Consider the following 72,089-nt stretch of genomic DNA (forward strand, 5'->3'; position numbering starts at 1 on the left):
ACTTGTCAGTCAGGCTCAGGCTAGTGTCCTTGGACAAATTAACAGGCGATGTCTTTACTGCAGATTATTTCAAACAGGTAGACTAACTGCAGCCTCTAAAAACGTTTAACCTTCTTATAACCCGCTCCACAACATTTTTAGCAAACCACAAATTATGAGCTGTGTTTTCCTCTTTTTTGTCACTTGGTGCCACTGGTCAACTCATTCTCTACTATGAAAACATGGGTCTCAGTCATAGATGTATTACTGTAAGAAGAACAGGATACTGCGTTCCATTCATTCCAACAAAATCTGAGTCAGTAGAGTCCTTCTCCAGCTGTGCCAGTTGAGAGCATGCACTTTAGAGACTTCCTGTTGGCTTCCTGCAAACATAAATTAGATAAAATAATTTAACCATACGACTCTGCTAGACTTTCTAAATGTAACTGGACCAGATTCTTGTAATAAAAAGATTAATTTTGAAGGGTTTGAGCCACACCAAAATTAGCTTGGAAATAGGGGTTTTAGGCTTAAAAGTCTTTATTGTGTATTGTGTATTCTGTCGACCTGGCATTAGACAAATTTAAGACCAATATTAATACTGGCCAAACACCACAGATCAGTCTAAAATATCTTTGTAAAACTGGCCCTAGAACAGAGAAAGGATAAGAAAAGAACAGAACTGAAACTGAACAGAACTTCTGTTCTCTTTTGTTCTCATCAGTTCAGTTGTGTTCTCTCTTGATTTGCTCTCTTCTTCTGGCTTAAAAAAAATTAAAATCCTACAGAACAACCTGCTCTCTACTTCCTCTGCTGTTGGATGGTGTTTCAGTGTGTCTTTGTGTGTGTTGGCTTAACAAACAGGATATGTGCCCGCCTTCCCGACACAGCCACACACATGCTTAGCCTGCTGCAGATAGGATCCTGCTCTTTCATCATCACACATTCACATCCCTGCCTCTTATCTGCAAGATGCATAACTCCAAACATAGAGCCAGGAAAAAAAGAAAGACACCCGCATAATTTGCACGTTATTCTTCGCCCTTTGTCCATAAAATTTCACTCTGCTGAAGAAACGTAACCAGAGTTTCGGTATGCTGGTTTGATGTCACCCAGAGCTAAACATATCACATCCAGGGCTTTGTTGACAGTGCTGGGTGGTGCAACCAGGTGAGGTCTGAGATACTGTGATGTTTTGATGTTTCCTCAATGTGCTGATAAAAACATAGGCACCAGGTTTGAGTCTGATGGTGTAATCCCACCATGCTACAGATGTCTTAACATGTTACAGTGCAAGCAAATGCCATCATGTCTGCCATCGTTACTGCGAGCACACAAATACTCTACTATACAAAATACTCTGCTATAAATAGATGAAACTGTTGTTTCACACGCACAAACGCCAAGGAGAGAGCTGTCACCATCTACTATACTGTGATAGTACTGTAGGTTTTTCAAGCAGTCATTGTTGAACATCTGTTTGCATTTAAACAGATAACAGATCATTTGTTCTTTATAGGATCATTTTGTTTTATTACAACTTTGGTCTTATTTCTGGAGCCGCTATTTCTATCAGTTCAGATAGTAATGATAGTGATAATGATAGTAAAATAATTAGTAGTAGTAGTAAAACATGGTGCCATCTCTAAAACAAAGTCTGACGGGGAAAGAAACACGAGCAGTCAGACAATCAGACTGTTGATCACAAATGTTGATAATAATCCCTGTTTCACAGGAAAACTGTGCTCACACAATTATGGCATGTACAGTAGTCGATCTGTAAACGGTATTGATGCATCAAGAAAACTGGATAGCATATTCCAAAATGGTGCCCCATTCATTCCAGTGAAAGTTGCTCATGGGGGGTATATACGCTGCAAGGGCTCGGATAGGCTTTTACGTTTTTCTAACCAATAGAGCATGTGAGTCTTCAGGGGTTAGTATGCTTTAAACGAAATGCTTGTTGGATCATCAAACACTGTCTGAGACCATTGTTGTGCATGAATGCAAACATGCTCATGTTTTTGGTAAACAGTAAATGATTGTATCCGTTGGCAACTAATGAATGTGAACGTGAGCTTAACGACGCTCACGTACTGTGTTTTACGGCACCTCGCATGCTGGTGTTTCGGTTTGACAAGTGCCTTTGTTAACTGATGACTTTCAGCCAAATGTGTTCGTGGCTGCTTGTAGTAATTTACATAAATTGTTAAGGTTAGGGTTGATAATAAAGACAGATGAGTATGTATTTGTATGTAAAATGAATTAAAGTCAAATTGAAGGCTTTCGTGAGGGCACCTTCATGGTCTGTTCATGTTTTTTCAACAGCTGCCGTCACTACAAGCAACCACGAAGCATTGGGCTGAGAGTCACCAGTTCACACAACCGAAGCAACTGACAATTCAGACAATGCAACTACCGGTACTGCTGAAGCCAGTTTATATAAATACTTAAAGGTGTTTTTAAAATAAAATCAGTACCGTTCAGAATCCATAATTAATTTAGTTTTGGAAGTGGCCACTGGCAATGACTGGAGGATGGATAAATGGGTAGGAGGAGGTTCTACTGAAAAAGAATAGTTCAGGGCAGCTCATTAAAAAAAGTTAGGAATGAACCTAAGATAGTTCATTTTTTGGGAATGTGAATTAGTTTAAAATTCAAAATTGTGAACATGAACCAGTTCATTTTAATTTGTATGAACTAAGCTTTGAGCTAGCTCAACCCTGTCTGAGACCGTCCAAATATGTGAGGCGTCATCCCCATTATCGCTCAAATCCTTAGTGTGGCCGTTTGAACAACTATGAACACTTTTGCCTTCAGTCTGCAACACGTCGTACAAACGTATTCATTTTTTAAACCTCGGCCTTTCCTCTGGATGAGCTTTGGCTCTCTGCTCACATGAAGTGGATAAAAATAGTTTCCGGATACAACTCTTGGAGACTTTTATTGGACCTAATGGCTCTCATTTTGACATGACAAAGACAAATTTGGGGCTTTTTGTGACGCTCAGACAAAAATATTCAGCCATTAATTTACAGCTGTGGGATTAAGTGTGTCATGTGACCTGCAATACCAACTGTGGCCACTATGGCAAAATTGCCTGACAGCCTAGCACTGTTTCCGAGGGCTTGGTAAACTGTGAAGGATATTTACAATTGACGTCTTTTTATTACCTCAGAGTTTGTTTAATCCTGTCTGATCTTCTGACTGCTCGTGTTTCTTGTAAAGTGGCTGCCCAAAAAGACCCATTTTTAGGAAACCCGAATTTCCCCTTCTGTACTGAAAGGAAATTATATATTATATTATAATATTTTCTCAGCTGCCCGTGTGAAGTTACATCAGCCTCGCTAGACATTTTTGCTGAACTTTCTGCAAGATATAAAAAGGGTAAACTAGTACGAAATTGCACTAAACTCTACCTTTACAGAGTTTCCACTGTAAACTCTTCACCTGAGGCTTTGTACTGGAGTTTTTTCTGACATTTTAGATTAAATAAGAACTCCTGCTTTTGATGTTTGCTTTAGCTCAGAGTGTTTTAAGAACTTGAACTTCTTCTAAGAAGAAAGAGTTGTATTTTGTGCTACTGTGCTGCTTTGACAAAAAAATCATCCTTCACCCACACAAATACCCACCTTTGGGGCGAGGTTGGCATGGGTTGGTTTTACGCACTGATCTGTCATCACAAGGATTTGGAGGTCACAGTCAACCTAACGGTCCAGCTAACTAGATTCCGCAGAGGGTTATCCACAATATTCCTGGTTACTTACACATACCTCAAACACTGATTTAAAGAGGAACACTGACAGCTGAGACATATATAGGGGTGGTTGAGTATCTGCATGTTGAAGCAAAGTGTCTCATGGAACTGTGAGCTAGATAGAGCTTCTCTGGCAGATATTTACACTCTGGGAAAAGTTGAGCAAATATTCAGAAGCACTGATTGCTGTGATAATCACCCACAGGCTTATTTATTCCAAGGCTGCAAGTTGCCACAACTGCTTCATTGTCACTCAAAGTCTGCAAAGTTTCCATCTCCATTTATTAAATTAAACGTATCAAAATGTTTTTGCACTGTTTGCATGTTGACAAAATCTTACTTTTAACTCTTAAACCACCCTGGTGTCAAAACAATGATTTGTTCATTTTTGTCTAAACTACTAAATCCTTCCTCCAAACAGCGTTTGAACTGTATAACTTTACTTAGCAACCATAACTGTCAAACTTTAAATTTCTCCACATGCCAATCTGGTGTGTATGGGGCTCTAATATGAGTGATACCATACAGATTCAGGTGGACATACAGGTGGTGTCTTGTTTTATCATCTCCTCAAAACCAAAAACACAAGAACAAAATTCGGAGAAATAGATCAAATTGTATGTTTATCTGGTCTAAAGTACGCTGCAATCATTATCATGCCTGGCTTAATGGCTTACTATCTTACCTACAGTAGTAACCCAGGGGAGCGTATGTTCCCAGGGTCCTATGTTCCCCAGCTTAATCTCCTCTCAATATGACACATTAACGAGACCTTTCAAAGGGTTTTATGTTAATGTTGAAATCACCCACCTTCAATATATAGCCTACTGATGTTATACTCCTTGAAACCTACGTTCTTAAATTTGCAGGCAAGATAGTTTTCACAACAAAACCTAATGTTACTTCCAAAGGCAAGGGGCATGTCATTAGTTAACTGTATTATTTTATAGAGTTACAGATCGAAAATACCTGTTTACAGTGGACTGAAACATCCACTGCATCAGAGCCAAGATGCTATCTGAATAAACAGTCAGCTGGAGAAGCAGTTTTCAACCAACTCACAGAGTTTTTGACATTAGCATTAGCTTACGCTACCGAGCTACCACTAACGACAGTCGTCGCTTCAGCAGACAAACTCCACGTCCTTCAGCTAAATATTTTTGTGTGAAAACGTACTGGTAATTACTAATTATGAGACCCACATAGCTGTCTAGCCTCTTCTAGCTGCTCTCCTCAACCCCTGTAAGCAGCCATTTCCAGCAAAAAAGCCATCTTTGTCTGCTTGCATGTGTTTTCCTAAGTTGCAGTGCATTGAGCTAGGCCAGAACTCTTCACTATCATTGACATTTCTTAAGTTATAATGGTGCAATATTATTTTGTAAACTAATTTGTAGTTATTAAGAACTTAGAAAGGACTGTGGGATGGATTTATGAAATCTTAATTAAGTTACACTTCCAGAAATGAGTAATTTGGTGAATGGACTACTTTTATCAAAAGCCCTGTACAGTAGGTGCAAACATGTTCAGTATGAATGGCCCCAGTGGGAATTAAAGCTCCTCCAAAACCAAAAACCTTTGGTTGTGTTACTGTTGTATGTCCTGAAATAAGCTCCTTCTTATCAGTCTACTGTATATAGCAGTAACTTGATTACAGCACGTAATGACAGTATAGATAGAATGAGGAGGTGGAAACTTTACACCTCACTTGCTATCTTTACTTCTCAAGAGTTGGATCATATCATGGCATGTGACTTATCTCTGGTTTTACTTCTAATATCGTCTCAGTTGGAGGAGAGATTATAGATAGTAAAGTCCTCTGCTAGTTCAAGAATGTGCTACCAAAAGAAAAACATGTGACCACCCCTCTTCTCTCTGCAGAGCTTCCCAGATTGATGTTCTTCAACATATAATCATCATATGTCAAGTTGCATTAAGCCCTTGTGAAATAGCTGAGATACATTATAATGTGTTCAGCGTTCTGTAACTGAATACAAGTGTTTCTTGTTAGTTTAATGTTTAAATGAGCCAGTGACTGGATTGAACACGTGTTTCAATTTATACCATGTGAGGTTTTCTTGATTGATGCAAACTTTGCAATGTCATCATCCCCCCAAAAATGGAAAATCAAGTCAAGTTGTGCTCAAACACTTTTCATGAAGCGTGTCCAAGCTGTACAGTAATTTAGAGAAAGCATTTCACCAAAAGTAATTTAATTATGTGAATATACTGTATGATTCATTGCTGCTATTTTAGGGGCTTGTTTGGCAGAGGACTGTGAAGGTGAAAAATTTGTGTAAAAGATGAGTAGCTAAATATTCCCAGCTATAACAGCTAAATGCCTGACCTATTTTAATACTAACTTAACCAAATAAGTGAAATAAAATTGATTGACACAAACCCCGGTGAAGGTGAGGGGTCATGGCTGTGACAGTTGTGGGCAGGAGTCACATCTGGTTGGTGAGGCGTAAGAAATGAAGCTAATGGGGTGAGAGGGTGAGGGTTTGAGGCTGGCAGATGTCAGCAGAGGCCGCGCCTGTTATTGACATAGCTGCCATCTTAGGTCTTCTTTTCATCCGTCAGCCGGAATTGACCGAGGATCCCTACTGCTTTGTAATATGACCCAGATGATGGATCTCCTGCTACAGGGAATGTGCTGGCACACGCACGCGGACACATGTAAAGGAACCACTTGAACAAACACACATCTCTCCCTGGACAGATGCACAAACACACACGTTAGCGCTTAGGTCTGTTGCTGCTGTTAGCCGCCATTTGGATCGGTATCAGTTCCCTTCCCAAATCTGTTCACATATTATTTTACTCAACCTCAGCCGGCAGAAGAGATTTTGTCCTGGGCTGCAAATGGGATCCTGACATGCAAAAGTCATGTTGGATTAAATCCACAGGCCGAGCGCGACCTTTTTACAGCCTAACTTGAGCTGTTGACACCATCCACCCACTGCTGCTGATGATTTATGAGCGCTGTAACACGTAATCATTAGGGGTGTATCAATACATCAATCTGGATCGATATATCATTCATTGATCAACTCATCAATGTCATTGATGCAAAGTGAAAACAAATTAATACATCCCATCATCTTTAAGTTGAGCCTTTATTTTGAAATTCCCTCTTTGTATTTACTCTTTCATTAAAAATAATAGCTTGTTTTCTATTTAAATGTCTGGAAGAGCTCAGTAACAAAATTGTCAAATCATATTAAGTTGTTTTTTGTGAGTTGATATGAATGTAACTGATTGTCTTAAATGGACATATGATATCTTCAATGAATCAATTGCAGACCACTGAACTAAATCAAATCAGTGATATCAGCAAATGTAGTATCATTGTCCAAGAAATCTATCATATCGCGATACAACTTGTGATTTACACCCCTCGTAATCCTCACCTCCCATTAAGAAGCAGATCATTTTGTAATGTAAGGTGTCATGGTTTGGGAAACTGTCTCTTAAAAGTAGGAACAGTCTAAACCAAATTGTGAAGTGGTCCAGTAGACTCATGGGAGAGGACCAAGGGGGTAAGCATCTGTCAACAACCCGTAGCTCCTATGGCTCCATTTTGATGCTAACAAGCCGCTTCACCCGCCGTTAGCATTCCATTGACTGCCATTCATTTTGACGTCACTTTGACAGCGAATAACTTTACATCTGAAGCATTTAAATACTTTATTTGTCCATTGTTTATTTCTAAAGAAATACAACAATGTATAAAAGGCTCCATTACCTTGTATCTCACGTTATGGCTCTGAAGCAGGCGTTTTTGTAAAAATAGACTAACGATTATGTCATAACCACGCGACTTACTGCCGCACAGTAGAGAAATTGCTGTACAGTAAAGGAGAAGCTTGCAGGCAGTTTCGACTTACATTAACTGTTTAAGTTTAATTACTAATGTTAACTAGCATTTTAGTTAGCAATAATTAGCCTGTGCCTATGTTATCTCCTTACATATACCTACGCTCTCCGTCTCTGCAAGATTCGGAATTATTGAGATTTCTCTTGGCACAGCTACCAGACGACTTACAACTTTCAGACAGTTTGCTCACGTCACATCTACGTCGTCTCTCTCAGTTGGAGGCTGCGCAGTAACGCTCAGCGCTCACCGGAAAAGTGCTTCTAATAGACTTCACTGGTCTCTGTCCAGAGCAACGGGATCTGTTGGTCCATTATATATACTGTCTATTGAGAGGACAGCTCAAACCAGAATCTCTGTATACCAAACAGTTACAGAGGATAGCTGGATCTATTTTGAAAGACCACTTCCACCCTCTACACAATGAATTTCAGCTCCTACTGTCCGGATGCAGGTACAAAGTGCCAGCCTGTAAAACTAAGCGATACAGAAACAGCTTTGTCCCAGTGGCTATCAGTACAATAAATAAGTAATAGCAATACAGGTCTGCTGCCTTATATGATTTATTTTTTTATTAGTACTGAGCACTGTTTATCACTTTATCACATTACATCCTACCGTGTGCTGCTGATTGTGTGTGTGTGTGTGTGTGTGTGTGTGTGTGTGTGTGTGTGTGTAAAAGGAGGCTGACCCACTCATCGCTCACTGAAAACCAAATCTACCTACAGGTATAAATAAAGTTACCTTGACCTTGACCTTGTGTGCAGCACATTTTTGAATATTAAAAGTAGGACTGTTCCTGGATTGAACATGTGTTTTGATTTATAGCATGTGAGGTTTCCTTGATTTATCCTGCCTGGCACACAAGACTTTCCAGTTTTATTGCAATGCCATTGTACCTTGTGTGGTAAATCAAACACACCTTGAGTATTTCAAGTGACCCGGGTCAGCTACCATTGTGTCTCATATCCTCCAGTTTATAGATGTGCTCCACAGTCCGTGCATGAGGGAGGGAGAGAAGCAGAGCAGGAGGGAGGGATGCAGCAGTGGCCGTCTCATGACTTGTCACATTCCACTGGAGGTCTTTGCAGGGAGCTGCTGGTTCCAGTATGGGAGATTAGAGAGAGACATGAGGAGGCCGGCTGAGGTGAGAGCTGATCCCGACCACAGATAGCACCTCCAGCGGCAGTTTCATTGCCTACGATGGTGGTCTGTTGAGAAGCTTCACGCAGTGCTCAAAATCATCAGTGTTCAGAAATAAATCACTGTTGTGAAAGTGTTTCATTAAAGCTGGACTAAATAGTATTTGTATTTAACAACAGATCAAATGACTGTGTGTAATTTAAAAGGGGTCACAAACCCAAAGACAATTATCACATGACTCCCCTCAGCTCTACAGAGTGTTTTAGCGTCTTTCAGCTCTTTGTTTTTTGCTCATTGGTTTATCGGCTGCAACTTTACCGTTTTGTTTCACTCTCACCCAGCATTGGAAGTACACTATCGTAGGAGTCATACAAAATGATGGACACCTTCAAGAGGGGAGAAAGAGAAACAGACTTTATTAAGCTATCACCTCTAATATCAAATATTACAAGGACAAATTAAAGGCTCACCACATAGTGAGAAATTTGGGCCTGTTGCTTCATGTCTTTTTTCCGTGTCGTGAATGTTTAGATCAATAACTTTTCCTAATGTAGTAGTGTGTATGTTGTTGTGCTAAAGGACATTATTAATTCCTGTAGTACCATATGTGGACTTATTTTGAAAGGTACACGTTGTATGCTGTTACCTTTTTTATTTTTACTTTCCGAAAGTATTGTTATTTTCATGTGTTGTAATTCGTACACTTTTCTACAAGAGGGAATGTTCTGTGTTTTAGGAAGTTTAGCTGTTTTATGTCACGAACCGAATTGTATGTGTTGCACTTCGCTCTATGGTGTTTTTTGCCTCCAACGGCGCCTTCCAGGCAGCTAACCCTAACCTTAACCCTAAACATAACCATTGCCGCGCTGCCTGGGAGGAGACTTTGGGGGCAAAAAAACACCAAAGACCTTGCACTTCAGCTAGCTTACTCTCTCTCTTTTCGCTCTGAATGTTTCCCTGTGAAGGTGCACCATTTTTTCACTGTTTTCTTTTCTTTCTATTTATGCAACAAATATGTGACTTTAAACTAGTGTAAAGTAAATGTATTAATATGTTTTACATTTTGTAGCTTAAGTTTGATTTTTCATGTATACTGTATATCTGAGAGCGGAAGTTTGTCGAGCTGTATGTGTGGCAGGGCTGCTGTGTAGCTTGCAACGCTAGAGTGTACTGTCCATGTTGGCTAGAGTGAAGCATTTTATGATTCTGTTCATGGTATTACACAATTTAATTAATGCCCTGTTTCTTTATAATTGCAGGGAGGTTATGATGTTGCCATGTCACCTTGCAATAAAGTGCTGAACAACAGTCCTGGGAAGTGTGGTAGTAGAGTCCAAAACCAGTTAAATTAAATTATTCTAGGAGTGGACAAGCATATCTTCCATCCATATCAATTCCAATAAAATGTCAATCAAAAAAATTCCCAGTGTAGCATGGATTTTCTCTGATCTTGAAAGTCAGTGATGGAGTGAAAATGTGGCTTTAATTAGCCTAAACATCAGCGCTGTCAGAAGTGATAAATAAACCCTGATATGTCTGGATTTGTCTAAACACTTGCAGGGCTTTATCTTGATATTAACACTGTTAAATGTTTGAGTGAGTCTGCAAAAGAAAGCCTCTTCTTCGTGTGGATTTTCTTCATACTCAGCAGGTGATAAGGAGCTGTAGAAAAATGTGTTGTTTAGTATGAACAACTTACTGGTTTTCAGTAGAGAAGATCATTATTCCTTTCATTTTTAGAAGAGGGAATGTGTGTTTGGTTTTAAGCACCTCTGAATTGTACATCCTCTTGTCTGATTGTAATCATCATTGACTCCATTTTGCGCCACTGTGTGTAATTTAGTTTGAGATGTGGATGCTGACAGACGTAGCGAGAGCAGATAAGGATGGAGAGATAAGCAGAGGCACGGATGAGGACAAGCAGGTGAGACCAGAGGAGACATTGTGGGCAAAAGCCCAGAATGTCTTTCCATCTAATTTCATACCTGTAGACAGGTGCTTGGCAGGGCAGAACATGCATATGATAGGTGGAGGAGGCAGGCACAGGGGGGGTGGGAATGAGGAAGACCTTCAGAAGAGATCAAAGAAGGTCACGCTATTCCTCCCCTCTTGCGCTCTCCCTCCTCCACTGATCTGGAAACGATAGATTTCATTCCTGCTTTTGCTTCTGAAGAAGGGAAGTGGTGTCGGATTACAAGGGTGGGGTCTGAGGATGTGATGTGGAACTAAGACCAAAATGCTGAACTACAACAACTCGACTACAACGGACCATCGAAAGGATTTTATTAATGTCATCAGTGTTTCTCCTCTTTGCATAAAATTCAAGAAGGAAATCAGGGACATATATTGATTATGTTGTGCCCATTTAATGAACGACACAGGAATAACATATGAAAAGAGTTTTAGTGAAATTTCTCAACAGCTATTTGATGGATCGTCATTAAATTTGATACAGACATTTATATCCCTGAATAACTTATATTCATAACTTTGTTGATCCCTTTCTCTAGCACCATCATCTGGTCAACATTTTACCTTGTCTACTTTGTTTTATGACCAAAGTCCTGAAAAACTAACGGCATTCCCATAGGCCTCAGCTGTAGGCTACTTTGTGTTTAGTGCAAATCATCAAATATTAGCATGCTAACACGCAAAACTAAGATGGTGTACATGTTACAGTAAATACCTAACATGCTAATGTTAGCATTTAGCTCAAAGCACCTCTTAGTGCCTAGTACAGCCTCACAGTCACTGGCATGGCTGCAGACTCTTATTCTTATCCATTCACTGTCTATAAATTAGACAGTACTTGATAAGTTCATAAGTCATTGTCTTCTGCTTTGTCCTAATGTTGTTTTCTACAACACAGTGCTTTCTAGTCCATACTTGATCATTGCTGCCATCCTGCTGTTATACTTCACCATAACAATAGGCATCCAATTTCAAGGCTTTATGGTATTCAATTTATGCAGACGCCTCTGCACGGCCATAATTCCCATCCGGGGAGTCTTTATAGAGCTGTTGGACGATGTATATTTATGACTGCAGTCCCTTTATGATTTCTCTACTGTAAACGAATAACAGCCTGGCAAGTAGAGTTGGAGCCCCCGGCTATTATTTACTGTAGTGTTTTACCTCGGAGACACGCAGCCATGATACGGGACAGGAGGCATGCAGGAATTAAATTACACCAGAAATTTAGTGATCCTTCAAAAGAATGGGCTCCCTTGTTGGATAGGTTTACCTATGTTTCAGCAATGGAGTTCCCCCTTTGGAAATGTCTGCAGGAGAAAATGGCAAAAACAGGTCGAAGGGAGCAAGTGAAAAATTCCAAATTAAGTGTCGAAGTGGTTTGTGGGTGCAGCGTGTGGTTGACATGTTGGCTCTTGTGTTTTGGGCTCCAAGAAGACCCTGCTGTAGGTTTGGTTAGAGATGTCTAATTACCTGTTGAGATGTGGTTTGGATTGAAGCAGCTCTTGTGACAGTATGTCTTTCTTCTTGATGAGGAAATTATAGTCCACAGCCGGGGCTCACATTCTCTTGATTTGCATCTTGAGGTCTTCACCTGCTCCCATGCTTTTCTGTAAGTTTAAATTATGCAATGGAGAAATTCCCCCTCATCAGAAGTAAAGTGGGTTTATTTTCTCTGCTGCCTGGATGAGGTGGAGCTTTCTGAACTTCAAATTCACACATGAGAAATATTTTGATTGCATTTGATAATAACACCCTTCAATAGAAATGGATCACAGAAGTAGACTGACTGCAAAGATAATCATGTTTCATCATCTGCAGTGTTTCCAGAGCTGAGTTATAGTGATATTTTGAGTGTGTTAAGGAGAAACCAGTGACGTGAGATCAAACAGCATCTACATCTGTGTGTGTGTGTGTGTGTGTGTGTGTGTGTGTGTGTGTGTGTGTGTGTGTGTGTGTGTGTGTGTGTGTGTGTGTGTGTGTGTGTGTGTGTGTGTGTGTGTGTGTGTGTGTGTGTGTGTGTGTGTGTGTGTGTGTGTGGAGGCACAGGGGGCAGACACAGGGCAGCAAGGATTATCAGGCTGGTCTTGATAACACACAGGTGGCTGATCTTGGGGTTTAGGGTCTGACGCTGTTCCTCAATCCACCACTTCCTTCTCTGTACACAACACACACACACACACACACACACACACACACACACACACACACACACACACACACACACACACACACACAGACACGCAGTTACACAAACATAACTCCTGTCCAGGGAGTTGCAATATCATGGCAGAGCTCAGGTTACTGTCCGGGTGCACCACTCTGGGTTGTGGAGAGCTAGGATAGGGATGAAATAGATAGTCAATGTAATATTCTGCCAGTTCGTTCAGAGGTGAGGGGTTATTGATGGAGGCTTTGTTGTTTGAGGGATACGTGTGACTGCCTTGGATTCCTGTTTGATTTAAAGGTTAACGGCCTGTTGCTGGAGGAAAGAACAACGCCGTTGCAGAAGAAAAAGTAAGGGGGGGAAGAAGAATTTTATTGCACAAACAAAATAAGCAATCACTCCCTCCACCTCTCTGCTGCAAATTCTTAAGTGACGACAATTCATCTTTAATTTCACACCAGAGTTTTCCCATGTAAGACCCCTATAAAGTGCTCGAGTGAACTAAAACTCTACATGGTTGCCATTGGTGTTAGCGGTGGGGGCTAGAAGTGCTTGACATTTATGGATGAGGTTTTCCACCATCCCTACTATCAGGTTTTGAGAGTTGTTACTAGCATGGAGCCCCTCTGCGTGCAGCGTTAAGAGCTGCAGTGCAGGGACTCAGTTGACAGGATCTGGGGTGGCTGCACTGTATTCACGGAGGCTTTGTAAACTGCGGCTGTGATGTGCACATCCATCACGGCCTGGCGGCATGCTGTGTTTCAGAATGGGGGTGCATTTGTTATACTGACATGGCCAAGGGGAGGGGGGCAGGTGGGGGCAGAGCAGGCTGGGGTCAAGATTAGGGTGTTGGGGTAGAGTGGACAATGTAGACAAGCTGGGGTGGAGGCTTTTTCAAGATAAGGATAAGGAGATTTTGTGGGGGGTTTAAGGGGATAAGGCTCCATGGTAGCAGTCTAGCTGCTCAAGAAATCTCACTTGTTCTTTTACAAGTCTTTGCATTATTACAAGGGGATTTAGGGAACAAGGGTTTATGTGGAATTACATTAACAAAACAACTTCCAGGGGAGACTAAATCTAGTAAACACTTCAGGACTTTTAAGTAAATAGTCCATCATTGCAAATATTACATTTGGATCCTTGAATGACAAAAGTCAGTAAGTAGTATGTAGCTTTATTTATATAACACATTTCAGGAGCAGAATGTCACAAAGTGCTTCACAAAAACAATATGCAACTGACATAAACACAGACTAAGTTACACATGTTGTAATAGCTTTCTGTAGAGGGCTACCTTTCTGTATGTCAACAGTCAATATAATATGAACACACACAAACACAGACACACTCCAGTGAGTCAACTTTCCACTGCTTCATTTCCTGTCCCACTTGCTACCAATCTCGAGCCTGTGTGACCTTTTCACCCTAAACTAGTGACTCTCTGTTCACAGCTGTGTACACCACCAGCTCATAGGACATTGTTCTTGGAAAAAACTGTTAATATTTTAATGTCATTTTCGCCACCTCCATTGTGTTGTGGTGGCAGCAGAAATCTTCAAAACTTGGGCAAATAAAACCATAACTGTCTGCATGGCTATTTTCTTGTAATTTAGGTGAACCAACCCTTTAAACACATAGAACATGAATCAGAAAAAAATTATTGTTTTGTGTGGCTGCTTCCCTCCACCGCCCTGTAATCTGGGCTAACCAGGGTGTCTGGTCGGGGAGGAGTGATGCTGATTAGGAACATCAAAGCAAAGAGGGGGGAGGTGGGGTGAGGAGATGAGGAGTGAGGGGAAACAGAGATTAGGTTGATGGAGGAGAATGAGAGAAAGTATAGGTCAGGAGCAGGGCTGCATGGAAAGCATGACAAGAAAACAACCGGTCTGAGCTAATTATCTTGTTTTCAAATCTTATCAGACCCTGGCATGTAGACATTACTGTCTGCATGATGGAAATCTTGGGCGTGAACACAAGTCATCGCTGCATTTGGGATAAATACAGATAAATCTCAGCCAAACACAAAACTGAAACTTAACAGTGATCCAGGTTGAGAGATGCCTTTTAATCCTCAGGGCCGATTGCTTTATCACAAATTCCATCTGAAAGCTGGTGGGTAGTCCAGAGTGTCACAGAGACAGTCTCCGGCAGCCCAACCCTCCAATCACACATAATGATTTCCATTTGCTAGCTGCAGGCGGAGGGAGCAGTTCTGTCTCAACACAAATCATTTCTCCAGACTGCACTCAAAATTTAACTGGTCTCAAACTTTCTTTGTGTTAATGTTGCTCTAAATCAGTAAACATGTTTGCTGAGTTACAACCCATAAATATATTGATGTGCAGTTGTTTTAGCAACAATTGAAAATTCTGCTAAGATTATAGGAAATACATGTATCTCTTCAAATATCTGCAGCCACTAATGAAAGATCAGAGGGGAAAAGGCAGAGAAAGGGGAATAAGGAGAGGAGAAGGATATTAGAAGAGGAGGATGAGGGGAGGAAGAGAAAGAGGAAGAAAAAAAAGGAGAGGAGGAGAGGAGGTAGAAGAGGAGAGGGGATGAGAGGGAAAAGAAAAGGAAAGGAAAGGAAAAGAAAGGAGAGAAGAAGGAGAGTAGAAAAGGAGGAAGAGGAGTAAGAGGGGAGTGTTGGCTATAAATCACATTGAGATCTTTCTGTTTCACACCCCACTGCAGCCGAAACCAAACATCCACAGCCGAACATCTGTTGTGTTTGGCCGTGGCAGCCGTCCCTCCTCTCCTCACTTCTCCTCCTCAGCCGACCTTTCTGACAAACCATTTGACTCTCCTTCCCACGAAAAGGTTTAATCTATCTCTTGCATATACTAGATCCTTGACATGATGAAGAGGAAGAAGAGGAGGCCTGGGGGGCGGGGGTCTGAATACAAAGAGGAGGTTACAAACATATGAGATTCTCTGTGAGAAGCAGCTGCTCTGCAGAAACGAGAGCATTGGCTTGTCACATAGTTCTCCAAACACAACAGCGTCTGGCTGTAATATGTGGTTATTATGGATCATAGCTTTGCTGATACAGTGATGATCTCATGCTCCTCTGGCAGGAGATTATCTTCCAGTCGTCCTAAACAGCATCTCAAATTCTTGGTTTTCTGGACACGTGAAGCACAAAAAGATTCCCTGTGTGTCCAGCAAAAACATTTATTGAAAGTGCATAAATAGAGCTTTTATGAAAATACTTTCCTTGTGGCATATTAAATGACTGTGATCAGCGTAATTGTTAATGCCTCCGTTTAGACATATCTGACCTGCCAAGCAAACAAAAACAAAGAGAAAACTAAAGTTAATAGTATCTTTTTTTCTATCCTTGTGTTGTATGGAAACTGACAATATGTAGTAAAAGTTTATCAAACAAGTCAAAAATATAACTGAATTAATAAATGTTACTTAATAATTTCAAACAGAGTTTAAGGCTTCATAATTTCCTCATAATTTATTCTTTTTCTGCTTCTTCCACTAGGGATGCCGTGGATTTTAGATTGCATATCAGACTGTTCATCTATTTCTGTAGATCCATTATGTCTTGCCTCATTTCTCCTGGGAAGTCTTGGAATTCTCTAAAACCGCTGATGTGACCAGAGATTTCAGTTTTCGAATCGCTCAGTATTTTCCCAATTATCTCCTCCATTGTCTGTTTTCCCCGGTATCCAGCGTTTTTAAATTTGAGGTTACAAGTTTGTGTAACCTCAGATTCATATGACACAAGGTAGAAGACGATCTTTAGATATAGTTTGGCATTGTTTAGTTGTGATATATTGCTATTTATAACTTTGAGGGCCTAAGGAGCGAGCGCTTCACAGCCACATCACCTGTGTGGCCATCTATGTTACGTTTGTTGTATGTTACAGTTGACTTATCTGTGTGCCATTTCAACAGAAGAAATCTTGTGAATAAATGTATATATACATTGTGTAATCTTTTGAGTTGATTCTTAGCAAAAACCTCTTTGTTCTTTCACAAATATGTGCTCATTCATGTGTAATTACTTCCACCAACTAATCAAAGTATTCTCGTAAGCGTAGAATCTGCCATTCAGAATCATTCTGAATACATACGAGCGAGTCGCTCGAATGACGGCAGCCATGTAGCACCTCCATCTTTAAAATACATTAGCCAAAGAGGAACATACCTTCGCATTTCGCCCTCTTATACCTAGTGGCACGTGACGAATGCAAGGGGGAGATTACTCGCCAGGGAAGCGAAAAAGAGAATTAAGAGAATTAAAACGACAACGTGACAGGCAAAGCAACAAGACCAGAGTTAATATTGGAGTGGCTAGAACAGCTGCGTGTAAACGATGGAGAGAGCTAATTTCGGGTACGGCCACCGTAGGAGTTAAAACACGCTCGGAATGGGAAGGGCTAGAAAGTAATATTCAGTTGGTTGTCATTTACAATTTCATCGCTAGATGGGAGAAATTCTTACACAATGTAGCTTTAAGTAAAAGATCTGAATACTTCTTTCACCACCGCAAGAATTACAGAATAAAGTTGTCTGACAATCTTCTACATTTTGTCAGTTTTAGGGCTCCAGTTTGGTAGTGTAGGCTGTCGGTTTATGCCTACTTATAGCAGAAACGCTACTTTGGTTGGTTGTTCTATCTCTGCTTATGCTTGTTTCATCTATATTTTTGCTTTCTGTCTATTTTTCTCTGTGTGACATTGACTGTCTTGTTGTCCCTGTAAAGGAGCTTCCCATCCTCTTAGTCTCCAACACTTTGCATATCAGCTTCACAGTTGCTGTTCGTCTCAGCCCAGCCCCCTGCTCTTGCAGTCCTGTCAGGCATGTGGTCCAATAATATCCTGGCCAGGTAGCTCAGCCATGTGGAATTTGACATTATGTCCCGAGCATGTCGGGTGTGAGTGGATGGGAGACAGCCAGTGTCAGGGTTTTCCAGAGTGAGTTGCAGGGAAAAGACCATCTATATATATATATAATATAAAAAAGTTACGCACTAAAGTTTTAGTGTGTAGTGAAATCCCATTTTTACATTGAAACATGAGTAATAATAATCTACGTCATATAATATAGAATAGTATAACAGTCACAGGGGCCATTTTCAGCATTGAGTGCATTAAGTTAATACTTTAAGTACATTATTCTGATTATACTTACATATTTCTATTTAAATAACATTTGCAGGACTTTTACTTGTAACATGGTATAAGTGTGGTAAAGTGTGGAATCAGTGCTTTTACTTTAAGTAAAGGATCTGAATAGAACCTCAAACATACTGTATGTGTGCATGTGTGTTTTTATCCTTCACAGATAAATCTTTCCTCTAATAAAATCTGTATAATAGCATGTATACACTGTATCAAAGCAGTGAACCTACACCCAGATAAGCAGATAGCACACATACTGTACATACATAAAGCATTAACATTTGACATACTTCAGCCTCCTACACTTCGCCTTATTCGCCCTCCCATCTCTCCTCATCTCTCTCCAAATACCCCGGGCCGGTGGCTACAGAGGTGGGGGCAGAGTGATTCATGAGCGGGGCTGATGGAATGTGTATGAGCACCACATGTCTTTTCAGTTACATGCTTCACACACATGCACACGCATGGCGACAGGTGCGGCGCTGCAGGAGAGTACGTGGCACTGAAGGAGGCCCTTGTTATCCTTGGCACCAGACTCTCAGCTGTGCCCTGTCGCACCACTGGAGGCTGTGTGGTCACAGGCTGATATATGGGCGGCTGTATAGAAACAGACATGCCATCACATTCAGTCATTATTGACCAACCGTGCAAAAGCGAGCACAGGCAAACTCTGTACCCTGTCCAAGTGACAAAAGAAAGCACTGACCCCAATATGTCAGCATATTCAGAATATTTAATCAATGAATTAATAAGTATCCAAAAGACGAGTGTGACAGACAAAAGTGTGTTTGACACTGCCATGCTACACATAGTTTTTGTTTTACTTGTTTAAGATTAAGATGTTTGTATTTGAACTTTATGCCTCCTCCCACATTTTGGATTGTCTCAAATAACAAGGGACACTGTTTCTGGAAAGAAATGTTGCTGCTCATTAAAGTTTTTATTGCTTTGAGCACCACAAAACACGCAATCGCCAATTTTTATAGGGAATGTTTTCTTTAGTACAAAAACTGTTCATAGCGAGGCCTGGGGATTCTCCAAAATAATGTGGTCAGCGTTTGTTTGTGTGCATTGGTGATTTGTGTTGGTTTTCAGTAGGGATGGGTCTGAACTGAAAATAGCTTCTATTAAACTTCTCTGAAGGCAATATGAGTTCAATTGAAGTGATGCAACACTATTAGGTCATCTGATATATAGGAACTAATGGATTTTCTATGTCAGATTCCTTGAAAGTGTATTATCTTACCATAGGCTGTGTCGCAATATAAATACTTCCATGAGCACACTTACATGTAGTACACTGTGTACACTATGTACTCAGTTGTGTAGTGCGTAACATTTTGACAGGGTAGTGTTGTCTCAAGTCGTGCACGGCCGTTATGCACTGACCGGAAATCACTCTTCTTTTTTTTGTATTTCTAAATTGCAACAGGAAGGAGTTATACAGTAATACCTGGCACCAGTGACCACTTGAATCCTGGGCGTATTTTGTTTTCGATTCAGCATGTAAAAAATTCATCCTCACTAGTTGCATTTGAAGGCAGCATATGTTTGAGGTGTTCTATAATATGATTTTAACAGATGCCTGGCAGCCAATCACCATTATTTTTGGCCATGGGTTAAATACAGATAAGTTCACACCACCCAGTGTTACACTCACATTCATGTTGGCTTCAGGGAAATGTATGGAAGGTTCTTTCTATCTGACAAACTCATCAGCCACGTGTCACACATGAAAGCATGAAAACTATTTATCAGACTATTATTTCAAAAATATTGAGTCCTTTATAATAGACCCAATCAAAGGAGTCTTGCCTCTGGGAATTTCCCAGGATACTTACTGCACAGTTTCAAGTGCCGTGCAACATTAGGGACCAAACTCTGAGCCTATACATTCCTTGGCCTGTGTACTGGTTGCTGTCTGCAGCTGCGGGGCTGCTGGCTGGTTGATGAATGAACCAATAGCGACCTGGCTACATGATGAATGGACCAATAGAGGATGATGGATAACAGTGGAGAGAGTGGGGAGAAGCAAATGGTGGAATGGAGAGGCCCGAAACTTGAATGTAGAGGCAAGATGTTAAAATGAAGGGAAAGAGAGGGAGGGAGAGATAAAGAAAGATAGAAGAGACAGGTATAGGGAGAGTGTGTGTGCAGTGATAAGTGAGTGGGGAAAGGAGTGAGAGAGGGGATGAGCAATGTGACAAAGTGATGGCAAAGGGAGGAGAGCTGACAGGGAGAGATGATTTATGAGCAGGGAGAAGAGAGGAATAAAACAAAGACAGAAAGGCAAAAAGAAAGAAAGCTAAATGCTAATGACAGCATGCTATCATGCTCACTAACTATACTGATGTGTAACAAGTATGTTGACCATGTTCACCTTCTGTGTCTCTTCTAGTGTGTTAGAAGCCTAATATTTGCCAATTTATAATAACGCAAAGTAGAGCTAAGGCTGATGGAAAAGTTATTTATAAGGTTTACTAGAGTTGGTAGAAATCCTCCTGAGGGGGTCATCGATGTATGTCCAATCCATCCACAAATGTCAACCTCATGGTGGCACTAGAGGAAAAGTCAGGGGATTAGAAAAAAATCATTAGGATTCCTCCTCTGGGTGCTATGACTGTGTGCCCAACATTTAATGACAAGACATTCTATACAGTAGTTATTGAGATATTTGAAGTGATGGACCGACTGATAAACAGCATGGCTATGGTGGAAGAAAGGAGCTTGTGGTGATAATGTGTATACAGATCAGCCAACTCTACATTATGATACCACAAACATGCTGCAAAGAATAGCATGGAATAAAAGAAGATAAATTTGCCTGGCAACCCTGCAAACAGATTATTACAAATAGAGACTTTCTTTTGTTCATCCAGGACCCCAAATCCTCTCAAAAATAAACAATGAAAGACAATGAAAAGGTGTGAGATACGGTATCTCCACATATTTTCTGGTCTCTTCAAGATGTGTGTCCACAGGTTTCCATGCGTATCAAAACTGTCCCAACGCAGTTCTCACTGGCAAGTCAGAACTGAGCCGCAGGAGTAATTTCTCCTGCCAAGGCGACTGATATCAGTAATAGCTACAGGGTGCAACTTCATGCCATAACCCGCGGCAACTTGGCAGGTAGCTTGTAAAGCAATCATGCAGGTTTGAGCTCCAAACAGCTCTGTCAACACAGCACGGCACTCTACAACAAAGGAAAACTGATTAAAGTTTGGGGGGCGTCTGCACACCTGTTCATCCTCTGATATCAAGAATGATCTCTTGTTTCTGCATGCTGTATATCCTTCAGGGTCTGTGAGAGTCATTAGGAGTAATCGAGCACAGAGGAAAGCAAATGGATTGTTCGTACACGCAGCTGAGTGATCTTCCCAGTGTTTGAAGTCAGTTGATGATGGAGAACATGTGGGTCAGTTTCCAGCTCCTGGAGTAAGTCTTACCTTCAAACAGAATATCTAAGTGTGCACAGAGAGACAGAGGAAATAGAAGATGAAGGACAATTAGGAGGCAAATGCAAATATGACAAGTTAGAGTGAAGAAAGGGATTTTTTTTTTTTAAAACAGATGATGTTACAGTTAAAAATTCATAAAGAATAGACTGTGATGTTAGTTATTCTTTTCATATCCGTTCGCCCAGCCCAGGCAGTGTGGCATCTTTTACCTGGGCTGTAACAGCAGCAGTGGTTGAGTTATAGAGATAGGTCTTCTTTACATTTAGGGGTCAAAGAAGTATTTAGATAATTTACTAATAAAAGTAGAAATAGACAGTCCTGCATTCAAAATGACTTAAGTAAAGTACAAAGGTATTAGCAACATTTTAACAGCTTCACATACAGTTGGATTAGTTTAATCTATAACAATGCATCATATTTTATAGGCTGGTCATATGTTTTGAATGAAAAACTATATATGTCATAAAAGTGTCCCTCAGAAAGTATAAGTATAAAGTAGAAGGTAAATGTACTACAGTAGCTAATTACTTAAGTACATTTACTTAGTTACTTTCCAGCACTTTTTATATTGTAGCAGTAACTGATCCCCTCATCCCACCAGTGTAGACTCTTCATAGAAGCATCTTATATTTTTGGAAGCTGCCCTTGTGCACACAAAGTCAATAGTCCAGCAAGAGTTTTAAAAGTGAATAATGGTGTCACTGATACCATAAGCTAAGCTGCTTTGTCTATTTCTTCCAGAAAGTTATGAAGGCATTTGTCAGACGAAAGATCAGTCAAGTTGACATGATGAAGATCTCTGTGAGATAGAACGTTGCTCTATTAAATAAAAATGATTGTGAGCTCTTAGTACAGTGTTCAGATGTTTTGTCTTACTTTTGCCTAATTTTTCTGCCAATAATTTAGCTATGGATAGTTTATGGTGGCTATATAAACTATTCTTTCATCAAAATTCACGAAATAGGAAGACTATAGGATTATAAAGTCACAAAAATAATCCCATAGAAGACCAGTCTGTAAGGCAACATTGAAAGAGTGTGTACAGATGGGTAAAACTTGTGTCAAGATGATTGACTTTGACAAAATCAAACTGAGAAGTAATTTCACTGTAATGGATCATCTTGCAACAAAGGCCTCTGATATCTTCATGTAAACCTAACTGTATGATGCAGACAAACCAGGGATGATTTTAAGGAGACGAGAACCTGGATCATTAGTGGAGAAAAAGAAAAAGAAAACACCACTATTATCCAGCTTCTCTCTGGGGTTGCCATGCTCCTGTCACTGTAATGAGATGAAAACAAACAGTAACTGTAGCCCAGTGTGTGTGTGCAGACATACTATATCCTTGTGTGTATCCGTGTGTTCTCTTTTCTGGTATCAATGGCAGTCACTTAGAGAGTGTGAGTCAGTGTGTTTACTGTTTTCACAGATGGAGCTTTGACACTGTCTGGATAACTGAGATAAATGGCTTGCACCGCAGTTCAGCAGATGGGAAAAACAACAGCCAGTTACACACACACACACACACATGCACACACACACACACATGCGCACACACATACACGCACACACAAAATTAAGCACTTTATTAACTGATATATTTTTTATCCTAATCACAGCAGAGCGGAAAACTGCAGCAAAGAGTAGCTGCTCATTAGTGGGGAAACGTCAGCTGTCGATTGGCCGCTGATTCAAGCCAATATAAGGGGAGCTCATCTGTAATCAATTAACAGCTGCAGTTACTGTAGTTTCATGGGATTTTGACAAAACACAAACAAGAGAGAAAAGGTGAACAGTGTGCCAAAGACGTCTCCACATAACTTACATTATGGTGCCATAAGAGAGATTTGTGACAAATGTGTTACTGGCCGTCATCCATCAAGCCATCTATAAATGACTTCCAAAGGTTAATGTTGTTTAGCGAGAGAGACCATCAGGTGGGTTACAATCTGCTGTTGCTGGTCCTCTAGCTCCACTAATGTCCTTGATACTCCTGACAAATACTGCCCCCGTGTGGACAAAAACACTTCAGCTGCTCTGAGGGAAGCAGGGGTAGACTGTCACAACCGGAAGTAACCTGAACCAGACCCTCAACCTGCATGCAGTGGTGGATAAAGTACTCAGATATTTTGCTAAAAGGGACATTTAGGTATTTTTTCAACCTGGACACTACTTACCCATTTGTGTCTAAGTGACTAATGTGAACAAATTTAAAATTGGTCCAGTATTGAGCGAGAACGCTGTAACCGGCAGCCGTGAACGGGGTTGTAATGTAACACTATAGGGCAAATGTACACCGTCAATTTCCATCCACCAAAAGTGCTGTTTTTGCCACTGACAGGTTTAGATTGTTATTAAAAGTGTCTCACTTAGACATTACGGAATTGATCAAATACATTTTAATTCACTGTTGCTGTGAATACAATATTATTGTGGGGGCAAACAGAAGTAATATACCATGGTGTCCTAAAACTTAATTTAAAAAATGCATGGACTTCTTTCCGCACTTGCATTATAACTGCTACTTCAGCTTCTTTGTTTATTTTAACATTCTTTACTACCACTTCAACTGAAAATATAAAGAACATTTTCAGCAGCGAGCACATACATTTTCTCGTTTCACTATTTTTTCATTCATGAAATTCTCGTCACTGTTTTTAAATGTCCCAGAAATTCTGCCGTGAGCTGATGATGCTCACATCACATGCTCCCTTCTCTTAACATTTGGCTTGTAGAGCAGCATACTCGTCACTTTATCAGGAAGTCACTGAGTCATGCCCAAACAGCATGATATTCATAGGTCAAAGGATAGCACACACACCAGCACACACTCTTATCAAAACACATTTGAAATATAATTTATTGCACATTTAAAGATCAACATAAAGTGGCACGATACCCATTTCAATCCTGTAACATAAGAAAAAAAACAAAAAAAGTCCTTACAAAATGCTCACACCTTCTGTTTATGATCATTGTTTTTGACTTTAGAACAAAATGGCCATGAAGTTGCAGGAATGCCAGACTGAAGCTGCATAGATTCATAAAAAAAAACATGTAAAAAAGAAAAACAGGACACTTCTTTAATATGGCACAGGAAATCCAATCAGACATTCGCATTACTCATACTTGTCATGAGCCCATCAACTTCCACATTGTCCCAGTAACTTACAGGCGTTTCAGTGTGTTACAACAAACAGGGGATTTCCAATTCCTAAAGAGGAAAGCACTGATAAGATGTTCTCGGAAATATATACTTTATGTCAAGCCCAATTTTAAATTGTCTTTTTCAGAAAAAAGTCCAATAATAAAAAAATAAAACATTCCTTAAGCCCCATTTACAGTAGCATCTTGATATTAAAACATTTTAGGAGCAGGTGTGCAAGTGTAAAAACCTCAACATGGAGGTGCATTTAAAGAAAAACAAATTACTATACAAAAAAAAAAATTTACATGATAGTCAGTCATTTGTTTAAGATACTATTTACATCTTTGCCCACATTTTTCATCTCAAATCACAACACAAACTCCAATTTTATTGTGGTTTCAGAATCATCCACATTATTGATTAAATTAGCCGTCGGGATTCCTTATCACCGGATAATAATTTCATGGTTTTAGAGGGAATGGGGCCATTTCTTATTGCTGCATGGCTCATATTTTGATAACTGGTTTCATAGTATTTTTTGGCAACAATCTATAGCTTTAAATCTACTATTGCTGCATGGACTACGTCATAAACTAAACCACTGTGAAATGGGTGACACCCAACATAATACCTGCCATTTGAAAGTGGCTTACATGAAACAAAACCAACCCTAAAGAGCTACAGTATGTACAATATGACAGTGAGAACTGGCAGCAGTGGGTAAGATAAATTAAAAAAAGTAGGTTAATGGCACAAATGTTCAGAAGTCTGTTTATAGGATGATCCCCTCACCTCACCTGAACCTTGAATAAAGTAAAAATACACATATTGATGTACAGGACAGCATAAATACAAACCCAGCCAATGATCAAGAGAAGAACGGCACAAAAGCATGCTAACTGGTTTTAAAATCAACTCTTATAGTAAGTCATAAACACAGTTTTATTAGAGTTACCTGATCAGAGTTTAACAGCTTCATGAGGGCCGCCTGGTTGCATATTTCTATGGACACAACAGCTGTTAAGTGTTTTTGAATCCTTCAGCAAACAGTACCAGGTTTATCTGTCCATTTTACTCACCAACATGGCGTTTACTGGGGAAATGGAGCAGATTTTTATTGAAAGTTTAAGAACTAAAAACCCCCAAGTAAGCCCCTTGATAATAAAACATTATATACATGGACAGCAGTAAAGAAATGTGATTTGTTTGGACCACAACAACAGGCTTTTGCACTCAGGGTTTTCCCATCTTGAGCTGAGTTGAATATTAAACAGTGATTGAACATATGATTAGTTTGGTAGCCATGAGCCTCTTAGTAGGTCACATCAATGTTTGATGAAAGTTACCCCATTTATGCCTCTGAGGAAATGAGCTGACTACTATTAAAACTGCTTTTTAGTGCCCCCATAACAGTGCTGATTATTTTTAATGCAACTTTCCAGTTAAATCAAGGTAATTTAAAACAACAAGCATTCAAACACTACCTGCATCAAAGTCATTTTTAATAGTAGAGGTTGTATCCAGCTTGCCGCTGTACGGCCGTTCAGCGTATGTCAAGAAATACAGCTAGAAAAGAGAAGGAGGGTTAGACAAGAGAGAAAGGCCTCACATTTTAATTCAATTCAAATTTAATTTTCAGCGTTAAGGCTCTGACACACCAACCCGACGGCCGACCTTCGGCAGAAAAGGCAGTCGGACTGACTGTCTCCCTGAGTTGGTCAAAAAAGTGCCTCGGAACACACTGAAGCGACTCCGACTTGAGCGTATGTTCTGCGCGTGCGCGAGACGCAATACGTCTCCATAACAGCAGGCGGCGCTAATCTGCATTATTATTATTGTAAAAGTATTATTGTCGCCCAAAAAAATGAAAACCGGCATATTTTATGAAAATAGTTCACCGAAACGTGTTTCTCAAAACATTTTAAGCGAGAAACAGGCCATGCAGTTGCTGAATCTGTCTTCATTTCAGATCGACAAAGGTCAGTTTAAAAGATTTTCGTCAGATTTTGAGAGACTCTAGTCACGCTCATCCCGCTCGTCATTTCCAGGTTAGCACTCCACCAATCAGATTGGTCATTGAGTCTGACTGCCCGCCTTCCGATTCGACAAGTCAACTGAAGGCCGATGGCTCCTCCGACTGACGGAACACACCGAACAGACACGAGTCACTGACCTTGCCAGACTGTCCGACGGCCGATAATCGGGTTGGTGTGTCAGGGCCTTTCCAAAACCCGCCTGTTGGCACTACCAGGATAGTGGATCTAACAACCTTGCCTATTGATAATCAGAAAAAAACATTAAGAGAAATCAGGAACTTTTTTGTCTGACACTGGAACAAAACCGTAAACAAAAAATGCATATTGTCAAAGTAAACATAAATAAAGATGCAATGTAGCGTTCCAGAGCTGAGTTATTTGGAGACACTTTGAAGAAGCAGCACTTGAGAAAACTGGAGAGAGATACCGCAAGTCAGACAGAAATAGAGAAAGAGAAGAGAGAGGCAGAAGGGAGATAAAGGACATTAAGAGAGACAGACTTTCCTTTGGCACCTGAGCCACAGTGGCAGTGCTCTTCTGTGGACGGAAAAGGTACCAGGCGAGGGTAAAGAGACACAACAGAAGAGGGAAAGAGGGAGGTTTTGCTAAACAGCTCATGCCCAAAATATCTTCCCTTGACCTTCTCTCTTCTAGGGGAGGTTTATTCGTTTCCCCCTTCGCTCTGTCTGTAGATCCTGATTCAATTCCACCCACATCAGTCGCACCTCTCAAAAAACATGAATTCAGAGCCAGAGTCTGTCCACCAGGAGTTCTCTTTTACAGCCTTTAACCTCACTTCTGCAAGCAAACCTTCATTAAACAGTGAGCGCTTGCACAAAAGAGATTCTTCAGGTTCTTCTGTAGCAGTTTCTTTATGGCACATGACGGGACGTCTGCAGGTTTCTATCTCAGTTTTGCTTCCACAGAAGAATCTCAAGTTCCTCCCTGATGAGTTTCACAGGCTCAGATCCTCCCACAGGTGCTCCTCTGAGGTCGGTTAGTGCAGATCGTTCTGTGTTGAGGTTCTCCCCCCGGGTTCGGTTCAGTGTATGTGGTTCTATAGGTTCTCCCCAGGCTGATACTGGGGTTCTGTGGAGGTGAAGTAATCCTCTAGGAAGCCCTGCAGGTACTCAAATGTAGGCCTCTCTTCTGGGTCCTTCCTCCAGCAGGAGAGCATGAGCTCGTGCAAAGAGCTGGGGCACTCTGCCGGGCAGGGCATCCTGTAGCCGCGCTCTACCTGGTCCAGCACCTCGCGGTTAACCATACCTGCCCAGAGAAACAGGAAGTTATATTTAGGGAACAGACAGACCTTCTGCCTCAAAATAAAATCAGTAATTTTTAATAAAGTCAGGATGAATGATTACATTTTGAATTTCCAAAATATTTGTTGTGGTATTTTGAGAGCAGATGATATTTATCATTTAAGTTCTTAAAACATTAAATAAGTAATTCTATAGTTTAAGCGTTTGTAGGGCTGCAACTAATGATTATCGTCACAATCGGTTAATCTGATGAGCATTTTTGTCGGGTTCGTAAAAAATTTCAGAAAATAGTGAAAAATGACCATCACAATGTCCCAGAGTACAAGATGACTTCCTCAAATAGCTAGTTTTGTCCGAAACCCAAAGAAATTCAGTTTACTATCACAAGGAACAGCACCAAATCCTCACATTTGAGAAGCTGGATAGAGAGAATACTTGCTTGCAACATTTTTCAAGTTTCAGCTCATCATGCAGCAGGATTATTGTTTAAGAACGTCTTGTTAAAGAAACACTTGTTTTAATGGGGAATTGCTCGGGTGCTGATATATTTTGTGAGTCTCTACCTGGATAGGGGACTCTGCCTTTAGTTGCCAGTTCTGTGAGCAGCACACCGAAGGACCAGACATCTGACTTGATGGTGAAACGACCGTACAGAGCTGCCTCTGGTGCTGTCCATTTGATTGGGAATTTAGCTCCTAAACAACCATGGGAAATTAAAGAAAACAGTGACGTATGTTTGCTTTTACGTTAATACAAATGAAAGAATAATCTGTTGTGGAAAGAGGAGGTGTGGACTCACCCTGTCTGGCAGTGTACTCGTTGTCTTCAATGAGTCTTGCCAGGCCAAAGTCAGCCACTTTACACACCAGGTTGTCTCCCACCAGGATGTTGGCAGCGCGCAGGTCTCTGTGGACATAGTTCATCCTCTCCACGTAGGCCATGCCTGCTGCAATCTGGATGAAGTGACGGAGAGAGAACAGGGATTTTATTATAGATACAAATGTTGTGTAGTGTTTATTGTGGCTGAACTGAAAGTTATTTTACCTGAGAGGACATGTCTACTAGTTGAGGCAGACGAAGCATCTTCCCTGCTTCCCCTTTAAGGAAGTCCAGTAAGCTGCCTGTGAGTGCAAGGTAAAACATGTTTAGACAAACTACAGTGGTAAATTACATCACATTACATGTCATTTAGCTGTCGCCTTTATTTGAGCGACTTCCAATTAAGTACGTTCAACCATGAAGGTACAAACTCCAGACAGCAAGAATCAAGTGCAAGCATATTAGCTTCAAATAAGCCAAACTACAACGAGTCACGTGTAAAAGAGAATGCATGAAATAGATAATGACCAAATGAACAAGTAGTTTTATTTTTTGTATCTTATTTTGAGAAATATAAACCTGCCAGCTTTCAGTACTTGACTGTGAACAGTACGCTACAGTAGCATTTCAATTTCAGTACCAAAAGAAGTACTGAAGTTTGATACCCAGCACTTGTTACAGTCTGTGTCCTGTATTACCTTGGCTCATATATTCTGTCACAATGTAGATAGGCTCCTCAGACACAACAGCATACAGCTGGACCAGCTTCTCATGCCTCAACTTCTTCATGACCTGTGCTTCCTGAAGAAAGGCCTCTGGAGACATGGTGCCAGGCTTCAGGGTCTTAATGGCTACACGAGTTGTACCATTCCATGTGCCTGTCAGAAAACACAGAAAAAAAACACCATTACGTATTTGATAAGGTGTTAGATCTCCTCATATAATGTAGACTTAAAGGAGCAGTTAACATTTTGGGAAATACAGTGTTAGATGACAAGATCGATAACACTCTTACATATCAGACTAGTATGGTAAGGACAATTCCGGCGCAAAACGAACCTAGGGGTTAATAACGGATGTATACCCACTCTGTCGTTCTCTGGACATGTTTTCATGCTAATTGATTGTGTTTGCAGCTTGAACGAAGCTAGCGCGGACCGCTGGTTAGCTTACAATGCTAGTATTTGGGGCACAGGGAAAGTAAAAACAAATCACTATTTATACCACTAAATAGGCTTAAAATATCACTAAACTTCAACAGTAGCATAGTGAGGGTCCCTACATGTTAACCGAAGCATTTAGAACTTTGTAATTGTCCAGTGTAAGTCCAGCTCCGTGGAAGGGCTACGAGAGAGAGAGCTATGCCGCAACAGAGCCTCATACTTCGGGAAACTGGTGGTGTACCTGCGGACATTGTGAAGCTATGGCCACTGAACAGGAGTATCTGTGTTGCACGGAGTGGGACCTGTTGGGTTGCAAAACACCCAAGAGACGCAGTGTTTTGTACAGTCTGAAGATTCCCCCTCTCTGATGAACAGGGAAACTTTTTTCCATGTCCCGAAAATAAACTGGAGACGGTGACCCAGACTGGAGGGACAAGATGGACAGTTATCCACTGAGTAAGTAATCTAGACAAGTTATGTTTTACATCGGTGCGATTATTTCAGATATATTGTGCAAATTGCTTTTGATTTTAGTTGGCATCGCTAGCTGTAAGTCATGACTGGTTTCCCTGGTGAGTACGAGGCTCTGTAGCCCTTTCACGGAGCTCCCGCAGCTCTTCGTTCAACAAACTCTCGGTACACTTACAAAGTTCTCAATGTTTCGGTTAACATGTAGGGACCCTCACTATGCTACTGTTGAAGTTTGGTGATATTTTGAGCATTTTTAGTGGCATAAATAGCGATTTGTTTTTACTTTCCCTGTGCCCCGAATACTAGCGTTGTAAGCTAACCAGCGGCCTGCGCTAGCTTTGTTCAAGCTACAAACACAATCAATTAGCATGAAAACATGTCCCAGAGAACGACAGAGTGGGTACACATCCGTTATTAACCCCTAGGTTCGTTTTGCGCCGGAATTGTCCTTTAATCTTCTCATCTAACTCTGCCAGGAAGCATTAAAGCATATTTCCCAAAATGTCAAAGTATTCCTTTAATGAGAAATCAATTAGCTATAATAGCTTTTATCAGTTTTCACCTCGTCATCGCACTTGATGAGCAATTGATCCTCATATTTTGTATATTGAATGTTCTCTGCCATGGCATGAGAGGAATTCAATCAATTCCACTGAAAAGCAGCGGTGCGTAGTTCTTACCCATCCAGACCTCTCCAAAGCAGCCCTGTCCCAGTTTAAGGTCGAGGCGAAGGGACTCTCGGGGAATCTCCCAGGCGTCCCTGGCCAGTCCCTGGGTCTGAGGTTTGGACACAGGACACACGTCTGATAGAGCGTGGCACAGCCCATCAGAGTGCTCTGAAAGAGGCAAAAGAAGAGAGAGTGAACAGGCAGGTTGGGGGCAACAGTGTTGTAGGAGGTTAACCATCAGAGAGCAGATGTGTCCGAGTACTCACTGCGGTAGTGGAAGACTAGCTGCTGTAGGCTGGTGAACTGGGTGCGGGAGGTGATGTAGAAACCTCCGCTATCCAGCTTCCTGATCTTGTAATGTTTAACATTCAGGCCTTTGGTGTTATCATAATCCAGCACTGACAGGCAATATGCTCCTGTGAACAAGACAAAACAACAGACAGAGACAGGTTAGAACAAACCAGTCATATGAGGGCCAGGTGACAGCTGCTCTGTGGAGTTTCCTAGCAGCTGTGCTGGGCAAGTCCCTCATGGCCCCTTTAAGGGCCCTGGAAATTCGACTAAGCCTTTCTGTCCTTGTCCAGTCTATTTGGTCATAGTCTCTGGAATTCTCTCCCCCCCCCCCCATGAACTAAGGTCTGCTACAGTGTCTTCTTTTAAAAGCAGATAAAAACATAGCGTATTTCGCAAGCTTTTAGTTAGGTTTGAAGTGTGCGGTTAACGAGCAAAACTTTTGTTTTAGAATCAGTATTATTATTCCCTTTTTTTATAATAATACAAACCCCAAAAAGTTGGGACGCTGTGTAAAATGTAAATAAAAACAGAATACAATGATTTGCAAGTCCTTTTCAACCTATATTCAATTGAATACACTACAAAGACAAGATATATTTAATGTTCAAACTTATAAACTTTGCAAATATTCACTTTTGAATTTGATGCCTGCAACACGTTCCAAAAAAGCTGGGACAGGAGCATGTTTACCACTGTGTTACATCGCCTTTTCTTTTAACAACACTCAATAAGCACTTGGTAACTGAGGACACTTATTGTAGAGTTTTAACTTGCATTTATAGATGTAGCGACAAACTGTGTTAACTGACAATGGTTTTCTGAAGTGTTCCTGAGCCCACGTAGTAATATCCTTTACATAATGATGTTGTTTTTAATGCGCTCAAAGGTCACAGGCATTCAATGTTGTTTTTATTATGGACTGTAGATGATGAAATCCATAAATTCCCTGCAATTGTACGTTGAGAAACGTTCTTAAACTGTTGGACTATTACTCACAAAGTAATAGTACTGAACTACACATACTAAATTACAATGTGTTTCACTCTGTTGCTATTACACACATGCTCAGTACCTATACATACACTAATGGAGAGATGTCAGAGTGAGGGAGCTGCGCATGGAGAGGTGCCCCGAGCAGTTGCTTTACTAAAGCGCACCTTGGCAGAGCCCAGGAGGTGAACTGGGACCTCTCCCGCTACCAGTCCACCACCATACTTTGGTCCACACGGGACTAGAACCAGCAACCCTCCGGTGCCCAACCCAACTTCCTACTGACTGAGCAACTGCTGTGCGTTTGTCATGTTTTTGTCATATATTATCTTTGCCTATTCATTTATTTTTTGCTTTTTATCTTAAAGCACATTGAGTCTACGCCTGTTGTATGAAATGTGCTGTATAAATAAACTTGACCATGGTCCATTAGTACGTAAAGTTTGATCTTACTGAGTATAGCAGTGATAATTATTGACTTGTTTTGTACAGCCACTTTTCAGAAAATTACATTTACAAAACGAGAAATAACTCTTTCCTGTGGATATCTAAATTTGTGCATAATATAACGCCTCCACACAAAAACTACAAGACTTAACCAATCATTGGGACACATACACCACTAACAAAAGCTGAGATGGTTTTTCCTTTCCGTGATTAAGGATTTGAAGTGGGTTACTGATGACATTATTAGTCTGACATGATTTACATTTTGGTCAACATATGAACCATCTGTGTCACACTATGAGCCTCAGGCCCCGTTCAGACCTGGTTTTAACATCCGTCCTGAGTGATCTGATCACAAGTTGACAGCTTTAAGAACTAGTGTGAATGAACCCAGGAAACATTGAGAACACAATAAGCTACTTCACACCACAGAGATTCAGTTAGAAGCCACAGAAGTACTGAGAGCTGAACACAGAGACTTTTAAAGACGTCTTTCTCCCCTGCACAGGTCCTGGCGACTGCCGGTAGACATCCTTATTTTTAAGTTCATAAAACGTACCCAGAAATCTGACCATATTACACACATACAGCCGCCGCGCAGAGAAAGGTTACGTCCTTCAGCACACAGACAGACTGAAGGCAGCACTTTTTCATTATTATTCACATTCCTCATTCACAGTGATCGGATCACTCAGGACAGATTTTAAAACCAGGTCAGAACGGGGCCTCACATGTGACATCAAATACAGAACACACCCAGAGGCCAACACACCTCCTGTCAGAGCTCCTCCTACTCTCCCTGATCCTCCCCCTTTCCTACAAGTCTCCCCCTTCTTCATGCCTTCATGCTAAGTGTGTGTATATTGGGAGATCAGAGACTTTTAGCCAGGGGGAAATACAGCACCCTCCTAGGTTGACCTAGTTCTAGCAGAGTGATTCACCCCTATCCATTCACAAGGCCCACTCCACTCTTTTCCTTTCTCCCCCACTTCCTCCAAAACAACCCCCTAAAGAGCCAACTGACGTCACAAGGACTAGATCTGACTGTAGAGTTTTACAAAAAGATGGAAAGCTCCAAAAAAACAAAGATATAGTGCCATGGGCCTGTGTGAAAGTTAACAAATGACTTAATTACAAGGTTCTGTCTCTTTTAAATTGAGTCCCTAAAGATCTATTTATTTCAAAGTAAGATCACATCTGCTGTGTGGAGTAAACTTTCAGGGACACAGAGAAATTGTCATATATAAAGTTTAATAAAGTGTAAAGTGTTGACACATTTTAAAAATAAAAAGCTCAGGTTTCATGAAACTTGTTTTTTTAAGTCTGAATTTTATCTGATAAGGCAAGGCATGCATTTCCTGTCTGTTGTTATATTATGATCTTTGGACATTTTAAAATGTACGTTTGTCTTTCAAAATGGCTGCAAAAAGATTTCGATGTAATGCTGTGATTCTGTTGTGTTTTTAATTTTTCAAAGCAATTGCTTTTATCATGATAAATAAGTATGTGTGCAAGTAGGGCTGCAACTAACAATTACTTTCATCATTAATTAATCGCCCTATTATTTTCACGATTAGTTTTTGTCAAAGTAGTGACTATATGTCCGACTATCAGTCAAACTATTACAAAAGGCTAACATACTATACCAGCATATATTTACATTTAAGAGTCTGGAACTTGTGAATTTTGGCTATTTTTGGTTAAAAAAAAATTACCTTAAAACAATTTAACAAAATTGTTGCTGATTCATTTTCTGTAGATCGACTAATTGATTAGTCGATTAATCATGTCAGCTGTCCATGGAGGCCTCAGGGCTTATACCAGGTAAAACAGCCTAAAATGGGTGATATATATTTCAAAATAACATGGTAAATTTAAATTGATCTACATTTAAAAAGGTATGGTTTTTTACATTACATATTTCTTAAAGTTGTCTTAGAAAGAGAGATTTAATACATCATTATTAGCAGACACGGAGAAATGCAGAAGACCAAATTGAACCATCTTGATAATGCCTGTAGCCTCTAGAGTGTCTGCTCTCTCACCTTTAGTGGTCTCGCTCTCCCTCACCAAGAAGGTTCCTCGTCTGTTCTGCAAGTTCAAAAGGAGCCTCTCGGAGTCGCGCCGAGTGATCTTCCCAAAATACCACCTGCCAAAGTGGGCCACGGAGAATAAGATCAGAGAGAAGCTACTACTGAGCGCCTAGAGCAGGCAGGCAGAAATAGGTTTTGACTGGAAATACAGAGGGCTGTACTGGATGGTATATTGGAATATATTCTCTCTATACTATTTGCATTAGTAGGTACAGCATAGAGAATAAAGCTACATTCAGGCTTGGCACTAAGAAGAAATGTCATATCTGTAGGAAAAGAAACTGCAAGAGTGAAACAAGGGAAGAATAATGTACTCTTCTGCTTGGATGGAGTCGGACGGAGCCACATAGTTGCTGGGGATATAACCACTCTCGCCTGTCGTCAGGGAGCGAGCGAGCCACCAGTCCCCTTCTCTGTGACAGAGAGAGAAAGAGACAGAGAGAGAGGGCAAGAGAGTCAACCATAAACAGAAAACTGACCGAGGCAACCATAACATTTCTTGGTTTAATGATCTTTTAGTTTGTTCCCAATTAAGAGACACAATATTTAATGGAGGAAGGACACTTAAGAATAAGAATAATATTAGTCTGTATTTTTCGTATTGTCAACAACTGCCATAAAAAGACCAAAACCTACAATACAACCTGTCTGTGGCTCTCAACTCCAAACCTGTTGGTTCCAACTGGAGACGTAAATGTTTAAAAAACGAGTCACAAAAATATTGGTTCATTTTTAAACAGCTGGGCACTGCCTGTTTTCAGCAACCAGAGTACATTATGCAGTCGTAAGGGACTACTTTCAGCTGCGGATGAATACATGTTATACTATACATATTTATGGCACAAGGAAGGTGTATGTGGAATTGACTCAAAATAAACTATAGTGCCAACATTCATCATAATGAAGGAACATATCAACCAGTGCAACAGTTTGGCTCATTGATGTGTTTTTAATAGTTTTATGACAACAAATTGAGGTCTATGGTACTGGAACAGAGGAATAAGCTAAATCAGGCTTTGGCGCCACAGACAATAATTGTTAGTTGGATAAATGTATTGTTGTTTCTGGTCTTTTCATGGGATATGTTGCCGATTAGAAAAATATAGAATATCGCCAGACTAATCGATTAAATATTACAGTATCTGCAGCACAGGATGCTTCAGATTGTGTCCTCAGATTATGCCTTAGTGAGAATGTCTACTTCTGATACAAGTTGAAACTTCCACTGTTTGACTGACGACCCATACGTTCTTTACAAAGCAAAGAGGAAGCCTAAAGATTGAGTTTAAAAAAATACACAACCCATCCCAAAGTGAGAGAAAGAAAAACATTGTTAAACGAGGAAATAGACAGACAAATGCAACCTTTTGTTTCACTTGTAGTCCCTTAGTTTACATTTTAAAATCTGTTGCTCTATATAAAGTGGTGTACAATATGTTACATACCAAGCAAGTTAGAGCACCAAATCTCTCCACAATTTACTAATTCGTTGCAGTTACGCTACGAGTTTGAACAGACAAATCCACGCAGCAGCAAAGGGACAGTGAACAAAAGGTTGTGTGAGATTTTTTATTGCATTAAGTATTACTGACCTGAAGCTGTACTTTTTCCTAGGAGAAACCAAGAAGCATGAGAGAGAAAAAGAGAGAGAGAGATAACAGACACAGCAGACACATCAAAACAGCAAGGAGACACAGCAAAGGCAAGCAGCACAGAACAGACAGATAGCAGAGGAGCCGGATATGCTGTGGCACTACACAGTGGGGTTACACAAGCTGCAGTTTTTAAAGTTTAAAGTTCAATTTTTAGTGCAGTATTTAACATTTTTAATAATTCTACAAGAGAGGAATGCATAAATATCTCTCTATTTACTATCAATGAAGGATCACATCCTCATGCGGGATTTCTGGATTCAATTTACAGTCCCAGTACTTTATATTAAGTATTTGCCTTAAAAATGTTTATAAAAAATCCCATGCACCAAATACTGTTTTGTAATGTAGATATTGGAACTGTAATATTAATATTGAAATATTGAAAATGAATTAATTATATTTTGCAGCCCTACTATGTAGTGCCAGATTATAGATAAAGAACAGCAGATCAGACTTATGACAGGAAGTTATGGAAAGAGTTCACAGGAAAAGAAGAACACATGTGTAGGAATCATGCTACAGACGCTTTAAATTCACATCATATTTCACTTCCTACTACTAAAATCTACTTTCTATTTAAATCACACCACAGCGCAGACAAACTTCAACATGTGCTGATGTCCAACAGGAAAACACATTTTTTGGGTGTTATCTGTGTGGAGGAAAGATATGTAGAGTGTAGTGACCATGCTATGACTGGCTCTTTATAAAGAAGATAAGGATGAAGACAGTTGCCCGAGAGGAACAGAATGCATTAGTAAAGTACCATTCTGCTCCATTTTAGTCAACAGATGGAGAGGATCAGACTCGGCTGTCTGGATCGCTCCAGTTACCAGCTCTGACTGTCTTTATTCATTTACACATTTGTCACCTCGTGTGCGAGTACAAATCGGTTCATTTATCTTTTTGTGAAGTTGTGACATCAGAGAGAGAGGGAGAGGCTGTTGATTCTTACGTGTTGTTGACAATCTGCAGCCTGTCGCCTTTCCTAAAGGTCAGATCAGACGCTGTCCGTGACTCATAGTCATACAGCGCCACAAATGTAGTGACACCTCCTGCAAGAAACAACACACAGAAATATGCATTTAGGGAACAATGTAATTAAAGACAATGGTACTTCCCAATAAGATCTATTCACACTCGCTTCCATAATCTAACTTCAATAATACAGGTCTAGCCCTAGATGATAATGTGCTCTATCCACTGTAAAGCTATAAATCTTCGGTATATTTTGCCTCTGCTCCATTTATGTATAAAACAATTTACAAAGGCATAATGAGAAATATCGACATTCAGACTGCTTGTGGCTGATCATCCGTGAAGGACAAAGCCATCATATCGATTGGCTTTCCATTTTACGTGTAGCTTTCTACCCCTTCCTTTAAATGAACCAGTGATCTAAAGCTGGGGGCTCTCCAGCCAATCATCGATCAGCTCATTAGACGCACAGGAGGAGGCAGCCAGCAGGTACACCAGCAGCCCTCCACTCCCTGGATGGAGTAACATTAACTGAACCATCTGGCCAGTCTAGACACATTACAGCTTAATGTCAAGTCAAATCTGGACAGTGTGGCACGGCAGGCTTCAAAGTCAAAGAGAAGGTTTAAAGTTAGTTTGACAGCCAATGGTGGGAAAGGGAAAATATTTTTCTGTTGACATATGACTCACTGTTAATCAGTTCTTTTTTGTGTTCTCAAACTGAAAGCAAGTCAGGGCGGACTAATAGATAAATCTCATCAGATCTTATTAAATCTATTTCCATTCTGCAGCTCTGCTCAGCTTCACAACTTTATTCACACTAGAAAATCTCTTGCATCTCTTTGTAGACTATTTTGTACATTTTCCAGCAGTCATTGGGCATGAAAGAGGCATATATACTGCTGAAAAAACTTCCACATGTCGTTTTTTACAATTCTATTTTGTATGAATTAAAAAAATGAGACATGCTATTGTTTAACTTAAAAGGTGCTGGTAGGCAGATTTTGTTACTTTTGGACAGAGTCAGGCTAGCTGTTCCCCTGTTTCCAGTCTTTATGCCAAGCTAAGCTAACCAGCTGCTGGCTGTAGCATATCACATTGAACTTGCTGACGTGACAGTGGTATCAATCTTCTCATCTAAGTATTGGCAAGAGAGTGAATAACCATATTTTCCTTAACATTCCCTATTATTATTTTTTTTACTGCTTTACAATTAGTTTGGGTCACTACCTGAAATATAAAACTCAAGAATAAAATCTTATTTAGTAGCATTTCTTATTTGACTGAAGCATTTCCTGTAAAGAGTAACATTTTGTAATATTTGCAGACCTAACCCCTCTCTCAAAGGGCCGCCTACCTGAGAGAGGTCCTCTCTGAGGCGAGGTGATGGTGCCTGTGTGGTCCACCCCTCCAAAGAGAGCCAGCTCAGGAGTGTTTGTGGGGGCGAGCTGGTGTTGCCCTTGATGCCCCCGCCTGCCTGTCCCAACGGCAGGGCTCCTGTTGGGGGTTTGGGTCTGTTGGGCAGGTCCCAGGTGGTGGAAGTGGCCGCTGTCTGAGCCTGTGCCGATGGTGCCATCCAGGCTCATGGAGCGCTGGCCCGGCTCCTTGGGCTTGCTCTTGCCCGCCCCCATATGCAGACCTGGGAAGAGAGCCAATGATGAGTAAAGATCCAGCACTTGTCATCGCTATTGAATCCCAAATAGCACTGAAACGATTAATCAAGTAGCCGATCGACAGAAAAATAACAGCAACTATTTTAATAATAATTTAATTGATTAAACAATCAAATAACCATCAAGGAAAAGCATAATTCTGTGGTTTCAGCTTCTTCAAAACACCAATTCATTCAGTTTTTATTGATTCACCTTTCTCAAACTAAAATTCCTCTCAGCAGTGTGTACTGTGAGCGTCACATTCATCTTTGCTCACCACAGAGTATTCCTGGAGCTGCTCCAGGTTCAGTTAGAACCGTTTAGCATGCAAATACTCTGAGAACAGCACACCTTGAAACAGCCAACACAAATACATTGAAGGGCATCCCTATCTGTTGATTCAATCTGTTCTGAATCAATAAGCAAACAAATAAAGGAGCAGTGGCTGTAATGAAACTAGTGAGTTGACAAGGACAAAAACTGTTTCACCTCCTACAGGTAATTACAACGCAGCTTCTCCTTTCCATCCTGATGCAGAACACATCTATTATGGCCTGATAAATGCAACAAGAGTGCGCTGTCATCATGAGTGCAGACAAAGACAAACACGCTCAGACAGTCAAGTGCACCCACAGAAAGTTGGAGTGCTGTGTTCACACACCAAGTCCACCCCTTGAGGGAGTGCAGAGTGACTCACTGTGAGACCGGCTATTTAAGGCTGGCTGAAACAGACACAGTCATACACACATGAAACAGCCTTGTTCCTTTGTGAATAGAGGCACTCTCAGTTCCAGACAAAGTGTACGCACCGCGCGGTGTGTGTGTGTGTGTGTGTGTGTGTGTGTGTGTGTGTGTGTGTGTGTAGCTGTTCCTTGGTCTCTGGGAAACAAGGCTCTATCACACACTAACACCCAGCCATGGTTGCGTCTCACATCCTTTTTCCAACACATGCATGTATCCGTGTGAGCATTCCCTGCACAGTTGTGCGAGTGTGATAGACAGGACAAAGAGGGTTATTAACAGACAAGAAGGAAGGAACTGGCAGTGGCTGTAAAAAGAACGTGTAGGTGGTTGTTGTGTACTGCATGGACAGCTGAGGCTTAGTGGGTGTTATAAGTGTAATGTGCAAGCATAACATAATTACACAGGTATGGGAAATCTCAAAGATATGGAAGGATCTTACTGTGGAGATGTGTGGGCGCATAAGCTGCTGAGAATATGCACAAGCATGAGTGATTTCAAGCACGGTCATGCAAGCTTTGATTCAACTCTTGCCAGGATGTAATCTGGCGCACTGGGGGGTTAACATATCCCATGGTGCAACACTGAGTCACACAGAGATAGGCCCATAGGCCTGGATGAGAGGTGGACAGGACTGTGTAAACTGTGTGAAGAATAAACCGCTTGATTTAGCCAACTACTCTGGATATCAGTAAAGGACTTTGGGTGCTGCCTCAAACGTCAGCTCACTGAGGAAGCAGATGTTTAAAGGACAAAACATAAACAGAATGGGCAGACAGGACCGCAACTGATCACAGTCTTAGATTTTAAAGAATGAAGGCACTTATGTAACAAATATAATTAGCAGTCCACGTAGTAAATATTCAAACAAGCATAAGTGTGCTTGAATCCACTCAGAAGCTATTCATTGTCTTAAAAGATCCAGTGCTACTTAAAAGGTAATTGGTGATCTGTATATTACGATAGAATTTACTTTTAAGCATCAAATCAAAGGCGATTTAGAGTCCCTTCGTTTAGATGCAACAGGCTTAAAAACTCTTTTATCCACAAGTTTATCCTGTTGCTAAACCAAAATCGGTATGCTGCCAATTAAGATCTGGATCTGAGGATATCATATCATGAAACAAGTTTCTTTGTCATGGCTATTGATGTGTTTTCGTCTTTGTACTATGTGTAATTGTTGTCTAACTCTGTATGTATTTTTCTTTTTCTTTTTAAGCGTAGCTGCTCGGCAACGCAAAATTAATTTCAATGTAAACACAAAAAAAAGCCTGGGAGGCTGGGTGTCTGTCCGAAAGAAGCATAGCCCATCAGGTGTCAGATCCATGGGAAAGAGACGGCAAACTAGTTAATTAAGGATTTAGAATGTATTGGTGCTGATTAATGAGGCTCAGCAGGCAGACTTGCCGCTCCACCAGAAACCAATTTTAGAGATAATTTTTATAACATCTATCTCAATTCCAATAGTAAGTTCAACTATCAGATAAGTTGGTTCTAACAGTACATTTCTGATGTGAAGTTTTCTGTTTGTGTAAAATTACCGAGATACTAGTGTTGATGTGATACAAGGAGGTCAGAGCGAGTTAGAAAATGACTCAATAAGCTGATGGGGGATTCAATATCCGTGTCCAAATTGATGGTATACTGCAAAGTTAAAGTATGCAGTGAGTGCTGCATATTATTGATAAAGACAAACATAAAGTTAACTGTATTGCAGTATGCACTGCGTACTATGTAAGATTTGACTTTCGAATATAAAACTGACTTAAGAGCACACCGATATAGGGAGGTAATGATCCTCGACGAGCACTGCAAACATATCCCCATACAGTTATGGCAGAAGCCATGTCCTATAAAAGTCACTTTCCCCTGGTTCTCTCCAGGACACTGCAAACACCAGAGTATCCTTGAAAGCCTCAGAGTATGCGTATGTAAACAACAGAGCTAGCACTGTAGCTGACCCTGACACCTTTTCCTAATATGGTATCAGAGTGCCTTAATATCAAGACGTGCCAACATGTGACTAATTCCAATGATATAAATGGAGAAGAAAAGATGAAGGAGACACAAGTATACTGGACAAAAGCACCAACAGGTAGAAAATACGATATTTTAAAGTCTTACAAAGATAGAAGAAGAGGAGAAATAAAAAGACGGAAAAAGTTATGAGGAACGAGAGATGAGGAGAGATTTTAGTGCCTTGTGAGCTTTTCCATTCAACAGGAGCACGGGGAATTGTGGGAGAACCAGATTGCACCACACTGCGACGACTGCCAGTGACAGCAACAAGAACAGGCACCTGAGCAGTGGGGGGATGAAAGAGACGCTTTATTTTCCCTTTTTCCAGGACAGAAATCAAAATCTTATTCCAAAAGAAACTCTTGTTGCCTTTCACCTCGCTTTACAGGATCATTATTATTATTATTATTATTATTAATGTTAAAAGTGTTATTTCTAAGTAGGTTTTGTCTTAATTTAAAGCAGTATGAGCTGCATTTCTGGTTTACATTTGCTGTAAAAATAAAGTTATGGTTTAATAATGTCTGAAAAGACAATAAAAACAGACATGCTGACTGTGTTAATAAAGTTGTGCCTGGTTGTGCTGTGGGAAAGGAGATTTGAAGGATTAGATATGAATCACGGCAAATAGAGGCTTCGTTCAAAGGCTGTTCTCTGAGGGGTATTTACCTCAGAACCATGATTGAGTTCAAGAGCGCTTCCATTTCTGCAGTGCATGTATCACTGGCCTCTGTCTCTCAGTGTTGACAGAGTCTTACAAAATCTATTCAAATCTATTCACGCTGTCATTTTAAATCTGACGCTTTCATTAAAGGATAGGTTCACATTTTCACAAGTCTGTTAAAAAAAAAACACACACACACACAAAGAAACAGTTTTTGGTCGCTGAATGTTGGTTGTGTCTAGATGGTAACCCAAGATTTGCGAATATCTCGCAAGATAGTTGAGGTTAGGCATAGACCTGGAATGGTTAAGGTTAGGATAGGTCGTCAGGCAGCGAGTCTCGCATGAGTTTTGGCAAAACTAGGGTTACCATCTAGACACCTGGATTGTTCCACACGCCGTTTCCAATGTAAGTGATGGAGGTCACAATACACAGCACAACTATCGGATGGATTGCCATGACATTTTGTACAGACATTCATGGTGACCAGTTGATAAATCTGACTGGTATTGGTGATCTCCTGACTTTTCCACAAGTGCCACCATGAGGTTGACAATTGTGGCTGTGACTGAAATTTCTTGACACATGTTCCCCTCAGGATGAATTGTAATCACCTTGGTGATCACCTGCCTTTTCATCTAAGGCCATCATCAAGTCAACATTTGAATTGGGCTGTAGACATCTTTTTCATACTGTGCCCCACCACAGCTCAACAAGGAGCCATTGTTCAGGGATACGATGATACAATGAAGGAATCTGGTAGGAAAATCACTAACTTTGAAAGATACTCACTTGATTAAACTCAGGCTGTAGCCTCATATTGGCTTCAGATGAACTGAAGAATGCATTTGTGCACAGAACAAGGACTATGGATTTTGTCTTGTACATTGGAGTTGTGTCAGGAAGGAATTTCTTCAGGACCATTATGGACAGGAGCGACCACAGTTTAGCGTTAGCATGAGAGTGTTGTATTCAAAAAGAACAAATATGAACCTATCTTTTAAATCTTTGATGATCTACAGTTAATATTGTCCTGCAGGGCACAATGCCTTTACTTCAGGCCTTGCAATTATCTGCTCAATTATTTGCACATAGTCTTGTGGAAAAACTTAAGTTGCTGGTTTCTAATTTCATTGTATAGGCCAAACTGAATGATCAATTAGCTGGGATGCTAAAGTTCCATAGTATAAATGCAGTAATTTGGTGCAGAACATAATGTGTCAAAGTGCTGCCTTTAAGTACAACTTGCATTTGATTTTGCACAGGTTTCAACTACACAAAGAATTTAACTCTTTCTCACATTTCCTCCGTCTAATCATGCACATTTGTAATTCTCCATCTGAAGCTGAGCACACAAACTTTACATTTCTGGTCACGCAAATTTGTCCATAACAAACCTCAATGAGTCACAACAACAGACGGTAACAGTTGCCACTGTGCTGCAGAGAGTGAAGGAGCTCGAGCCAGTGTTTCAGTCGAATGGGAAAATTACAGTTTGCCCTGGAGAGTAGCAGCAAGGGTGGGGGGACAATGATGGTTCCTCAAGATCAAAACAAGCGGAAATGAGCACATTAGCATCACTGTCCTATCCTGCTATATGCTGGATAATAACATGAAACAGTGCAGTCCACATACATAATACACAGATTGCCTATGTATAGCCTGGGTACGCGAGAGAGAGAGAGAGAGAGAGAGAGAGAGAGAGAGAGAGAGAGAGAGAGAGAGAGAGAGAGAGAGAGAGCGGGCGGACGGGCAGTTGATTTAAAGAGGGCCCAAGAAAAGACAATACAGTCACATAACTATCAAGTATTGTCCCATTTTAGTACTGTGGATGCCTTAATTAGATATTCCCTGTTTTCTTTTCCCCAAATCTATGCTGACCCCCACTCACTTTGCAAAGTCTGAGCTTGTGTCTAGCTATCCAATCTCATCTCCCCTCTTCCTCAGTGACAAACACACAGAGGAGAGGCAAAAAGATGAAGAGGAGAAGGAAAAGGGGGGTTGTGGCACACAGCTAAAAAAACCCATTTCCGTTTTCTGTCCATCTTTAACTGCAGGCTCTGGCTGAATGTGATCCAGGCTATGAGAAATAGCTGCTACAGCTACAGCAGACTCTATAAAGGAAGGCAACGGGTGGTAAAGAGGTCATGAAATGATTGTATTAGTGACAGACAGCTAATTTACAGACAGCCTGTCTTTGTGATTTACAGGATATTAAAATAAACTTGGTTACTATTTTGTTCTCTCCCTCCAAAAATGTATATATTCTTTTCATGTGTTCTGACAGAAACAGAAACACAAGAGAATGTTTGACATTTATAGCCAACTAGAGCTGCAACAATTAGGTGATTAATCAATTAGTCGATTAAACACATATTTAGCAACCATTTTGATAAATAATTAATCAATAAGTAATTTTTAAAACAAAAATAGGAAAAATTCACCTCTTCAATTGAGAACACTTTGCTTTGTCTTTTGTGACAGTTAATCAAAAAATATTTGTGCACTGAACTGTTGACCAGACAAAACAAGATACTGTATATGAAAATTACCCTGGAGCTTTGGAAATATCTTTCAATATTGGATCATGTTTATAGACCAATCGATAATTCTAGAAAACACTTGTAGATTCATCAATATTATAATATTTAGTCACAGCCTAACAAGTCAAGACCAACATCAATCTCCTACCGCCCTGTGAAAGGGAACATTATGTATTTGACCCATTATGTACTCTCTCAGCTTGTAAAACATTGTTATTTGAGAGAAAGTCATTCAACAATCCAATTAGGTATTCTGTTGTTATTGCTCAGTATGTATGTAGCCTTGTGTTTATCAGGCATAGCATATTATACCATCATCTAAGGTTGTCCAGTGTTAAAAATGCAATGTTGAGCTTTCCCATGATTTACGTGTCATTTTTTAGTGGAAATTAGCTGGAATATATCCAAATCGCAAAACCGACTGTAAATAGATTAGCCACATAATTAAAATTCTATTTCCACGGGATTAGACACCAGTTGTCAGCAAAGCTGCTTTCAAAGAAACAAGGGGTGGGGTAGTAGCTGCCTACAGGAGAAGCAGCTGTCAAGATGATAACGCCTTTGCTATGGGAGGGAATAAAAAAAACCACAAAAAAAAACATCAACAGTCCGTGTTTGCCAAACTGATCCACATTAGGCACGTAAATAGGGATTTGTGAATGGCAACGGGGATAAAAGGGGACAATGCTGCTGTGGTACTCTTCGCATAGCCTACAGCGCATATGCGGCCTGATGAATCAAAACAGGTGCTGTTACAGCTCCATTTTGAATTTCGATGGTTATTGGCTGGTATTTTCTGTGCGCAGTCGATTTACTGCGTCTTCCTTGTGGGTTTTTTAGTCGTGAGAATGTCAGAAATATGACATATTTTATCTGGGGGTGTAGTAAATCGTCAACAACGGAGACCTGGCACAGACTGAGTGGCACTGACCAAATGTGCGAGCAGCACTGACTGAATGGCCTGTGCAACAATGAAATACAAGTCAGCGTGAGAGGGGGGTATCAGACACTGTGTGTAAAAACATCAGTATGAGACATAAGCAGCAACAAACCCAAAACCCTGAATGTAATTATGAAATAAATCCCATTTTCTCGCATTAAAACGCCACACGCTCTAATTAACTCACCTTTAACGCGTCTAGAGATTCAGCCCCAAAATCAGAGACGCGCAGCGAGGAACCGTGTTAAATCCTTATGGCTGTCCTCATTAGAGAAATAATGGAAGCGGTTGGCCAGTTGCTGTAGAAACCTCGGACCAGCCACGAATCCCATTTAGCGAATATCGGCAAAATCGCAGAAAGGGGAGGTCATGACGGGGACTGCCTTCGGGAGCAGAGGGCACAGCTGCGGTGGGCTGGACGAACACCAACTACGGTGAAGTAGCTTGCTCAACTGGGAAGAGTCGACGGCGCGGTAAATTCATGTGAGGAAGCAGGAGTGGTGTGGTGTGGAGAAGACATGCCTCGTATGGGGGGAAGGCACGGGATAGTGCATTACTGACGAAATACGAGAGCGCAAATATGATGAGCCTGGATTTTACGCTTTGTACGCAGTCAACGGCGGAGTCAAGAGAAGATTCACGTCGTGTTGCGTAACGCCGTAACAGTTGAATTCATCAAGGCGTTGGCAGGCACGACAACAGCCTCGTTTATCTTTTCTAATCAATCATTTGGAGTCACGACTGAGAAGGTTTATTTTGTTGTAACAAAAAAAAAATAGTTACAAGAACACAGCACAAATACTCACTAAATACACCTCACGTATAATCCAGTACCAAATTAGTACTAGCCGAATCGGTTGCTAGGCGACACACACTTCACTGTCATGAATGGTAACTTTGGGTCGGCGCATTTATATCGTTATTAAAACGTAATCGTTGTGGCCTTCAACGGTTTGAAATGTTACTTTCTGTCTACTTTGCTCTTATCCCTTGCTGCTGCAGCAGTCTGAATTTCCCCATTGTGGAATTAATAAAGGATTTTGAATCTTGAATCTAGTCAGGATGAGCTAATTAAATATTTTTGAGGCGTGAGCTTGATTTAAACATAGTCAAGATGGCAACACTTTGTAAAATATTTAGGAAATAGTTAGTATTAGCCTATACATGATTGCTCAAATAAAATGCTAAGATGTAAATTGTGATTAAATGTGAATTTAACACTGGCCAGTTGCCCCAAATTGATTCGAAATCGAAAAATTACCTGATAACTATTGGCCGATATAAGTTTTTGAACAATCCTTAAATGTCGTTATGAAACTATGACCTATTTATTTAGTCTAACCTTTCCTTATCACCTACCTTCTCATTTTAGATTCTGTATCCACTGTGGATATATGCTAATCAATGCTTTCTGAACATCATGTAAATGTAAAAAAAGAGAAACATTTATTAAAGATAACCTACCTGCAGTGAAACAGGCTATTCTGGTGCCACAAAAAATACTAACTTACATGTAGTCTGCCATAAAAAAGGAGTAAATATAAGGACAGGACATGATCTCATTCTGACTCATTGAAACCAAACAGAAATTTAGCAATGCACAGCTGAGGTAAATGACCACATAAGGCATTTATTTGTATGTTGAAATCCAAATACAATTCAATCATATTCAATTATAAAAGTAAATACATTCCAAAGAAATACCTAATCGGCTAACGGTATGACAATTTCCTCTTTGTAATACTGTGTTGAATGTGAAGGACACAGTTCAAGGTAATTCAAGTGTCTCAATTAAATGCACATCATTTTTTATTGTTATAATATGACATTAGTGTTTCATATACCTGTAGTGGTACTTGTATTGGTAACTGCCAATGTTGACACACACACACACACACACACACACACACACACACACACACACACACACACTCTATCGCTTCTTTTTGCTCTCTTTCTTTGGTTTCTGTCGAATCTGAGGTGCCGGTCCTTTAGGTTTCTTCATCTGTTCAGTGGCCTTGCCATCAGTGGACTCAATCTCCTCCTGTAGAGCAAACACAGGAAGCATTAACCCCCCCTGTAATTTCAAAACAAATCCTCTGAGTCATTTTAAATATGGTGTAAAAATACTTGACTGCTAAGCATGGTTAGATAACAGTGTATTTGAATGATGCTATTGCTGTCTGAAACTCGCACATACAGTATTTGCTAAGGTATAATTTTGACACAGTTTGTGTACAATACAATATACTGAGCATAGGGGGGTAATAATTAGTGATAACAAGTAATATACATTTTGGTAATGCAGTTTTTCATCACTCCATATAGTACACGCACACACACACACACACACACACACACAGTTTCTGTGTTTGTATAGCAAGGCAGATTGACAGCAAGCTGCTGTAAAGGATGAAATGGGGACATTCTGTGGAGAGTAATCAGTGCATCTGATGACTGTCTGAAAAGAGAATAATTAGACAGTAGATTTAATTGCTCGTCTATAAATAATCTCTCCTGACAGTTGTTAGTATAGAGATTATGGGAGTAGCCCTTGGTGGCGCTGTGTTGGACTTTTTTTTTTTTGGACATTCAAAAATAATATTTTCTGCACTACTCTTTCTAAATGATGTCTGGTTTCGCTGAATTTCAGAAAGGACTGAATGGTAACATTCTGCAAGATCTTGTCTACAAAATTATGTTATTACAGAACCTGTAGATCTGTTAGGCAAGATGGAAAAAATAAAGATATATCAATTATAACAATTTCCAAGTAGTTATATTATCAGCAGCTGTGCCACACTGCACATGTTTCTGACTGTATTTTGATATCAGGTGTAGCCACCATAGAGAGTGTTGTGTTGCACCCCTTCTGCAGTGAAACTCATTACATAACAGAACAATCAATCTTTCAGTGATATACTGTATTAATTACATGTCAAAAGCTTAACCTTTTTCTTTTAGACAAATTACCAAGGCCTATATATACACAAGATAAGACACTCAAGTCATTTGCACTGGCTAAGGACTAGCTGTCTATAATAAGTGAACTTGGCTGTACGGTGTCATCTCATCTCTTCTTGAGACAGACATATTTCAGTCCTAGTTGGAGTGATACCGAAAAAGTCTAAATTAGGTCAGTGAGCCAAGATACAAGTCTGCTACTCCTGAAAAAATGAATTTCTTACTTTTCAGGTATTTTGTGAAAAATATTTTTTTTTTTTAAATTGAGTTACAATCAACTCAAACTCATGTTGTCATACTGAGAAAAAAATGTACAGCATTCAAACCCTCTCACAAAAAGTTTGAATAATTTTTTTTCTTCAAATCTGTGTGGGAACCTTCTACGAACCAAGCCATTCATTTATGTAAATGACTGACATTAACCTGGTTCCAGACTTGTAAATTGCTGCACGCATCTAGATTCAACGATTGCAAAACAATAATAAGGTGATTCAGTCAGTCTGATTAACAGGTTACATTGACAATATGTGTCCTGATGGCAAAGTGGATTAAAATCAGCAGAATGTAGATGTTACATTTTAGGGCTCAATTGCAACATTTCCATTTCCCTATTTCTCCCCAATATGCGAAAGGAAATGATTGAAAACATCAGGTATTGGAGGGTATTGTGTACAGTGATGCTTTGATCACCGACTGCCTGTGCCCCCATTGATTGTGTTCCTCTCAATTTAACCTGACCCCAAACGTCTCCCTATCCCTGACCAGTTACCTCTACAACACCTAACCATAACTTAACCTACGCCCTGCGCTTAGCAGCGTCTACACTGCTGGAATCCTACAAGAAGACCCCAACTGTAGAGGGCAACAGAATAGGAAACGCTGTATTTAAGGGGGGGGGAAACAACACACAAGACCCGCTCCTCTCCTTCCCTTCTTGTCTACCCACCTGTTCATGTCCCTTGGATGTGGGGACGATGACAGCCAGGATGCAGATGAGCTGGAAGATGGCACCCAGAAACAGCCCATAGCGCAGTAGGCTCTCTAGAAAGGTGGGCTCAGGGACCTCTGGAGGAGACAGGTCCAGTTCTGCAGACATGCTGCTGCTGATGATGATTGGCTGTTTGATCTGTTATTCCTCAGTGCACCTATTTGTGCAAACAACAGTAAGTAAGTCGTTAAGTGAGTACACTTAACGGTTAGCAGGAAATAAACGAATATGTCAGAAGTCCCAAAAAGTGGTGGCTAGACCCATGACATGTATATAACGCTAGACCCAGCTAGGACACATTTACAACGTAGCACAGCAGTGCAACGTTAACTGTTAGCGAACGTTACATTATTAAATGCATGAATGTAAGCTAACGTTATGCATGAATACAACAAACGATTAGTCTGTGGAAGAAGAAGCTTACCACTGTCTTCTTCTCGTTACAGGGATGATAACAATATCAGTAAAGCGGTGAAACACTATCAAATGAAAAAAGTGAGCTAATTTAGCTCACAAAAGGAGAAAAATAAAACATCCGACTATCGGAAGTGACGTTACAAATCTGCAATCAACTTCCGAGCCGAAGAATGATTGTTTTATGTCGCCCTCTAGCGTGTTATATATATATATATATATATATATATATATATATATATATATATACATATATATTATATATACACACACACACACACACACACACGGCACATAAGCCTGCTCGTTTGTGTCCGGAAGTGCCTGCTTGCAGTCAGTTGCCTACTGGAAATATGCAAGGTGGTAAGCTCAAAGACACAGTATGGGTAAGCTTCGCTTCAGAGCTCGAATCTCCTATGGCGCCATTTTGATGCTACAAAGCGATCACCCGACGTTAGCATTCCATTGACTGCCATTTATTTTGATGTCACTTTGACAGCGAATAACTTTACATCTGAAACGTTTAAAGACTTTATTTGTCCATTGTTTATTTCTAAAGAAACACGACAATGTATAAAAGGCTCCATTACCTTGTACCTTACGTTATGGCTGGGTAGTAGACGTTTTTGTAAAAATAGGCTAACGATTGTGTCATAACCACGCGACTTACTGTCGCATAGTAGCGGAATTACCGTACAGTACAGGAGAAGCTTGCAGGCAGTTTCGACTTACATTAGCTGTTTACGTTTAATTACTAATGTTAACTAGCATTTTAGTTAGCAATAATTAGCATGTGTCCATGTTATCTCCTTACATATACCTATGCTCTCTGTCTCTGCAAGATTGGAAATGATTGAGATTTCTCTTGGCACAGCTACCAGAAGACTTACAACTTTCAGGTTGCTCACGTCACATTTACGTCGTCTCTCTCAGTTGGAGGCTGCGCAGTAACGCTCAGCGCTCACCGGAAAAGTGCTTCTAATATACTTCACTGGTCTCCGTCCAGAGCAACGGGATCTGTTGGTCCATTCTTACATACAGTCTATGGAAATATGTCACATACAATTTGATGAAAGTGATGCTTTTGAAAACATGATATTTCTGACAATTTTTGAAATGGCATGTCTATTTTGTCTCGGCGGAGATGAGATGAGAACAATCGGAACAATACAATACAATATGTAATCAAGTGATGACTGATTAACAGTAATGTAAATGCTAAATGCCCTAATACCTGTTGATACTACAACAATGCAAAGTATAGGCTCTTAACCTTGCAGTTTTGCACATATCATGTATGACTTGATTTCTCCATTTCTTTGCACAAAACTCTCCAGAAAGTGCCATTTAATGGTTTATTTTTCAAAAAAACTTCCCGGGGATATATATATAAAATTATTTTTTAGGCTTGACAAAATAGAGAACTGCCTATACTTTCACTCTCACTACTTCGAGGAGGAGAGTATGCAATACAAAACTTGCATGTATCTTAGAGCTGTAACTGTACTTAAACAGTTTTAAATTCGAAGTACTCCTACTTTACTTGAGTATTTCCATGCAACTCCACTACATATCGAGAGGCAAATAGCATATATTGTACTTTTAACTCCACTACATTTGTCTAACAGGTGTAGTTACTTTGCAGACCGGGCTAATTTCTGACACCATGAAAAGTTGACTCTTAAGAGATAGATGATTCTCACAGGACATCGACATCGCAGCTGCAGACATATGAAGATCTTACATATAGAACGCGGCACATATTTCATTACACTACACTACAGTATATAAAGTAGTTTAACAACTTTAAACATCTACAGCAGTAAAATGCAACATACACATTAATGCAGCAGTACTATTAATCCAGAAACATTATATATAATAGTAAAACTCTGACAGGGACATTTTTTGTTTTGAATGCAGGACTCCATCTTCATCTTCATCCGCTTATCCGGGGTCGGGTCGCGGGGTAGCAGCTCCAGCAGGGGACCCCAAACTTCCCTGCAGGACTATCACAGTGTATTGCTACTTTTACTTAAGTAAAAGATTTAAATACTTCTTCCACAACACTGCTCATTAGAGTTGCATTAATACAGTAGAACAACCCAAGCTGAAGTATAAAGCAAAGTAAAACAGTGTTGGATCAACAATTAAACACTGAGATGATTATTCAGTGTCAGTACTTTCTAAGTAAGTTTGATAATTCATTTTAATATCTTGTCAAATAGACAAGTATTTAGACATTTTTGTATTAGGCCACTGATTTGACCTACACTATTTTGGTATCCGTTTGTTAATCATCACAAGACAAACTGCCTGTACTATTAAGAGAAGTAAGATATTTTGCAGAAAAAAGATATTTTTTTCAGCTTATAAATGATTTATTTCTAACATTATATAGACCAAACATCTAATCAATTAATGGTGGATGAAATATGACGTCATTCCAGGAAAAGTAATTTCAAAGACAAAGGGAGTTGTATTAAATCGTTGTTGTTTTTAAAACGTGTTAGTTGAGAATATTTTGTTCACTCTTCTGTCCATTTCTGCTCTTAATGCAAACACACTGATTCATATAAACAGAATTTATTTAATATAAAGTATTTTATACATGCTAACAAAGAGCAATTGTACAAATATATAGATAAACAGAAGTCAAACTGGTTAAAATAAAGTCACAATAGATAACACAGTATAAGGTATGACACGTCCTATATACTATCTTTGCTAAGGCTAAAAAGTCTAAAGTCATCATATAGGCCTACAGTGGATCAGTTTCTATAATGTGCCTTAAATTCCTGCCACCAATCCATTTTTTTATTGCTTACATATTCCAACATTTTACAAATTATGCTTAATCTGATGGACATCAGGGCTGCCGCAGGCCTCCTGGATCACTTTCCATTGTGGCCTTTCATGTCTCTTCTTATGATGTCATTTACTGCAAAACATTACAAACAGGGGTGAGCAACTGTAGTATTCACAACTACGCTGTAATAAGCTATTCCACTTATAGCTTCCACATATAGTTTTACATATTTCTTATACTTTTTATATTGTCTATTGTACATCTTTGTATTTTATATTATGTCTCTTGTTTTTTGCAGTTTATTAATATGCACCAAATCAAGACACATTCCTTGTATGTGCAAACCAGTTTCTGATTCTGATAGTACAGTGATTTGTTTTACATTTTAAGCATCGTTGTATGGATTTCTGAAATTATGATTGTTTGTGGGGAAAAAAACTCAATTTGAGTCAAAACTACTTTCACTTCATTTTTACTCAAGTTACTTGTTTGACTTGTTGGAAGGTCCAGGGATTATGCTGTCTACAACAGTGTTTTGTTTATAATACTACCAGCAAGTGTCGCCAAAATCGATTTTTATAGGACTTTTATGCTTTTAATAAATTCAACAGTGAAGCGATGACAGCAAATGAGGGGGGAGAGCAAAAAGGTCCCCTTTGCTGACAATGTGGTTTGTGGTTAAAGCCACCAGGGGGTCACCAGAAAATGTTCTAATTTTATACATCCATCATTATAATGATGACTTTCAGTCTCTGAAGTGATGATGTGAAGAATTGGCCACTAGATATCTCTATTTTCTTGAACACAGATTTATCTGCAACGGTTTCTGGACTGATCAATGATCTCTTTCCTAGCAAAAATAAGCACAGTTTTTGCTGATGACTCTTTTGACGGAAAGAATAAAAATATTATCAATATTAAATATAATCTCAAGAAACAATAACAAATGAAAATAATAATATAAACACAGTAGTGCATTTTGGTTAATTTCCTTCTGATGCTCAGTAAAACAGATTGTTGTAGTTACCTAAACTCACTATTACCGCAGCCTGCATCAGAGACCAAGACATCGCTGCTTTAAAAAAAAAAAAAAGTTTACCACAGATGTCTGCATGTATTTGCCTGTACTTCCTGTTTCTGTCTTCCATCACAGAGGTGTAAAAAGAAACATTGCTCCACAGCAAACAAGGTCAGAGTACATCACTTCTCTCACTTCATGATGTTGTTGCTTCTTTCTTCTTCGTCATCCTCAAATACATCATCCTCATCTTGCTCATAAGCAAGTTGTATTAGATTCATTTCAAACAAGACTGAGCATGCGCATGAAGCTTCTAAAAGTGTAGTGTGTGTTTTTAGTTGCATGAGTAGGAGTGAGACTGAAAGAGACAGGAAAGTGGATAGAAAGGCCCAACACAAACCACAAGGCAGGATCTGCAAGCGTACAGTTGCAATGTGCTTGTATGCATTTGCAGACTGGACCACAATTACCAATCCCTCATGCAAGTTTTCATGTTTTTTTGTGTATTCATGTCCCCATTATTTTTAAATTTTTTAGTGAAGTAATTATTACAGTATCTTCTAAAACTCTTCTAAACATTTTAGTGATCTGTTGGCTGAAGCAGAGATGAGCTGAGACAAGACTCAGACCCTGAGTTACTGACTGATTGAGAGATAATGTAAACGTGTTGCCAGTTACTCTCTTGACACAGTTGAATACACAAAATATCATACTATCAAATACAGAACATAAAGTCTCACTGACCTGTTCAAGGTAAAAAATGATGCAACAGAAATACTCACCATCCTCCAAGTAAGCATAGCGGAGGTTTTCTTGTTTGACTGTGACTTTCTCTGTAGCTCGTTCCTCATGGTTTCCCCTTCCAGAGCTGATCTGGGTCAGAGGCTCCACTCGGCTTACAGCCTTCCCTTGAACGTCACCTTGGATGAATCTTGAAGATGGTGACTTTCCCAGTGGCAATGCTGTCTGCACAAAACTCTGATGTCTTGACACCAAACAGGCCTCAAAGGAATCACCAACTTGAGGACATTCACCCACTTTGCCCACAGGGGTTCTGGCACTGACACACTGGCTGGGGGTGGAGGCAGGATGGGAAGCCATCTGGGAACCACCGAGGAGGGTGGCACCACAGTTGCTGGAATGTTGGTCTGCAGTGTGGTACAGCACAGGGTTGTTGATCAGAGTGCCGGCTCTAGACTGGTAATAAACTGGTTGGTCGTCCAGTGGATCAGGGATTAACACGTGGGCTCTGGGGTCTACAGTGGTTAGATGGTACATTGTTGGAGCAACACTCAAGGCTTGAAGGTTGCTCTCCTGCTCCAGGTGATGGTAGAGTGACTTCATTGACAGGCCAGCCAGAGATTGATTGTCTGAATAGACGTACGAATTCAAGTGGTAGTCATCCAGTGGTTCTGCTTTAACGGCTAAAATAAAAAACAAAGGTAAGCTAAATCAATGTAGGTCTATCATTAGCTCACTGACAAGAATACAAGTACAGAAACAAGACTAAAGCCATGCTAATGGAACAGTGGTGCTTTGAGCTAAATGCTAACATCAACATGCTAGCATCCTCACAATGACATTGCTAACATGCTGATGTTTAGCTTGCGATAATTACTGGGTTAACCATTGTAGTTTAGCCTGTTAGCATGCAAAAAAACCTGAAAAACTGCAGTTCCTTGAATGGCCACTAAAGGCTGGCTCCTAAAGCGAATCAATCCCCATAGACCCTCATATTAAAATGCCCAACTTTAACAGCAGAAATAAACATGTTCACAGACAAAAAAACGGTTTTGGTCTCTATATAGCTAAGTTGCATTACAACTTTGAGTATGAGGATGATTTTTTTAATAACTCTATAACTACATTGAATTATTAAAGGCTTAAAAGTATGCATAATTAAGGTTATGGCCACTTTGAGTGACAGGTGGTTGCCGTCACAAGAGGCGACTATCAACTGTAGGCGCCATTCGGGCCGTCTGAGCTCCAGCCACCCTCCACCTCTTTGCCCATTTTTTGGAATAGCCGGGAGATAGGCACGGCCGGCACTGCCAAGATGATGACAGCCGGAGCCACTGGAAACTGCCCACTTTGAGCTTCATTCTGGCTCTTCAGAAACCTATGGGTGATGTCATGGAGACTGCGTCCATATTTCATACAGTCCAAAATTCTGGGCCTACTGAAATTGTGACCTGATGGTGGCACTAGAGGAAAAGTAAGGGGATCGCCAAAGCTGGTAGGATTCATCCTCTGTGGAACATGAATGCCTGCACAAAATTTCATGGCAATCCATCCGATAGTTGTTGAGATATTTCAGTCAGGACCAAATTGATGGAGCGACAGACCAACAGTGAGATTTTTTAGCTGTGTTAGCTGCATGGCTCTATGGATGGTTAGCTATTCCCTTATTTGTTTCCTATAATGCTTATCAACAAGTGTGTGTCTGCATGTCAGCTGTGAATATTTCATGTAGGTGGAGAGAGAATTAGCAAAAACAAAAGCGGATGGACTTTCCCCTTTAGAGCAAGTGAGATTTGTCGCCCTACGCAAAAGACCTGTGTTGTGGCTGCAGTTCATTGTTAACAGCTAATGAATGATTTCTTATAAAATTGTAGAACATCAGTGTACAGTGCAGGACAGGAAGTCGAGCACAGAAACAAAATAAAAATCTGGTTCATTTTCAAAATAAAACACCGTGCTCACGGCGGATCATATTTCCCTGCACTACACCTTGAAAACACAGCTCAGAGTTGTTTCCCCCTCTACTCCTCTGGATGTAAACACACTGTTGTTGGTTTTGTGGTTCTAGTCTACGTGAATTCGCAAGATATTGTGGGTCCTCGTGACTACAGCTGTCAGTCATGGCCGCAGCCGTGCCGCAACAAATCCGGACCTAGTGGGTATTGACGGATGGCGGAGCACGCAGCCGTTTCGCAGCGGAGCCGGTCCACAGACGTTCCGCATTCAGTGGAAATCCGGAGTTAGTGTTGACCTTTCAGTCATTTTCTCGTTTCTCAAACACTAAAGGTACCCCTCTTCCTCCTGTAATAACTGAGCTGAGATGGCCGATAGACATATATACCTATCACAGGAGTGTAGGTGAAGTGCTGAGGCTGACTGCGTTTCTTCTTCCCGTTGATGACGTAGAAGTTGACTTTGGCCGGGTGGGAAATGGTCCGGTTTCGATACGGAGGGACCTCAACAAAAAGCATGTTCTAGACGGGGATTGCGACACAAAAGAAAAAAAGATCACGATTCAGATGTCATCATGTTGAAACAGAGAGGCGTAGGCTGCCCCAAATCTTTCGCTTGTGTGTTTCAAATTAAATCAGTATCAGAAATAAAACTCTTTGAATATGATATCTAGCAACATGTTGTGTGTGGTCATATGTTTTGTGTTTTGCTTTCTGTTTATGTGAATTTGTAACAGATAATGTTGGTTTAATGATGAAATATATACAAAAAGTACATCATTGGTTATGCAAAATGATTCTACTGCCTTAGTGTAATTGCAGATAAGTGGAAGTTAACTCACAGCTTGTGTTTTGTCTCTGTCCACAGTGGCCTCCACCTCCCAGATTTGCTGCCCGTCTGAAAGCAGAGGCAGTATTGTGTACACAAATTAAAACAGTGGAAGTTTAACGCAGTGGTTTTGGCTTTTTGGCTTTTTTGCTTTCTTGCCGAGAGTTAGATGAGAAGGTTGATACCACTTTCATGTCTGTACAAGAAATGTGTAACTGCAGACAGCAGCCAGTTAGCTTAACATAAAAACTGCAAACTGGGGCTTTAAAGGTGCTGAAGGCAGATTTTATTACCTTTGGCTAGTTGTTTTCCCCTGTTTCCAGTCTTTGTGCTAAGCTAAGCTAACTGGCTGCTGGCTAAAGCTTTATATTTGCTGGACCGATATGTGAGTGGTAATGAATTTCTCATCTAACTACTGAATGAGACCAAATAAGCAAATTTCCCATAATGTCGATCTATTAACATTATAACTATATAAAAAGATGAATTTGTAAGAAATCAGATGATGTCAATCCTTTCTTTAATTTACAGTAAAATACATATGAGCACATTTATACACACACAGTGGAAAGCATGTTTCTCTCTTATGTCTGGTTTACGGTTTCATTCCCACCTCAGTTTTTACTTGCTGTTTCTGTTTTCCACCCACGCTTTGAACAAAAAAATAAAAAACACAAAGCCTCTGCTCTAGGTCTCAATCTTTATCAGTCTGTCAGACCACATCCTGTTGCATAAAACCCCACACCAAGCAACAGGGAGGCTTTACATGCAGTCAACTGTACCCATTCTGCTCTCAAACCATGTAACCCAATGTAAAATGTTGTGTGGGCAGGAGGAGCAGTAAACGAGGTGAGACATTTCCATGTAGAAATAAATAAAAGTTGTCACCTCCAGTAAAAACTAAATGTTTATTCTAATGGTTAATTTTGTCAGAGTTAGAAGTGGGGGCAGAAGGAAGATGTGCGTCACTGAAAGTTGATGTTGCCCGGGCGATATGCAAATACCATGAAAATAAAAAATACTATAGGTGTAGGTGGATGCACTCAAGCAGGATATTGAGAGGCCACAGACGTATCTGGGTGTTGCACAAAATATTTGTCTATTTTAATCATAGAAACCTGGTTGGAGTCCAAATATAAACACTACAATTACAATCACATGTCAACATAAACACACACATCAAGTTTTCATAATAATTGGAGGCACAGCATAATTTATTAAAGGAATATTTCAACATTTTGGGAAATATGCTTATTTGCTTTTGTTTGCTGAGATTTAAGATTAATACCACTGTCATGTTTGTACAGTAAATATGAAGCTACAGGTTAGCTTAGCTTAGCATAAAGACTGGAAACGGGGAAACGGATAGCTTGGCTCTGTCCAAAGGTAACAAAATCCGCCTACCAGCACCTCAATAATACATATAACCCCCACAAAACCACAATATGTCATTTTTACACTTTTTTTTTTTTTTTACCTATTTAATCTACAAGATTTAACTTATTTATTAATTAGCTTTATACGTGCTGGTACGCAGATTTTGTTAGCTTTGGACAGAGCTAAGCTATTTTTGTGCTAAGCTAGCTGGCCAGTAGCAGTAGCTTCATATTAGCAAGAAAGCAAATAAGCATATTTCCCAAAATGTCAAAGTATTATTTTAAATTAAAAATATTTCCTGTTAGTACCTCTTTGAAAATGTAAAAAGGGGTACGGAGAGACTTAAAATGACATCACATCACATGACTAGACAATTCAATTACTGATTTTCCTCACCTTGTGTCTTCTCTGAGAAAATCACTTTGGAGTCAGATGTGAAATTCTGTCCAGTAAGGACCATTTGTTGACCACCAAGTACTGAGCATCGGTCCAGGTCCTGCCTCTCGACTGCAGGGAGCTCCTGAGCTGAGCGCTGGGCTGAGGAAACAGGAAGACACACACAGACCACACAGAGGTCAGAAAACATTTTCATGGCAGTTGGTAACTCAAATGTTTGATGATGATTCAAATTGAGAATTGCAATATTGACTGCTATAGCCTGGCGAACACTCATATTAAAGCCAGCCTATCTAACTTTTGGCCAAAGTTTATACATACAGGTATAAACAGTAATATAGATACAACTGTAAGTTGTACAATACTAGATGTCATGACCCTGCAACAGGTAGCAAGGTTAATCTTATCAGAAATGAAACGCTTCTTACAGCATTCAATGGGAGGAGAGGCAGCTTGAAGAGACTTGAGCTGGCCTCCAGGTTGAGGAATGTGGACGCGAAACACCAAACGCACACGTGTGTTTTTTCGTCCAATGTCTGTCTCACCATTCCTCAGTTCGATGTCGGCATTTCTCAACTTCAGGATTCCTACACAGTCAATCCTGTGAAATGTAAAAAAATAAATAAATAATATGTTATTATATGAAAGTGATACGTTAGGAACCTTGTTTTTTATTCAAAGTCTGTTTCTGTTCACATGCAGTCTAACTATAGTTTGCTGATGTAATCTGTGTCTGTTTCAATTGGCCACGTATAACCTAGTTTTGTTCTGTCAAAGCAGTGGGCTGTGACATTTTGATTCAAAAAAACTTTTTTGCTACTGTTTTTCAATGATTCATCATACGTCAAGTTCATCAAAATTTATTTTGTTGTTGTTGCTGCTGCAGTGTCAGGTAGGTCTTTTTTGGAAAAACTCTCTGGCACACATAAGTGGTGCATTTTATGTTTCCATCAGCAGCAACAGCCATTTCTTGGGAGTGAAAAAGACAAAAACCTTGCAGCTGGCATGAGCATCAATAGCCACCGTGTGTGAGGTGAGAAAGAAAAGAGCAATTAGCACAAAAACGCAAACTTTATGAACAGAAAATCCAAAGAAAACAGATGGCACCAAACCCACGACTCAGTTTAATGTGTCTCTGCATCTGTAATTCTGGGAGAGGAAATGCAAAAACACCACAGAAGTGACTACATGTTGCTTAATAACATGTATCCCACAGTGTCTCTGTGCTACTCACACCACTCTCATGTGGTTCTTTGGCTCCAGAGGGATCTCCAACACTTTGGTCCCGTGGATCATCCTCTCCATGCTGGGTGTGGTGACAGTCTTCCCGGTGATGCGGTGGACCTGGTAGAAGGCGTGGGGTTTTAGGATCCTCTCGTCTGCTGTTCCTATAAAGACTTGCAGCCCCAGTGGAGCTGTGCCTTGGTACCCGCAGAGCTAATAAAGGCACAAAAGGCAATTAAATGCATGTTTTACACTGAAATAAATTAACTATGATACCATTAATGTCGATGGCTGCAGAACAAATTCACACTACACAATAAATCTCTTTACCCTGTGGGGATGATTTCACAGGTCACTGTCTATCTGGCTTAGCAAGAACACTGCTTTGCATAGGCCGTTTCTGCATTAGTGCCAGGAAAACCAGCAGTAGTGGCTTATTAATTAACTCACCAGAGCAGTAAATAAAGCAGACACATGAACCACTGCTTGTATATGTCAATACACCTGACTTGTAATTATGAGTGTTTCTTTTAGAACTTTAAAACAGCGCATGGCCTAATATGTTGTCCGTGTGGAAGTAGTGATGTGAGGCTCTTTCATTTGCATGACTGTCGGATTTACATAAATACATTATCCAGGAAATACCACCCTATATTTACAATCTCTCCTGCTACTTCATTTATCTTTTACAAAACTGTCAGTGACACGAATGTGAAGTGAGAGTGATCTTTCTTTCTTGCTTGCTTTTCCTTTTTGTACACCCCACACCCAAAAAAGCACCTGAACTTCTGGATGCCCTCCGTTAGGTGTCTTTACAGCTCCTCGGCTGCCCTCAGTCTCATAGTGAGCTCTGTGATGAGATCTGGGCTCTTGCTTGATAATAAGCTCGTACTGACCGGACTGACTGGGCAATGGCCACTCTAAAGATGGGAGTGGAGCCACGGAGAGACCACTGGGGAAACAAACAACAGAGAGCAAGACAATAAGAAGAATTACATTAACAATGTCAAAAATGTCATCTCATAGTGGTCAACTAAGTGGTGTACTTCATAATTCTTACATTTGAGCTTATTATTAAGACATAAATTATTTGTAAGATGTAAGAAAGGACAAACAACACACCCAAATGCTCCGTGGTGAACTGGATGAGGAGGAGGCCACACTGGTGGGCACATATAGACGGTTTCAGACTTGACTTCATAGTCATACACCTCTCCATAAACACAGTCCTTTCTCTGGGCCTGCCCATATGCATCTCGCACCACTGCAGAAGGCATCGCTCTGGGTTGACTGGAGCTGAGGCTGCTCAGCATCTCCTCCAGGCCCGGAGCCTGGGGCTGGAACTCAGCTTGAGCCTGGTATTGGTGGAGGTAGTAGGACCCCTGCTGCTCATGGGGCGAGGGAATGGGGCTGGGGCTCCGGGAGCGCTGCTTGACAGGAGTACCCCCCTGACAGGAGTGGGCCTTGTCATAGGAACGCTTCCCATGTGGCGAGGCGGAGCGGGAGCGTTGGTGGGGAAGCGATGAGGCGGTGCGTTGGTGCTGGGGCAGGAGAAAGGTCTCATCTGTGATGCTGTTGCGAGGTGAGGCTCCAGGAGAGGAGTGGGCAGAAGAAGGGTGGATGCAGAGGTCTAAGCCAGACAGCCCAATGCCACAGCCGCCTCCATTAGGGGAGACACACGGTGAAGCCAAAGGAGAGTATGCCTCTACAGGCCAGCCTGTGGAGGAGTTACTGCTGGCAGGGCTCACACACTCCCTGTAGGCCCCTAGAGCTTTGGTGCCAGGGCTTGGCTCCAGGGTCTGAGAGCTGAGAGAGTCACCTGACGGAGTGATCTCAATCCTGGGGCTGGGAGCAGGGATGGTCCCTGGTCTTGATGCAAGCCCCAGGGAGTCAAACACTGCCCCTGACAGGTTTTCTGTGGATGGGCTGTGACAGGAGGGGTCCTGACTGGAGGCTGGCTGGTTGGAGCTGGAGATGTACGCAGTGTGATGGTCAACTACCAGCAGAGGAGGCTGGTTGGCGGTCTGAAGGAGAGCACCTGAGTCATCTGTCAATAAGGAAAGTAAGGATTCATTTGTGCACACATGTCCACAGATGACTACTACCCTGAGATAATGTAGGATCAGACATGTACAATACTCCTGCATGTCATAATAATTGTTGTCTGATATGTTTTATTGCACAAAAACGTTCAACTACCTAACATTCTTAAAATGACATCCATGCCTGCAAACATCATTCTGCACAGTGAAGCTCAAACATCCAAGTGAGGTAACAATTAGGAAAACACATTTTTTTGTGAATTTTAACTCCATTAAACTGTGATATAGACAATATAGCCTATGTTTGTGTTTCTATGGTTTCTGAAAAAGAAAGACGGGTCTAGTTGATTTCCCAACTTCCTAATGACAGTGAAAGAGGAGGATTACAGTAAAGCATCAGTAAAGAAAACTGCTAAATACAAAGCCACCATCTCAGTACGCTAATAATAAAATACTAAGAAAATAGCATAATGCAATTTGAAAGGAGTAATGGATATGTTAAATCTCTGAAAAGCAGAATAACTACACACCTTTATCACAGCCGACTTGGAAGTCTTCCCCAGGTGGATTATACAGAAACAGGTCGGAGAAGTCCAACTCCTCCTGACTGATGTCTTGCCCCAGGCCCTCAGCGAAGCCCAAACCTCCAGAAGTCATCTCCAGCTCTGAATATTTTATCTTCTTTCGATACGTGTATCTTTTGAAATAACTTACAAACTCGCCAAATAACTTAAGCTGCACGCATGAGGTAAATAATTAAAGAAACGGACGATGTTACAGTTTATTTCGTCTTCTATGATTTACGTTTAAACATTTGGCAGCTGCTCAAATAAAACATCCAACACCGCGAAATGAAAAAACGAGCGGCGACAGACGCTTCCTGTCGCTGCTGATGATGAGAAGCAGACAGGAGGTGCGGACCTGCCTCTGTGTGTGTGTGTGTGTGTGTGTGTGTGTGTGTGTGTGTGTGTGTGTGTGTGTGTGTGGGACAGTGACACACTGACAGAGTGCAGCTCAAACTCCACATAGCCTTCAAACATAGGCCTCATTTCCTCTTGTGTGAGTCAAGAGCCATAAGGCAGTCTGTTCTCTATGGTAATTATAATGATATTAAAACCACATTTTCCAGTTACAGTTTTATAAACGTATAGCCTTCCACTGACTTTTTTGCTTTGTGATAAACAGTGTTTTATCTTTCTTCGTCTACTGCATCTATTGTATCTGTTGACCTGTGTGGTGAGCTGCTGCAGGAATAAATAAAGTTGTATTTCATTCACCTCAAATGTACTAGTAAAGTTAAGATTAGATAACATAATCCTTTATTGATCCCCAGAGGGAAAATTCAGGAGTTGCAGCAGCACAAAGACAGAAAGTAAAAAATAAAACATGTAACATAAAAATGACTAAAAGACTATACAAGAGCAATAAAAAGGCAAGAATGACATACTGTAATAGTGTGATAGCCGCAGCAAAGTCTGCAAGTATTGGGTAGACAGAGTGTACACAATATGATATGATGAAGTAATAATATGTATTGTTTGTCTGTATTAATATAACATTATTATAAAGTATACAAATGTAAATAAAACAGTATAACACATAATAATGTAAAATATAATATGCCTACAGTATGATATGGTATGGGATATAAAATAAATCATGTCTCAACAAAATCTATGAAAAAAAAGGCCTACAAAAACATAACTAAAAAAATATATATTTTCAGTCACAATAAATACATAAATAAACTGATTAAATACTTTTGTAAAAAGTGAAATAACCTAAATTGTCAGTGAAAGCAGCTTTTGACCACTGGGTAGCAGTATTGTACAATTTCCATCCACGCACAAGTTCTTTTGCGGTTACTTAAAGGCTAAATTCATGTACATTTAAAACAAACACATACTTTATTTGTTCTCATTCACTTCTTGTGGTATGTAGCTGTGCAGAAACTATAGCCTAGTTATGGCTTTGATATATCTGTCACTGAGATCTCTGCCTCAACCCTATTAGGTGATCTAGGAGTCACTTTCAGTACTTTACAAATCAGTATACTACTTGAAAACACTATTTCAGTTAAGTCAATAAATGGGCTCAATCTCTACACCAGTATTTCTCTCATCTGACCGTACTAACACTGATCTGATGACATAGACTACGCGTGCAAAGTCTGTGGCTCTGCTGTATAGCTCAGTGGTTAGAGCTCTTATAAACCAGGAGAGGTAAGATGATCCTCACTAGAGCCTTACTATCATTTAAGCTTTCCCTGTATCTTTACCACAGTTCACATGAATGAAATCAAGTTCTTCACAGCACTAAAGAGATACAACAATACAGACTTTTCCAAACACAGTCAATCTCCATAATCCACAGATCTCACTGTCAACCACTTTCAAGGACTATTTCTTTGGAAGAAAGAAGTTTTAATGAGAAAACTTTGTCAAATAAAACTATACACTAAACGCAAACTATGAAACTTTCCTTGATACATTGCTTTGGAAAAAGTGTTTTCTAAATGACTGATGCAACTATCTGCATGGCTTTAGAAGTGGGAGAAAAATATCTTTTTTTGTAATTTGATTGAACAGACCCTTTATTTTTAGCCTATACTAAATTACTGGAACCTTAGAATTGGCATCAACAGAAAGGTTGTTTCCATTCATATATGAAACTTTTGAATGTTCAGTACATACTCTACATTACAGTAACATTACAGTTATCTTTACTTATATACTTGAAGATATTTTTAGATATTCAGATTTTAAAATACACATTTCTCCTGACTGGTGGAGGAATTTTAACCTCATGTATTGATGTCAACTGAGGTCACATGTGAGGCTTTAGGCCTCACGCAGTCATGTGAGTCACATGAATCAAGGTGCAGTGGTGTGAAACTGTCAGGAACGTCAGGACAACAAATGAGGAGCTGGTGTGGAAGTGGTGTAGCTTATCTCTTCAGGCTGTCTTTAAGGAGCATCTCTTGATGTAGAACGAGCGGAGGTGGAAGTATTCAGATCTTTTACATAAGTAAAAGTCCAATCTTTGCCTTTTTGTGACATATTAAAGAGTTATAGGCTACTTTTCTGTCAGTTTATAATATGTATTTAAATGAAACCATCTGGGAGGAGGAAATCTAAACATCTTTGGTGAAACCGCTGACAAGAAGCCTAGTCGTTTTTTGGTAAGGTGTCACAAGCCAAAAAGGTTGGGAACCACAGGGTTTCATATTTACCAATACATTGTATTTTGTATCATGCATTGTTTTGAGTAAATACTTATATTATTTAATATTGCAAAGGTAGAAAAGAAAAAAGTATTTAAATGCTGAAATTCAGTTTTCTGTTTTCACAATTCCCTCTCGGTTTCTCTTTCTCTTTTCTAGTTAAACTTTTCATTCCAAATGCAGTAACATGGCATATAAGCTCATCACCTCATGACTCACTTTCTTAACATAAGTAACCTTGTTGACTTCAGTATAAAGTAACAGTGAACAATTGATATTGTGTAACATGATTTTGACATTGTAGGATTAGGTCATGTGGTGTAGCTGTGTGGTGTAACATTGCCAGTGTCAAAATGATGACGGCAGACTTCTTAAATTCCAAGCAGGGCTGATTTATTTACAGTGCACCCAACATGTATCAATAAAGAAAATTGAAAATAGATTTTTAAAAATACAAAGAAACTTTCAAAAGAAACACTTGCAAAATAACAAAACTTCACAACCAAATGAAACAACACACGTTTATGGCAGCAAGGCTCTCAAGGCAACTCCCCCCCAATTACCCCTCAAATACCTAAACCAAACAGGACAAATCACTAGACACAGGAAACCCCCATCCCTTGGTTCTGACCCGTGATGTCAGTGATGACATCATCAATACTAGAAATACACCAGAAATGATCAGCGACTCCTCCCCAAACATTCCTGTGTGGTTACCAGACAAAGGAACTAAGAGAAGGTGAGTATGCAGGAACAAACAATTAACTGTTCAAACCTACAACTTAATAAATCTTACTGAAACTAAACTTCACTTGTGTGTTTGCTTAACACCAGTGCTTGATGGAAGAATGTAAGAATTTTCACACAAATAAACCCGGGATAGTATGTGAAATGTTACACAAAAGCAACATTAAAGCAAACCAAAATTGAATACCATATGAAAATAGAAATGTATAAAGTAAATATGGACAAATGTACAGAAGCACTAAGGGACAAGTGGTGAGTGCATGGAATCTCACCCACTTTCTCACAGGTCAGTATAGTAAAACACATAATACTGTACTGGCCCTCACTGGTTATGAACCTTGGATGAGGTTTTTAAACAAAACTGAGATTGATATATACATTTTGGCCTGGGGGACCTAGGCTATATCTCCTTATTTGTCACCTTTGTTGTTTTAATTGCCAAACTATGGATATAAGGACATATTGAGCATTTAGCAGTCATTTTAAATTTCATCTTCAGGTTTTCTGCAATTTCCCTATAAATGAAGTTCTATTTTATCATAGGAATGTCATACTCTTAATCTGACATGGTCTTGAAAACCAGCACTCGTGAGTTCAATCCTCACTAGGACCTGTGCTTCACCTAGTCACAGACTGCACTGTTCACTTCAAATTTGTACGCAGTGTATCATCTCTGTCCAGAGAGAAATATGGGAGACATAATGTTAATTAAGCCAAGTGAAAGGATATCATACAAATTATTGTGCATAAGCTTTCGTACAATATCATATAAACCCTTTGATGAGAACATGTTAAAATACTATATTAAACATACTGCATTAACAGATTTAGTACAAACATATTGACGGCATCAAAAGTAAAAGTATAAGCAGTCTGAGGAGAAAAACTCATAACTCAAGTCCACACTGAGGTCACAAGCAGACATCTCTTTTTAAGGGGTCACACGCCATGATTGGGGAACTACACTTAAAAAAGCATTATACTAAACACGTGACCACTTAACTTTGTTTGAAAATATTACATCAAACATTCATCTGAAAAGGATTTTGATTGATTTGAATGTACATATTATAGAATTATTCTGTAATGATCTGAATCAAGCATTGGACCAAACTCGGGAAAACAGAACTTGTCTAATGAAAAAAGAGAAACAGGCATACATACCTTTTAAAAAAATATTTATTCAGTTCTGTTACTCAAGCTGTTAAGACTCCAAATGACCCAAAAACTTTAATACCAATCTTGGCAATGCACCAGTTTAAAAAATAAACACAGACATGGCTTTAATACATTTATGTATTTATTTCAGTGAATAAAATATGCCTCTACATAACACATTGTACAATATTACAATATTAGAATGGCACTTTATATACACTAGGAAAAAGGTCATTAAACAAGTTAAAGTTATTAAACAAGGAAAAGCATTCGTTAGACATTTACATACACAGCTGCCTTGGCACAACATCCAATTTCTATGTATCACCTGGAATTTTAGTCAGTCATAAGTAATAGTTTTAAATAGGTTAGAGGTATTTATGGCAATGATTACATATATAATAATGTCTGTCTTATGTATTCTATTTACAGAGCAGCAATAGAGGGAGACACTGGATCATCAGCGCCATGGCAACAGAGGTATTGTCGTTCTGTCACTATGTCCACAAGAGTTGAATATGGAGCCTGAGAGGGGAAAGAAATAATTAATAATTCAATATGTGCAAATGCCACAGTGTTAATGTCCTTTTGTAGTTACCGTGAATAAGAAACCTAGATTAAATAAACATCAGACTTAAAGTAAGAGTTATATGCTTATCCGCTTTCCAGTGGAGAGTAAGATAAGAAGATTGATAGCACTCTCATCTGAGGAGAGTGCTATCAATCTTCTCATTGAACTCTTGGGGGAAAAAGACCATACGTATGCTGTATTTCCCAAGATGTCAAACTTTTGTCTTAAGAAAAAGCAGAAATGGAGATACAAAAAAAAAAAGATCTACTCACCTCATCTCTTGATAAAGGCAACAGGAAGTTCTCTGTTGGGGATCAAAAGTCCTGAATGGATCACGTTGAGCGGCTCATTATCTGTTGCCACGATCTCATAGTCTCTGACCAACTGTAGGAAACACAAGCAGGGTTGGATTTAATCATTGGATTAAAGCTTCAAGAGTGTCGCGTAGTAGAAAAATCCAAAACAGTCAGTCTATAGTGTTGAGAAATTTTATTGAACTACACACTTGTACACTGCTTTAATGTGACTGGTAATGAGTCTATAAACTGTCCTGAACTTCTGTCTGATCTTACCCAGCACATGGCTAGCTGTAGCTGCAGCTCTGCCAGCCGTCGGCCGATGCACATCCTTTTTCCGATGCCGAAGGGAACGTGGGCGAAGGGGTTGATGGTGTTATTCTCCCGCAGCCAGCGCTCAGGTTTGAACTTCTTCCCATCGTCAAAGTACTCCTCATTGGAGCCCAGTGCGTGGCTGTTTATCATTAAAACTGTCTGTAAATGAACAAAAATATCAATTAAAGCATTATTTTCAGTACTTCCTACATATAAATTAAATACATAGTAGGCTCCAGTATAAAGTCCAATAAAGACCTTGTTACTGTAATTCCTATCCTGCCATGCAGTTGCTGAGTTGCACATGCTGTTAGAGTTGCTCCATTTAGACTTTGTACAGTATACGATTTTTTCGTCAGACATCGGTAAATTTATATAAGAATGTAATCTGCTCATGTCAGGTGTAATGGCAATGAGAACTAAGCCACTTACTCCTTTGGGAATTGCATAATCTCCCAACACAGTGTCTTTGTCCAGAGTCCTGCTGGTGAATGGGACTGATGGCGATAACCTGTAAGAATTAAAAAAAAAATGCATGGGAAATGGTCTCAGTGAAGCTATAATGTAGCATGACACCCATCTCTAAGCTGTTTAACAGGAACTAAACATACTCTTGATGTTTTTCACAGTGCAAGATGAGGTGAGATATAATCTCCAGTCATGGGTCATGTACATTCCCTGTGTGATGTGGTTATGGCATTAGCCTTAAATATTGTTATATAGGCAACTTGTGACTGCATGAGAAGAAGGGGAGAAAGTATAAGAGGTTAGGAAGTGATTTAAACATGACCACAGGGTTTAAACTGGGATCACTTGTTGTTGCTAGTCATGCCTGCATATCTCATGTTTTTAAGGCAGTCATGTGTGGGAGTTTTGCCCCTTAATCTCCGTGGTACTGAGCGAAATCATGATGCAGCCAGTGAGTCTGATTGGAACTGTGGATCGAATTTATCGGTAGATGTTGTCATGTAATGTGTAGCTAAAAATGTTTTAACTTGACCATGAGCTGTATAATTGGACATATACTGCTTTTGGAAGTCACTGCAGTTTATAGCCTGCTAATTATGTCTCATAATGTAACTGTAGTAGCAGCAGCCAGGAGCTTTATGTAGCTGTTCTGTTTTCTACACCGTGACCCTGTCGTACTGTACCTCATAGACTCCTTGAGGCAGGCCTTGAGGTAGGGCATGCTCTTGATGTGCTCTCCACACGGGTCCTGGTTGGGAGCCACCACCTCTCTAATCTCCTCCAGCAACTTCCTCTGGGCGCCAGGGTTGCGTGACAAGTTGAAAATAGCCCACAGCATACTGTTGGCGGTCTGAGAAATGTAAACACAGCACCAAAGAGAGAGAGAGAGAGAGAAAGAGAAAGAGGGAGGCAGAGAGGAGATGTCACTTAGTGAGGCAGCTACCATAAGTGCATTCCTCAGTGGGGTTCTGAAGGGAGCTAAGGAATGTTTGGGGTCCCTCAAAGGCTCCTCAGTTACATCTAAACAACATTCATGCCCTGCTTTTGAAGCACTGTAACTGCATCACCTGATTGTATTGTAAGGCTGTACAGTTTTTTTTCTCCTCAAAAGAAAATAGGCGAAAGGTAAAACGTCTAAGAGGTTAACCTGAGTTCTTAACTATACAATGGTGCAGCTAAGTGTATATAAACAAAAAGCTGGAATAGGCAGAAATAGCTTTAAAGCAATAATTTGAAATTAGGCGAAACATGTTTAATAGCTTTGTTGACGTGAGTGATAAGAAGATCGATACCACTCCATACAGGCGAGTGGTATCGAGCTTCTTATCTAACTACTCTCAACAAGAAAGTTATTAAGCGTATTTCCCAAAATATCAAACTATTCCTGTAAATGAAATGTGTCTTTGTAGTACAAAATGTTGCTCACCGTCTCAACTCCTCCGATCTGTAGCTCTGTGATGGCTGCGTACAGTTCCTTCTTAGAGAGACAGCTGTGGTGTAAGATGTCACCGATTAAGTCATCAGGAGCTCTGATGGCGTTCCTCTTCAGCTTCTTGTCTATGTAGACTTTGGCTGAGGAAATACAAAGCAGTGAAGATGTAATCACACCGATCTCACATTTGTCTCATAGTGTATTCAGTGTGTATTTGTCATGTGCTTGGCTATTTTCTACTGGTGACCATTGCTCCTCTTTGACATCCCAAAACAAAGACTCTGTGATACTTTTATTAAATAATATAACATTTTTTAACTATTGCTTCTGTATTGAGGAATCTGATCATTTTGTTTGTTTGGAGCTTGGTTAGGTCTCATGTTGCTTTAAAATCTCACATATCAGAGAACTGATTTCTTAGACCTTTTGACTTTTATAGCTGAAAGAGCTCAAATGAACTGAATAATGGATTAGCTGTTTGACAGAATATTAATCTGCAACAATTCTGATGATCAATGTCATTTATCAAGTATAAATGAGAAATATTTGCTGAGTCCAGCTTCTCCAACGTGAGGATTTGCTTCTTTTCTCTGCTTTACGTCATTTTAAAGAAAATCTTTTTAACTGTTGGTCGGACAAAACGAGACATTTTAAGCCTTCGTCTTGGGGTTATTTTTCTACTATTTACTGACATTTTATAGATTGACTAATATGATAATAGTAACTAGTCCCACGTGTTTTGTAGTTTGTAATCCAGATCAAGTTATGGCAGTATTAGTCTTTTTCTTTGGGTTGTCCTCCTTCGCCTGTATGATTTATGCATCAGGCCGTATGTAAGCGTGGCGAGACGCAATGTGTGATGTGTTAAATTAAATTTCCATTTTTAAATGTGTACTGTAGGTCCAATGATGTCCTTACATAACATCACATCCATATGACCTGAATCATATGGATGACCAGTGATGCCTCTATATTTCTGTAACTGTTTGATCCGTGACTCTTCATGTGAATCATAAAGTTTGCCACCTGTGTGTGTGTGTGTGTGTGTGTGT

At 40.1% G+C, this 72,089-nt stretch overlaps 4 protein-coding genes across 5 annotated transcripts in view; all 4 read right to left on the reverse strand.

Annotated features, from left to right (window-relative positions):
- Positions 1-24,332: 24,332 nt before the first annotated feature.
- LOC144517135 (proto-oncogene tyrosine-protein kinase Src-like) lies at positions 24,333-46,654 on the reverse strand. The gene is made up of 12 exons (XM_078249015.1): positions 46,261-46,654; positions 38,872-39,153; positions 37,492-37,591; positions 35,196-35,294; positions 34,834-34,937; positions 31,324-31,473; positions 31,070-31,225; positions 29,454-29,633; positions 28,981-29,057; positions 28,736-28,889; positions 28,500-28,631; positions 24,333-27,940 (listed from the first exon to the last, which is right to left on the reverse strand). Exons 2-12 carry the CDS (start codon positions 39,143-39,145, stop codon positions 27,732-27,734), a joined length of 1,635 nt encoding a protein of 544 aa, XP_078105141.1. The 5' UTR covers positions 39,146-39,153; positions 46,261-46,654; the 3' UTR covers positions 24,333-27,731.
- A 1,024-nt stretch (positions 46,655-47,678) lies between these two features.
- Positions 47,679-51,051, reverse strand: manbal (mannosidase beta like). 2 transcript variants are annotated; one of them, XM_078249018.1, is made up of 3 exons: positions 51,030-51,051; positions 49,984-50,182; positions 47,679-48,117 (listed from the first exon to the last, which is right to left on the reverse strand). In XM_078249018.1, the coding sequence occupies exons 2-3, from the start codon at positions 50,131-50,133 to the stop codon at positions 48,007-48,009; spliced, it is 261 nt and encodes an 86-aa protein (XP_078105144.1). In that variant the 5' UTR covers positions 50,134-50,182; positions 51,030-51,051; the 3' UTR covers positions 47,679-48,006. The 2 variants fall into 2 exon arrangements, with proteins under 2 accessions (XP_078105144.1, XP_078105143.1); XM_078249017.1 differs by lacking the exon at positions 51,030-51,051 and adding an exon at positions 50,450-50,595.
- A 1,958-nt stretch (positions 51,052-53,009) lies between these two features.
- Positions 53,010-63,723, reverse strand: nfatc2b (nuclear factor of activated T cells 2b). Its single transcript, XM_078249019.1, has 10 exons — positions 63,358-63,723; positions 61,908-62,832; positions 61,566-61,737; positions 60,796-60,998; positions 59,990-60,162; positions 59,562-59,702; positions 57,802-57,857; positions 57,349-57,481; positions 55,049-55,690; positions 53,010-53,380 (listed from the first exon to the last, which is right to left on the reverse strand). Exons 1-10 carry the CDS (start codon positions 63,482-63,484, stop codon positions 53,334-53,336), a joined length of 2,619 nt encoding a protein of 872 aa, XP_078105145.1. The 5' UTR covers positions 63,485-63,723; the 3' UTR covers positions 53,010-53,333.
- A 4,356-nt stretch (positions 63,724-68,079) lies between these two features.
- Positions 68,080-72,089, reverse strand: part of cyp24a1 (cytochrome P450, family 24, subfamily A, polypeptide 1) — a 6,483-nt gene continuing 2,473 nt past the window's right edge. The window contains exons 7-12 of the mRNA XM_078247496.1: positions 71,032-71,177; positions 70,289-70,455; positions 69,570-69,648; positions 69,099-69,296; positions 68,799-68,910; positions 68,080-68,480 (exon numbers count right to left, since the gene is read on the reverse strand). Of these exons, the coding sequence (XP_078103622.1) occupies positions 68,800-68,910; positions 69,099-69,296; positions 69,570-69,648; positions 70,289-70,455; positions 71,032-71,177 (701 nt within the window). The 3' untranslated portion in view covers positions 68,080-68,480; position 68,799. The remainder of the gene's footprint in view (positions 68,481-68,798; positions 68,911-69,098; positions 69,297-69,569; positions 69,649-70,288; positions 70,456-71,031; positions 71,178-72,089) is intronic.

This window comes from Sander vitreus, chromosome 4, assembly GCF_031162955.1.
Source record: "Sander vitreus isolate 19-12246 chromosome 4, sanVit1, whole genome shotgun sequence".
NCBI classification, from domain to species: Eukaryota; Metazoa; Chordata; class Actinopteri; order Perciformes; family Percidae; genus Sander; species Sander vitreus.

What these genes read in the sequence shown, in the direction of transcription:
- manbal (XM_078249018.1), bottom strand. Translation starts at nt 50,133, where the DNA reads ATGTCTGCAGAACTGGACCTGTCTCCTCCAGAGGTCCCTGAGCCCACC. An exon ending in CATCCAAGGGACATGAACAG is followed by an intron (nt 48,118 to 49,983) that starts GTGGGTAGACAA and finishes TTTGCTCTACAG; the next exon opens with GAGGAGATTGAGTCCACTGA.
- nfatc2b (XM_078249019.1), bottom strand. Translation starts at nt 63,484, where the DNA reads ATGACTTCTGGAGGTTTGGGCTTCGCTGAGGGCCTGGGGCAAGACATC. An exon ending in TTTCTCAGAGAAGACACAAG is followed by an intron (nt 57,858 to 59,561) that starts GTGAGGAAAATC and finishes CTCTGCTTTCAG; the next exon opens with ACGGGCAGCAAATCTGGGAG. An exon ending in CTATGCTTACTTGGAGGATG is followed by an intron (nt 53,381 to 55,048) that starts GTGAGTATTTCT and finishes AATGTTTTGCAG; the next exon opens with TAAATGACATCATAAGAAGA.
- LOC144517135 (XM_078249015.1), bottom strand. Translation starts at nt 39,145, where the DNA reads ATGGGGGCGGGCAAGAGCAAGCCCAAGGAGCCGGGCCAGCGCTCCATG. An exon ending in CGAGTACACTGCCAGACAGG is followed by an intron (nt 28,632 to 28,735) that starts GTGAGTCCACAC and finishes ATGGTTGTTTAG; the next exon opens with GAGCTAAATTCCCAATCAAA. An exon ending in AGGCAGAGTCCCCTATCCAG is followed by an intron (nt 27,941 to 28,499) that starts GTAGAGACTCAC and finishes TTCTCTGGGCAG; the next exon opens with GTATGGTTAACCGCGAGGTG.